The sequence below is a fragment of the Lepidochelys olivacea genome (genome assembly GCF_965140295.1).
Source record: "Lepidochelys olivacea isolate rLepOli2 genome assembly, chromosome: 4".
Taxonomy (NCBI): Eukaryota; Metazoa; Chordata; order Testudines; family Cheloniidae; genus Lepidochelys; species Lepidochelys olivacea.
The window spans coordinates 15,465,160-15,532,182 of record NC_140414.1 but is presented as its reverse complement, the minus strand read 5'-3'; the positions used below and the strand labels follow the sequence as shown (position 1 = coordinate 15,532,182).

Here is a 67,023-nt window from a genome sequence, read left to right as displayed (position 1 = left end):
AGGAACACAACAACAGACACAGTCAGTCAGGTAGCCTGTCCCTAGCTTTGCCTCCTGGGTACCAGTCACCCAGACAGCCCCCCCAACCTGAACCAAATACTCACCAGCAACTACACTCCACGCAACAAAAACACTAACTCAGGAACCAAACCCTGCAACAAACCCTGGTGCCAACTCTGTCCGCATATCTATTCAAGGGATGCCACATCAGCCACACTATCAGAGGCTTGTTCACCTGCGCATCTACCAATGTGATATATGCCATCATGTGCCAGCAATGCCCCTCTGCCATGTACATTGGCCAAACCGGACAGTCTCTATGCAAAAGAATAAATGGACACAAATCTGACATCAAGAATTATAACATACAAAAACCAGTAGGAGACCACTTCAATCTGCCTGGACCCTCAATAAGAGACTTAAAAGTGGCAATTCTTCAACAAAAAAACTTCAAAAACAGACTCCAACGAGAAACAGCAGAACTGGAATTAATTTACAAACTTGACACCATCAAATTAGGCCTGAATAAAGACTGGGAGTGGATGGGTCACTACAAAAACTAATTTTCCCCTGCTGATACTCACACCTTCTTGTCAGCTGTTTGAAATGGGTCACCTTGATTACACTGGCCTCATTAGCACTACAAAAGTGATTTGCACCCCTTCTTGTCAACTGTTGAGAATAGCCCACTTCCACCTTAATTGAATTGGCTCGTTAGCACTGACCCCACACTAGGTAAAGCAACTCCCATCTTTTCATATGCTGTGTATTTATACCTCTCTACTGTATTTTCCACTCCATGCATCTGATGAAGTGGGTTTTATTCCACGAAAGCTTATGCCCAAATAAATTTGTTAAGTCTCTAAAGTGCCACAGGGAATCCTCGTTCCCACCATCTGGAGCTCTACTCAGCATGCAGAGACATCTAGTGGCTACATTATGTACTGCAAGTAAACAGACCATTGGCTTCTCAGGGACTTCTCTCCCCATGTTATGGGGCCCTGTTTGGACCTCAAGAGCAGCCCGGTGTAAAGTGTTCCTGGTACAGAGTGTCCCTATAAAGAGAGGTTAGACCGCAGCAGGGTTTTCCTGCTCAGTGGGAACAGGCTCTTCCTACATTCAAGAGACACTGGGGGAGGTGGGAGGGAAGAGCTGCAGGAAGCACTCTGGCCAGGTAGTGCATATCCTCTGCCCAGGTGCAATTCACCCCAGTGGAGAGGACTAGCACAAGCCACTGGAAACAAGCCTAAGGACCAAGAGGAGTGGAGGAGAATCTTCAGCCTTATCACACCTGTATTAAATACAACCCATTCACTCTCTTCACCTCCCTGTGACCTGCTGGGAGGAGCTGCCCAGCCCCCCCCCCTTTGTATGGCAGGGGTCAGAGACTATGGGGGCTCATGAGGGATGCACTCATTCTCTCAAAGGATGTGTCTAATCACCAGGGAGATTCATGCCATTTCATGGCCAGCTGTGTGTATGGAGTTTACACGAGTCACTGATGGGTGTCTGCGAATATCCTTCCGGCAGAGTCACCCCCCTCCATCTCATAGCTCTAGAGTCATAGATTTTAAAGCCAGAAGGGACTATATTACATTCATCTCGTCTGGCCCTCCTGTAGAATTCTATCCAGTCACTCCTGCATCAGGGCTGCAACTTCTGGTTGAACTACAGCTGATCTTTTAGAAACACCACCCTCTTTAGGCCCCACTGCGGTCTCCTTTATTCAGATTCCCTCTCTCCTCATTTCCTTCTGGGCCAGGATTGTGTGCAACACAAAGGACACAAGAAAACATCCTTGACAAGACTGAATGAAGGAGATACATATGCCGCACAATGCCACGCTAGAACCTGACAGAGAAACTACAGGTACTTCATGGGAGCTGAGAGCCAAAGGACAAGTGGGAACATGTCGAGACCAGCTTGTTTTATTTAGTCATTAGCCCTTTAAACGTAGTCCAGGGTGGAACCAGGAAGTGAAAAGTCAGTAGTTTCTTAACTTGTTGAGGCCTAAAAGCGGGAAAAACAGAGACTTGGGACTGAAGAAACTCAGAGCTCTCGCAGAAGGATCAACTCTAAGACATAAGGAGCAGGGGTTCCCCTGAAGTAAAACCCGTGGAAGCCCTCTGATATCCAGGTATTATACTGCAAAGGCCGAGAGAGTGTGGGATACGTTTGCGTTGTCATTCAGATTGTTTACTTTGGCTTCTCTGAAAGGTGGGCTGGATCACCTAAGGAACCTGGGGAGAAAAGGGAGTGTGTCTGATCCATTTTGTGTGCACTGCGCAAGCCCTTGAAAATTGTGATCTGCTCAGCTGCACACAGGCTCAGCTGATACTCAGACTTAGGGTGACCAGACCTCCCATTTTTAAAGGGACAGTCCCATTTTTAAGCCTTACTGCAGGTGTCCCGACTTTTTCTTAAATATGGGCAAACTGTCCCATATTTTCTGTCTCCCTCACATCAAAACTTGCGGGTCCTGCTGCTGGCCGGATCCCTGCTCGCCAGCTGCCTGCCTACTAGCACTGAGTGGGAGGGTCCCGTGGCCAACGATGGCGGTGGGTGTGCAAGGCTGGTAGATGGACAAAGCTGCAGCACATGGGGCTGGCCGCTCCCTATGCTGGTCCCTCAGCGCAGCTCCTGCTGCGTGCCGGCTCTCAGCCAGCAGGGCCCTGTCCCAGTTTCCAGCTGGCTTGGGCTGCACGCTGCTGTGGTGGGTGAGTGTGGGCAGGAAACAGGCGGCGTCCGGTTACATGTCACCTCTGCTGCCCACCTATTGGCCCTCTATGTGATCCCCCTCTCGCTGTCCTCTCCCTCCTTTGCCCCTTCCACAGCCCCACTGCTCCTTTACATCCCCCCCCGGGAGGGGCGCGTCCTGCTCCCAGTGCTGTGCGGAGAATCCGCCCCCAGTTGGAGTACTCAGTTTACCAGCAGCCTGGCCAGCAGGCTCCTTTCTTCCCCCACTGCCTCTGGCTGGGCCGGTGCCCTGGGAAAGCCCAAGATCCTCTGGCCCTGGGCGCTGGCCAGGAGGAGCCGAGCCCTGCGTGTACCAAAGCTCCGCACACGGGGGAAGCCTCTCTGCCCCTCAGCTAAACTCTGGCGTGGCGGGGGAAACGATATCCAGCCTGTTCACACCCTGAACCTGCAGGCTCCACAGCAGCCCCCCACCCCCGAGCAGGGACTTAGCTTAGCACCCCTTTAACCCCCTCCTCCCCCCCCTCTGACGGCTTGGGTCCTGCCTCCAGGGAGTGCGGGGCTGCTGCATCCCCTAGGCACCCTCCCCTGCTGAGCCATCTCTCTAGTCGGGTTCCATGAAGCCCCTACAGTCAGGTTTCCTGGGCCCTGGTGCACAATGCATCCTTAGGGCTTAACCCCTTCCTGCCTGCGCTGTAGCCAGGGGACAGGAGGTGGCTGGGTTATGTCGGTGACCAGCAGCAGCTTGTGGGTGTTAGCTGCCTTTCAACACTGTGGGGCAGGAAGGGACCAGCTGCTTCCAGCCCCAGGGGAGCAGAGGGTGAGGGAAGAGATGACCTCTGCAAAGACATGGGCAGGTCATCCCTCCCCTGCCCCACTCCTCTCCCTCTCCTCCCGCCCCCCCGTGGCTTGAAGCAGCTCCCATACCTTCCCTCCCACACAGTGTTGAAAGGCTGCTGCTGGCCACATTCTGGTATGAGCTCTGGCAGAAATCTGGGAGGGAGGAGGGGGCATGTGACTTTGCATCCCCCCCCCCCGTCCTGCCACCTGTTGTCTTGGGAAGATGTGGCACCAGATACTAGGAGAGGCGGGTCCATCCTGGGGGCCCAGCCAGGCATGGAGGACAGAGAGCACCAGACAGGGAGGGTCAGGTCAGTCAGTCATCCTCCCTGTGAGAGAGAGGTGTACGGGAGTGTGTGTGTATCACTTCTCCCCATGTGGGGTAGCTTCCAGTCCAAGAATCACTCAGCCTGCTTGAACTGGAAATGCTCGTAGCTTTCCTGAGACCCCTCTCTTGGCGGTACCTGCAGCTGTTACTGAATACCACACTAGTTTTGATATTACAATACACAGTGTTGCATTGGGGAAACACCCTTTTACATCTGTTTGGGATGTACAGTGTTGTCAACTCTTGTAGTTTTATCATGAGTTGTGCAATATGTGACATTTCCAGGAGTTATGTACTCTCAGTTTTCATTTTTTAAAAAAAGTTTCTAGCTCTCATGATTGTAGGGAATAGCTTGAAAGCATTTTCTGAGTGGACCCAAAATGTTAAAAAAAACCAGAAGGCAAATAGACAGATTCCAATTTTCTTAAAATATGATTTTAAAGCCAGGCTGATTATTCTGGGGGCCTGAGTCATGATTTTTGAATGCCTGGGGTTGATAACACTGTGCAAAGGTCAAAAATGAACAACACAAGGAAAACAGACAATCAGGAAGTCTAAGATTACTCTGGGTTAATTCCTTCAACATTAGAGAGGTTTTTTGCTCTTCTAACCCAGGCTGCACAATTCAGCATATTTTAAGTTGCTAATTAGCAATAATAAAACTGCAATTACTTGGGTTTATGTGGGAGAGAGGTGAAGCTAGGCTGAAAGCAAGAGATATCCTCTACAAAGAGAGCAAGGTAAGATCTACTTCTAACATATTGTATACATCTGCTTTTCAGGGATTTAAAACTCTGCAATTTGCTCTCTCTGGGGTCTGCAACACTTCCTTCATATGTGCATTACCACCATAAAAATGGAGTGAAAGATGGACAGAGACAAAAAGAAGCTGTAACGTTTGTAACGTTGTTAGACAGGTTTTACGTATTCAGGCCTGACAATTCACCTCCCTGGGAAATGGAAGAATTGTTTTTCCCAACTGAAACATAACACTATGATAGCAACACCGGGACCCCTTAAATTTGCTACAACTTCAAGGGGCAATCTGGTTCATCATGCCATTATGGCCTGATCCAAAGCCCAGTGAAATCAATGGAAAGAATCCCATCAAGTTAGTGGATTTTGGATTGGGCCCTTAAAGTCTTCCAGTCTAAAATTCAGTCTCATATTTCAGATGGAGCAGAGATATGGTGCCTAAAAGATAGAAATGTCATATAATCTGTTATTCTGAGAAAGATACTGGGTCTTACCACACATCCTTTCAGGAGCAATGTGGAGGGGAGAGCCTGGGGAATTATCCCTACAGAAGGCATTTTTTGTTGTTTTCTGGTGAAAGCTTTGGGATTTAGAGGAAGGTCCTCTGATTAGATTACGCCTGAAAGAATGATGTGAAAAATACAGCATTCCAGCCTCTCCTTGCTCGTCTGGAATCTCAAAATACACGAGGTGCCCAGGATTAAAAGAAGACTTTATTGGTGATATCAAAAGTTTAAATTTAATTTTTTAATCAAACAACATTCTACTGAGAAAGACGCTCAAGAGTATCTTACCGGAGTTTATACTGCCATAGCATCACTTTGCCTTTCCATAATTAAAGCTCCTACAGGCTGAAAATATATTTGATGTGTTTAATCTTGTCCATTCCAGATAGCTTTTGCTTGACTGAGGTTCCATAAAATTGCTAATGTTGTGGTCCAGTTAAAACAAGGAAACTGGGTCCCTTGTGGGGATTTTGCATCAGTGGTTTTAACAAAAGAAGATTGGGCCAAATCCTTAACTGGTGTTGATCAGCATAGCTCCATTGAGAATCTAACCCACTGACTTCAATGGAGTTACCCTGATTTACACCAGCCCAGGATCTGCCCCATAGATTTTACTGGCTAACGATAAGGAGGAAGTAATTAGGATGGTTACAACATTTGCCCTATTGATTTACACCAGGGTCAGCAGAAAGAGAATCAATTAATTTAGGTATACACTGGTTTCAGAGTAGCAGCCGTGTTAGTCTGTATTCGCAAAAAGAACAGGAGTACTTGTGGCACCTTAGAGACTAACCAATTTATTTGAGCATAAGCTTTCGTAAGCTACAGCTCACTTCTGTATACACTGTTTATCATTTGCATACATTGCAACTTTGGGTTCTGAAGTTCAGTCTTATTTCTGACAAGCCCATTTGTGTCTATTAACTCGTTTTCCTTGTGCTATGGGGAAAGCTGATTGGCATGAATGCTTGATTTTGTAGTAATGAAGACTGGGTGGGAACACACAGTGCTAACATTCATTTCACAAGTGTAACATTTTTAAACTGGGTTTTAGCTGCATGATGCTCCTGAAAGTTTTACTCAGGACACAAAGACGATGCTGTGAGGATTCCATTTCTAACAGCCTATCTTCTATTCCAAGGATTCATTTCAACATATTATAACCCAAGCATTTTGCATTAACCACTTAAAATGCATGCTATTTGCATCATGAGAGAAATGTGCCTATGCCTACCTACCCCTACAATACTATATAATTAACATTTCATAACAATCAGATCACTCATTCAAATTCTATGCATTATAAATATTCTTCTGATCCACTCACACACCACACTGTCAGAATTCTATACATTTCCTCATAATCTAATGTACCCTAAAACCATAATCCTTACAAAACCATACTCACATTTTCTAGCTGAATACTTATATGGACCTCATTACCGTAGGATCTGAGCACCTTTCAATCTAACACCTTGTGAGGTAGGACAGCACTATTATCCTAATTTTACAGATAGGGAACTGAGGCACAACAGCGACTAAGTGAGTTGCTTGAGATCACACAGGAAGTGTGTGGCAGAGAATTAAACCCAGGTCTTCCAAGTCTCAGCCAGAACCCTAACTGCTGGACCATCTTGCCTGTTTAAGAAACACTATATAAAATCAGGAGTATATCAAATAGCAGAGTTCCATTATGCAGGAAACCCAGGAGACAGTTAATACTGGGTGAGAGTTGCAGGTTGGGGGGGTGATAATGAATGACGAAATATTATATGGTAGCAAGGAAACAAGCTGTTCCTTTCTAGCAACGTGAACGTGCCTGTTGTTTTAAAGAGTCTGGATTTTTGCAAAGCACAAGTAATATTGCTCTGGGGCATTAGCTGGTGTAGCCAATGATTTTAGTTGATTGTTCATTAATTGTGTGATGTTATAATTAACTAACATGTTATGTTATATATAATCATTGTATTCTAAATAGAGTTATATTGTAGGATTACAGAAGTTTAAGATTGATCAGTATGTAGAGGGAATTCTCATGTATTAGGTATCTAAGTAAGCGGGGTTGCAATCCTCTGGGCTAAGGCCTGCAAGATTTTAGCTTAGCTACACGTAAGCCATAGAGTTAAGGAATGCTGATATAAGTAAGTGACCAAAGAATAACCTGATGCCTTAACATCAACATTAATGAACAGGAAAAGATGAACTAATGGGTGATATTGCAAAAAATTAACAGTAAAAGTAATATTTTACTTACAAGATACCTGGTAATCACATTTTTCTAACACATGCCCTAACCACAGAGTGTGCTATGTGCAGAAATGCTAATGACGTATAGTCAGAATCACATTATAAAAAAGGGGGTGCCTAGACTAGGAAAACTGAGCTCCCTATGGGAAACTCCAGCAGGAACCATCCCTCTACTGATGATCAATCCATGAGAGACCCATCAGACCCTAACACTATTGTTAAGGATGTGAGTAGCGCTATATTTCTAACTAGTGCATAGGTCTGTATAGAATTTCTAGATGCTTGGGTAATCATAACTTTATTTGTAACTTTAAAAAAACTTGTAAAACAGACTAGACCTTGGACTTGTGAATGTCTGTGTGGTCGCTACCCTTGGTCTTTATGTGTCCCTAGAGCAATGGTGGGCAACCTGTGGCCCATGGGCCGCACGCAGCCCATCAGGGTAATCTGCTGGTGGGCTGTGAGACAGTGTTTACATTGACCATCCACAGGCACGGCCAGTAGCCGCGGTTCCCTGCCAATGGGAGCTGCGGGAAGCGGCAGCCAGCACGTCCCTGCAGCCTGCACTGCTTCCCGCAGCTCCCACTGGTTGGGAATGGCGAACCGCAGCCACTGGGAGCTGCGGGCAGCTGTGCCTGTGCACACTCAATGTAAACACGGTCTCGCGGCTCGCCAATGGATTACCCCGAGAGGCCCCATGTGGTCTATGGTCCGTAGGTTGCCCACTACTGCCCTAGAGACTCTAAATCTAAAGCAAGTAGCAGAGGTGACTTTCACTGTTAAGCTTGAAACTGTAGCCGCCAGAGCTGAACCCACGGTAGTGTAATACCACGTTACAAAATTTAAATAAAATAAAAGGCTACACTGGGCTCCAGTGGAACAAATCCAATGGTAACTCTTCTTTAACAAAGCTTTTTGTGGGTTTTTTTTGTTTGGTTGGCTTTTTTTGTTTAGAAATTGCAAAGTATATTGATTCATGTAAAGAGAGACTACAGAAATCAAGAACAACAGAATTCTACTTCTTCCACCCCCACCTCTTGGAAACCAGTGTTAGTTCCATGATGTGTAGGGATGTCTTCCATACAGTTATCATGCAAATAATGAGAGCCATTTAACCCCTTTTTTCCTCACCTTAACTCAGCCCTCCCAAGATGGAACATTTATCAAGGCAGGAATTAGAGGTTATCCATGAAATTCCCCTCTACCGGCATTTTGTGGAGAACTGGGCTCAGGTGGAATCATTCCAGGCCAGACCAGATGACCTTCTCATTTCCACCTACCCAAAATCAGGCAAGTAAAAATAAGAGTGTATTTAAATGTGGGGGTGGGGAGAGGGTCACCTAACTTTATATCCATCCACCAGTAGGAGACAGAATACGCTTACCTCTGAAATGCTCCTTTCAATCTACGTTCCAGGCACAACCTGGATTAGTGAAATCGTGGACATGATTTACAATGATGGGGACGAGGAGAAATGTAAACGGGATGCAATTTTCAATCGAGTCCCTTTCATGGAAATGAGCTTCCCTGGACTCCTAAGTGGTAAGCGTTGTACAGGAGATCAGACAAATGCAAGAGCCCCCTCCCACAGGAGCCATGGAAGGAGGAGAATGCTGTCTCTAGACTGATTCTAATGCTGTATGTAATTCAACCTTTACAACAGTGCAGCTGGTTTTATAGTGTCTTTGTACAAACTGTACACCAACATGCTTTACAGGGTTAAACACGCTATTACAGAGCCAGGGACACCTTCCCTGACCCGGTCAGCATCACATCATCCCATTTCTCCTCCAAAGCCTGCCTTAAAGCTCATTTGTTTCCTGCTTATTAATCCTGCTCCTCATCACAGGAAAACAAAATCAGTAGAAAAATGTTGTGGCACCAGTGTGTGCTTTTTGTTCTGCTTCTTTGAATCTGTAGCTGGAAGCCAGAAACTCTAGAGTGAAACAGAGCAGCTTTAGGGACAAAGCCTTAGGTTTATCTTATTCTGGTGGAGTTCCTTGTTCCGTGTCAAAAGAAAGCAGCTCTTGAAGTGAGCTGTAGCTCACGAAAGCTTATGCTCAAATAAATTGGTTAGTCTCTAAGGTGCCACAAGTCCTCCTTTTCTTTTAGCTCTCTCACTGTGATTCTCAGGTGAAAAGTTTAAATGGAGAAAGGGACAATTATGCTGCTTTTGTTGCCCACCCTAGCCCAAGTCCCTACCCATGTTTAGCTAGACTGTAAGCTCTTAGGCTCAGAGACCCTGTCATGTCTGTAAAGCACTGGCAATGCTAAATAAATAATCATAATTTATTTTTCCTTTTGCTGCTACTAATCTTAGAAATGTCGGGCTGGAAGGCACTTTGAGAGGCCTTCTAGTCCATCTCCCTGTGCAGAGGCAGGACCAAGTATACCGAAATCATCCTTGATAGGTCTTTGTCTAACCTGTTCTTAAAACCTCCAAAGGTGGGGATTTGACGACCTCCCTTGGTGACCTGTTCCAGTGCTTAACTAAAGAGTTATCAGCAAGGAGGAGATCCGAAATGAGAGAGGCCCTCTTGAATGAGGCAGAGAGATGCAGGAAAGTCATTCTAGATAGCAGCAGTTGCCAAGAGGGTGAATCTGCACCAGCAGTTGCAGGATTGTTTGGCATGTCACAGCGGAAACCAGAGCTAAATGAGCAGAGGGACAGGCAAGGTCCAAGAGACAAGCTGAAGTGGGCCCATGGAGGGTTTTAAAGAGAGAGGGTAAATTTGGACTGGTGGCTGCAATAAACAAATCAGTGGAGTTGATCAAAGATTCAGGTGCAGTGGTTCTGCGTGAGAAGGCAGCTAGCAGCAGGAGAGTTAGGGTGGGGAGGGCATTTAGCCTCACCTCCGTCTTTCTCGGTATCCTGAAAGGAAGAGGCAGGATGTGCTGACTCATTCTCCAGTGAGCACAGGCTGTTCATTCAGGATGTGCCAGGTGCTCCAGATAATTCCTTTAACCTTTAACCCCCTGTGTGTTTTCCAGGCACAGAACAGCTGGCCACAGCGCCATTGCCTCGGATAGTGAAGACCCACCTCCCAGTTCAGCTCCTTCCTGTCTCCTTCTGGGAGCAGGACTGCAAGGTAACCAGCTCCAGCCATCCCAGGGAGACGCAGCGATGTAGGAATCGTCATCTTTCAGCCCAACTACGCCTGCCTCCTGGTTCCAGCAGCATCCAGTGCCAGACACCTCAGAAAGGCAACCTCCCCATAATTCATATGCCAGTTGTACAGTGATGGTGTTTGTACTGGAGCAGGGGAAATCTCTTCCAGACCTATGCAGGGGGTCAGGTCAAAATCCCTGCAGCCCCTGCTAATGCAGACTGCACTACGTTCCCTTTTCTGTCCTGCAGATGATCTATGTTGCCCGAAATGCCAAGGATGTGGCTGTCTCTTATTACCATTTCTACCAGATGGCAAAGTTGCATCCAGACCCCGGCACCTTGGATGAGTTCCTGGGGAAGTTCATGGCTGGGAAAGGTAGGAGTAACCTCTCAGAAACCACAGTAACAGGTGTGGCATAAGAACATAAACAACAGAAAAGAGATTGTCCCTTCACCCCCTGGGCAAGAATCCAGGGATATATTATTCAATTGCGTTATAAAGGGTCCAGTGTTAGTGACTTTCCCTGGCTCCGCAGAGCCTGACAGGACTGCGAGTTCCTTAGGGCAGTATGTGAACTTTAAGCCATGGCAATGTGGTTCAGTGGATAGGGCACAGGACTAGGACTGAGATGACCCGGGTTCTAGTCCCAGCTCTGCCACTGACTTGCTGGGTGACCTTGGGCAAGTCAGTTCACCTCCCTGTGTGACCTCGGGCAAGTCACCGCTCTGTGACTCCATTTGCTCTACCACCTTGTCTTATCTGTTTAGATTGTGAGCTCTTGGGGGCAGGGGCTGTCTCTCACTATGTGTGTACAGTACCTAACACGAGGGAATCCCACAGGGCTGCTGTAACAGAAATAATTCTTACTATACTTGGTGCCCTCACAATCCTCCCCTTCAGGAGCAGAGCCCAAACATTTCAGTTTCTGGTCTGGGGCCAAGAATCGAAACCCACCAGAATGTTTACACGCTACTTAGAAGAGAAGTTTGCAAAGCCTTGTTAAGGCCAAAATAATAATGATTATTTAATGTTGGCATTGCAGTGGGGCCCAACAGCTCCACACAGGCACCGTGCACACACAGAGAATGATATGACTCCTCCCCAGACGGCACAATCTAACTAGACAAAACACCCGGCCAGACAACATAGAACAAGCATGTAACATATCTGGTTAGTTACCTTTTTAATCCCCCCCTCCCCTCCCCTCCCCTCCAAACCGTTCTCAGCTACCTTATCCCTCTGTCCAGAGGCATTGACCAATACTGGGGACTCAACGTGCCCATCTTCTCCTGCCTGCCCCACAGAAATAGGTTCAACTCAGTGTGAGCGCAGGGGTTGGGAGGAGAAAGCAGCAGATCAGATGGTGCCTCCGGGTAGATCTACACTGCAATAAAAAACCTGCAGCCCCAAGTCTAAGAGCCCAGCTCAGTTCACTCGGGCTCAGGCTGCAGGTCTATAAAATTGCAATGTGGATGTTTGGGCTTGCTCTGGAGCTAGGCTTGCCACCTCTCCAGGATTGTCCGAGAGTCTCCAGGAATTAAAGGTTAATCTTGAATTAAAGATTATGTCATGTGATGAAACCTCCAGGAATACATCCAAGCAAAACTGGCAACCCGAGCTGGGCTCAGGCTCTGAGACCCCACGAGGGGGAGGGTCTCAGAGCCTGGGCTCCAGCCTGATCCTGAATGTCTACACTGCTATTTTTAGCCCTGCTTCCTGAGCCCCATGAGCCTGAGGCAGCTGATCCAGGCTCGGAGACTCAATGCCCTGGATTTTTAATCACTGTGTAGATGTACCCTTTAAAAATGCCTTTAAAAATTCCAGCTGGTTATTGAAGAAAAAGGACCAGCAGTTCATCCCATCCACCCCCTGCCCCAGTGCAGGATTAGTGCACATAGCACACAGTCCACTGTTCTGTCCAGCCTGGTTTTAAAAGTCCCAAGCAACGGGGCTCCCAGACTCTTCTGGGAGACTGGTATAATAACCTAACAGCTCACGTCCCCTGTGACACTCTTAGAACCAGTACGAGCTGTGATATCTCTCTCCTCCTTCTCTTTGTTGCTTGTTTCAATCTGGATGTAGTGGCTTATGGATCCTGGTACGATCACGTCAAAGGCTGGTGGGAGAAGAAAAAGGCCTATCGAATTCTGTACATGTTCTACGAGGACATGAAAAAGGTGAGGAAGGCGGAGCGATGAGCAGATGCCAGGGGATCCTGCTCCAAATGCCCCCTTTCCCTAAGGAAGGAGGGTGATTTTAACATCTATCTAGGTATATATAGGGCTCCCCTCATTGTCCTATCTGAGCATGTCCCAGTCATTAATGAGTGTAGCCTCACAACACCCCGGATGGGAGAGTAGCAGTGTTACTCCTGTTGAACTGAGATACTGGCAGATTAAGTGATTTGCCTAGAGGGAATCTGTGACAGATCCAGGAGTTTAACCCACATCTCCTGAGTGCCAGTCCAGAAATTCATCCTTCCTCTCCTGCATGTCCGTTTGCAACACTGGCATCGTTAGGAGTGGTGGGGTGGTTCTGCAATCGCCTATTTTACTACACCCAGTGGGAAAATACTTTGCATATTAACAAAACAATCCCGGAACCAGCCACGTTCAAGGCTGAACTAAGGCAGCAAGTACACAGCCCCAAACTTCCTGCCTACAGCCGCCACCCAGAGGTACAACAGTGGATTCAGCTGATCCAAACCATGATTCATTTTAATCCACCCCTTGCCTTCTTATAATAATATGGTAAACAATCCCTAACCTGCTAGATGGCTCATGCCCCGTTAGTTTAGAAAGCAATGACCCCGGCCTTTTCCCCAGACCTGATTTTAGTCTGGTCCATAAACACTCCCTTTTGTGCCCCTGTCAACCCCAAGAGAAGGTAGAACTAGGAGGGGATGGAGGGACCAGGACCCTCCTCTCATCCTTTATGTAACACAATAAGCCCCCTGCCACACACACACATCCTGCCCCTCTTAGCGAGCTCCCACCAGCTGGCCCTCACCACCTACCAGGCAAATCAATTAACAGGGTTATTCCTCCCCAGCCTATTCTCTTTTGCACCCAGAGCACTAACAAAGAGGGAGGAGGACCAGGCTTAGCCTGAGCCAGTGATTTATTAGGAGTCTAATGGATCTTTAATTCATATTTGAGCCATCCTTAAATATTCCCATGTCTCACATCTTTGCATTCAGTCAGACAGCAACACAACGAACACACATGGTCATAGATTTTACACACTGAAGTTCTGAGGGTGAACACAGGGTAGTTTTGGTAAGCACAGGAAGGAAGTCAGGGGAGCTTTAGGTCTGTTCCATTCTGCTTCAGAGTCACGTAAGGCAAAAGTTTCAAAAGTGCCCCCCACAACAGCAACTAGATTTCCAGAAAAACCCAGTTCCTATTTACACACCTAAATAAGGAGCTCTAGATCAGTGGTTTTCAACCTTTCCAGACTACTGGACTCACTTTCAGGAGTCTGATTTGTCTTGCATACCCCAAGTTTCACCTCACTTAAAAACTACTTGCTTACAAAATGAGACATAAAAATACAAAAGTGTCACCGTGCACCATTACTGAAAAATTGCTTACTTTCTCATTTTGTCTGTATGAAATTTTAGGTTGTATGGACTTGGCTAGTGCTTTTTATGAAACCAGGCAAACCAGTGTAAAACCAGGCAAATATGTAGAAGAGTTGACATACCACCAGAAGCTCTCTGTGCACCTGCACTGAGCTCGATTGCTTGCAGCTGTACAATTACATCCTTAGTGTGCCGTGCATGGGGAATGCAGTTGAAATCTATTTGGCAGCTGAAGCTGGTTGTGACTCAGCAAACCGCCACAGAGGATTGGGAAATCTAAGGGGTACATCTGTTAACGGGTGTTAAAGCCCTTGAGTTGGATATAACTTTGAAAGAAAACAAACCACTCCACTGCAGGCTGCAAACTGCGGAGCTGGCTTCATTCTCTCTCAAAAGTAGACACTTAAGGCTTATCTTGGGGAAAGGCTAGGATGGGAGTGTGTATACAGGGATTTTTACTTGCATAGCTATGCTGGTCATTTTCTTTGTGTAAAGATGCTTTTAGCTATTCTTACCTTAAGGCAAGGGGTTTGGGTTACGTTCTTACTGGAACCAGAAGCGGCTACAATACTAGGCATGGGCTGCTAGACTCCACTTTAGGTCATATGAGGCAGGGGATTTCTAAGGGCTACTATTTATACCTTTCCCCAACACACCCTGGTGCTAGGACTGCAGCATTTCAGGGAAGGCCACACTGCAGCTTCTCATTGGAGAGTAGGAAACTGATTATTATTACTTGGTTGGTTTGTTCTAACTTTGGTTGTTTTGGATTTTGGGTGTTTTTTTGGTGAGGGGCCCCTTTTTCCTCCTGGCTACAGAAAGCAAGATGGAAAGGTGTTTTAAGGGGGCGGGGGGAAATACATGCACACACAAAAGAATAAAAAAGTATGTAGTGGTGGCTGATTGTCTAAAACCAATAAGTGATGGATCCAAGAGATTGTATAGCTGAGCTGCAGTTTGGCTGAGGTTAGAGTTTAGGGCTGGTGAGACTTTTTTGTTTAAAGGTTTCAGCTAGCTTCTGTCTCTGTCTTTAAAAGGGGAAGCTATTTCATATGACTATCAGTGCTCGAACTTTAGAAGCTTAATTTAATGCCCTTTTTGCGAGATCTCAAATTCAAGCAGTTTACTTTTAATATTTACAATGGACTCCTGACATTTTTTTCCCTACCCCTCCTCTCTTCACTGATTCTATGAACTTATACCCTCTGCTTTGAGAACACTAGTGTGTAAGTAGCAGCCCGCTTGGTAAATGGAGTGTTTTGTTGAAAGCTAGTTGTCCAGGATAGCAAGCCTTTGGTGAGCCTTTCTTTCAAAAGTTTTTCTGAGCTCTAGAAATGATTTGTTATTATGATGCATCACTCATTAAAAGAGCTGCTCTTTGCTCATTAGAGGTCTGCTCCACTGGTCTCTGGATTAGGTCCCAAATGAATACAAAAAAGATCTGTCACATTCTACCAACACATCCAAGAGTGGCTAGGAAAACTTCTACTCAGTAATATATTATCTTTTATCATGTCTCACCACCTGAGGGTCTATCTGCCTGTCTCTCTGCAGGACCCAAAGCGCGAAATAGAGAAGGTGCTCCAGTTTCTGGGAAAGGACCTGAAGGAGGAAGTGGTGAATAAAATCCTCCACCATACCTCCTTCCAGGAGATGAAGAAGAATCCTACTGTCAACTATGAAATGATGCCAACCTGGGCTATGGACCACACTGTGTCTCCATTCATGAGAAAAGGTAAGAAGTTTACAGGAAAGGCCAGTAAGATAACAGCAGGAACAGTTTTCTACAACTATTACTAGCTCCTGATCCCACTTTCACAGGAAGGGAAATTCCCAGGGTCAGTGTTTTTCTCTGTGAGCCAAGCCCAGTTAATGGTTGAGCTGCATATGGAAGGCCCAGCTCAGATAAATTACTACGAGGAAGGTTCTCCTGTTTCGTTTCTAGCATGCAGATCCTGGTGTAGCACTCTGGAAAGGATGACTGATCTTGTGGTTTTGGTACTAGCTGGGGCTTCAGGAAATTTGGATTCTGTTTCCTGCTCTGATATTGACTTACCACGTGGCATTGAGCAAATCTCTGAGGCCCTGAAATCAGTGGATATTAGAAGCCTAAATACCTTTGAGGAGGTGGGCCTTGATTGCCCTGTGCCTCATTTTTGCCATCTGCAAAATGGGGATATCCAGAAGGAAGTGCCCTTGTTCGTTTACACTATAAACTCCTCCGGGCACAGTTTGTCTCATACTATGTCTATGTACTTACCCCAGCGGGACTTCAGGTGCAATACAAATAACAATAATGATTTGCCATGCCTGGACCTGGGTTAATATGTGACACTGGCCTGCAGGAAGAGATCACAGATGCCAGTATCATCAGTCTGGGAGTGCACACAGTATCCATTGACAGTTCAACAGTGCTAATTACTGTTGGTGTTTCTTGCATGCATCTTAAAAACAATTGTTTGGATACAAAGATCCTTTTCTCTCTTGAAAAGAAAAATAGACACTGGCCTAAGTTTTCCAAAGTTCCTGGTGCTTCTGGGTGACCAGCCTGAGACACCTTTTAAGGTTTTGAGTTTTAAAAGGTGGGTACTGAGCATTTTCTGAAAATTGGGGACCCTTAAAGGTGTCTCAAGTTGAGCATCCAAGATCACTCAGAAGTTTGGAAAATGTACGTGCATTAATCATACATCCTGAGATGCATGACTGGTGTGAAGAGATGTTCCATAGGACCCCTCTGCTCACAACACACACACAGTCCCCAGCAGTGAGGACAATGTAAAGTTTGTGTGGACCCCATCAACCTCATAGGACTGGCCCCTCAAATAAATGTCTCCCGCTGCTTCTAACTCTAACTTGCTTAACTTGAAAGTCTCTTGCAGCCTTTTGATCTGTTACATTTTTCTCCTTTGTTCTTGTTAAGCATCTAGGCAAAAAGAACACTGAAAACCTGACTTAGAATTCTGTCTGAACAGCACTAGGATCACAGGACTATGCTAGGGCCTTTTGGAGTATCTTTGGGAAATATTTACAATGGACTCCTGACATTTTTTTCCCTACCCCTCCTCTCTTCACTGATTCTATGAACTTATACCCTCTGCTTCGAGAACACTAGTGTGTAAGAGAGTGGGGCAGGAGCCCGGAAGGGGAGAATAAACTAGTCATTCATTTTTTTTTTCTTCCCACCAGGGATTTCAGGAGACTGGAAAAATTACTTCACCGTGGCTCAGAATGAGAGATTTGATGCGCATTATAAAGAGCAGATGAAAGGCTCGACATTCAGATGCCAAATGGAGATATGAAGAAAGGGCTTTCCTATGTTTCATCAGATGAATGCTAGCTGTTTAAATACTAAGATGGGTGAACTAGAGTGCCTGGCCTTAAATGACAATATTGATATAATAGGTGGAACTTGGTGGAATGAAGATAATCAGTGAATTTGCGGTAATACAAGGGTACAAAATATATAGGAATGACAGAGCTGGTGGGGGCATGGCACTATATGTGAAAGACAGCATAGTCAAGTAGAGTAAAAATCTAAAATGAATTAAACTGAACCATAGAATCTCTGTGGATAGAAATTTATGTTTGAATAATCAGTATAGCAGTAGGAATATCCTACCCACCCCCTGATCAGGAAGGTGATGGTGACTTTGAAGGTGTTTAGAGAGGATATGAAGACAGAAAACCCAATAATAATGGCGGATTTCAACTGTCCTCATATTGACTGGGTACATGTCACCTCAAAAAGGGATACAGAGGTAAAATTTTTAGACACATTAAATGACTGCTTCTTGGTGCAGCTTGTCCTGGAACCCTCCATGGGAGAGGCAATTCTTGATTTTAATCCTAAGTGGAGCACAGGGTATGGCAAAGAGGTAAATTATAGCTGAGCTTCTCAGTAATAGCGACCATAATGTAATTAAATATAACATTCTTGGAGGGGGAGAAGTGTCAAAGTAACCCACCACAATAGCATTTAACCTCAAAACAGGGAACTATACAAAAATGAGGAAGCTAGTTAGACGGAAATTAAAAGGAACAGTTACAAGAGTGAAATGCCTGCAAACTGCATGGAGACTATTTAAAAGCACCATAATTGAGGCAGTAAAAGGACCAAAAAAATTCCACCATGCTTAAGCAGCTGAGTAAAAGAGATGGTTAGAGGCTAAAAGGCATCCTTTAAAATTGGAAGTTAAGTCCTAGTGAAGAAAATAGAAAAAAGCATAAACTCAGGCAAGTCAAGTGTAAATGTATAATATAACATACCAAGCAAGTTTTTGTGTACTTAGCTAGTTGCTCTTCAAATTCTAACAGCAAAAAAATACATCAGAAAGCCTGCCAAATAGTGAGTGGACCCACTGGATGATCGTGTTGCTAAAGGAGCACTTAGAGATGACAAGGCCATTGCAGAGAAGCTAAATTAATTTTTGCAGTGGTTTTCACTGAAGAGGATGTGGGGCAGATCCCGACATCTGAGCCGTTCTTTTTAGGTGACAAATCTGAGGAACTGTTGATTGAGGTGTCAGTAGAAGAGGTGTCAGAACAAATTGATAAACAGTAATAAGTCACCAGGACCAGAGGGCATTCAACCAAGAGTTCTGAAGGAACTCAAATATGAAATTGAAGAACTACTAACTGTGGTTTACTTTAAATCAGCCTGTGTACCAGACGATTGCAGGATAGCTAATGTGATGCTGATTTTTAAAAAAGGCTCCGCACAATGTAGTAAAATGGTTAATAACTAGAAGAACATATGTGGCAGCAGTGAGGTCCAGTGGCTAGAGCACTGGACTGGGAGTAAAGTGATCTGCACTCTGACAATGACCTGCTGTGTAACCTTAGCAAATCTCATAACTGTTCTGTTGGTGAGATTTCTGTGCTGCTGCCATAAATTAGAGCTACTCTGATTTATGCCAGGGGCCACTCTGGCTCCTGAAACAGCTTTAAGCTACCTTGGCACCTCCACATCATAGCTGCAAAATCCCACCTTTTGTCTCAGTTTTTCCCTTCTATACCATGGGGATGGTGATGCTTAATGCACTACTGGAAGGTACTCAGATACTGTACGGCAGTGATACGCTTGCTATAAAAATCTAATAGAATAGAGTGCTGGAGCTTATTTTCAAAAGCACTGAAGTGATTTAGGAGCACATGACCTGCTGAATGTCAATATGATAGGCGCTTCGAGACCTCTGGATGGAAAGTATTCAGTAAAAGCTAAATATTATTAATCTAATTCCTCATTCCCCTTTCAATGCAAGCAATAACAAAGTGCCTTTGGGAACCATTATTGTATGCAGTGTTGTAGCCATGTTTGTCCCAGGATATTAGAGATGTGAGGTCAGTGAGGTAACATCTTTTACTGGACCAACTTCTCCACTCAAAAATCCACTTCCTGGAAAGATAAAATCCAGAGAGCCAGACTCCACCTCTTGGATGGCAAATCCTGTAACTTAGCACTGGGGAAGAGAAAGGAGCGCAGCTAATCTTAGAAAACAGGAAGTGAAGGACAGAAACTGCTAGAGCCCACAAGTAGGACTGGGATCCTAGCCTCTGATCAATGAAAAAGCCTACAAACAACCAAACTGAATACACAATACGTTCCCCAGCTTTACGGCAGAAGGGGGTTCTTAACTCTGGATCAGTGAGTAGGGTTTATAGTGATGTAGGTTTGTTATCAGTTAAATGGGTAGTTCCAATAAGCTGACAAGTTTTAATAAAAGCCAGTCCAAAGCAGTCTTCAGAGGAATTATTTTGTTGTGTTTAGTTTATGATACAGTCAGTGGAGCTGAAATGAGTATTCTGAATTAAGGGACTTGTGACCCAGAGACCTCTGCATGCCAGCTGGCAGAGGCCACAGGAGTGCATAGGGTTTTTTACAGGAATTCCTGGGTCGGATGTAGCAAAATAGTTCCCCGATAGGGAGCATGTGAGGTCTCTACTGAGAGCCACTAGCCCACTGATCACTGCAAAATGTGTGTACAGATCATATTTAAGCAGTTAAGTATCTGTGTTCCTAAGGTCTTAAAGTTAAGGCAGGTTACCAGGCGGTGATGTAACTCGGACATGTTCCTTTCAGGCAAGAGGTACCAGATGCCTATTTCCCTGACTGGTCATATGTGTGTCATCGGGCATACAATTCATGGCAATTTTGGATCTATTTTCATACTGAGCCCCAGGCAGAATAAAAGATTATGAAAACTGCCAGAGAGGAAATTCACAGGATACAACAGCAGAGGGTATCCCGTTTCTGACTAATGACAGAGGACTGTTAGGGGATATAAGGAAACACAGAGACTCCTTCATGAAGGAAGCAAGCTAACAATGTGTTTGTCTTATGAAAGGGTCACAGCCAGCGTGGCTGTGAAATTCTGTAAAGATTTTGAGTAAGCAATACTCTACAAGACATCAGAGTATTTTGTTAATTAAGTCTAGAATGCATGTTATGATTTTGTTTTCTATATAATCATCTGTTTCCAATATTTCTACTTGCTATCACTTGCATCTCTATGCTGTGTTAAATAAACTTTTACTTTATTTGACTATAAACATGTGTCAGTGCTGGGTATTAAGTGGAGCGGGGATCTGAGGTGAAACTGATAAGCTGGCTGCTTCCAAAGGAACAGTACCCCCAATCTGTGAATACTGTTCGTGTCCAGGGGACCAGAGGTGGACACTCCAGGAAGATGTTCAGTGGGCCTGAGAGCTGGAACGTGCCAATTGCTCACTTGGAGAGAGACAACAGGGCTTGCACGGCCTACTGGGAAGGGCTTGTGGTCAATGGAGTTGGGGAGCTGATCCCCAGCAGGCCCAGACAATGTTTCCTCACAGCAAGGGCAGGCGGCAGCAAGGGGCCTCACAACTCTGGGCATCCTTGGAAAGCGTCACAGGAATGTTACTTGTTCAACTTCTTATTGAGTACCTGTTTTCCCCCCTCTTCTGAATGTTTGTGTATTTTGTTATTTTAGTAAATCTAGGGCGCTTATCAACGTCAGTTATGCTGCTTTCCCTCTAGGTACTGAACACTCATGAAAACTTGTCCACAGCTAAGCATGTCAAATTATCAACTGACAGTCAGTCCACCCATTTGGACAGCGTCCTGCTGACAAACCAAGTCATTACAATCATGTCATGCCTTTTTTCCATCAAGTGTTCTGCAGAGAGCATGTAATGGATGGATGGATCATGTGATTAGTGGTCAAAAATTCTCTCTCCTTCACCATGTCTTGTTCTTGGCCGTTAGAGCCCTCCTACTCCTCCCTCTTCTCACAGGGAATTACACTAGTGCCATCATCTTCTCTGTCAGAAAAACCATGATGTGCACGTTTCTCTGCAGATCAACACACTCTTCTAGATACTCCATTCTCACTGCTTAAAGCTGCATCTCATTCTCTTGACACACGGGGAGTCGCTCTGCCTTCCTGCTTTTCCCACTCATTTTGGCAATAAAAAACTCTCTCCAAACAGCAGTTTACTGTGACCTGCCCCCGCTAGCAAACACAGATGTGAGGGCAAAGCTTTGCTGTCAGATGCTGCTGTTAGGGCTGCTGTCTGCATAGGACCAGTCACACAGGGATGATTGAAAATAGTGAACGTACATAACAAACCTAGTTTGCAAACGGCCTCTAGTCCAAGAGATGTTCACACAAAGTGTTCCATAAACACACACACATTTGAGAAGCACCATGTTCTTGTGGATAAGGCGCTGGACTGAAACGCAGGAGACCTGGCTTCATGTCCCAGCTCTGCAACAGCTTTCCATCAGCAGATTTCAAAGCACTTTACAAAAGAGGTCGGCATTTTTTCCCTATTACACAGCTGGGGAAACTGATGCACAGAGAGGTGAAGTGATTTGCCCAAAGTAAGCCCATCACTTACTCTCTCCATGTCTCAGTTCCCCATCCTTTCTCCACCCGTTGTCTGTTTAGACTGTCAGCTCTCACAGCAGAGGCTGGCTCTAGCTGTATGTTCGTACAGTACCTAAAACCATAGGGCCCCAGTCTCAGCTGGGGCTCATAGGAAGAACTGTAATAATGTCCATTATTACTTTTCTGCCATTTTCAACTATTGGCCTCCCGGGGCTGAGACGGGGGCCTGGGGTTGAGAGCAGGATCATGGGGCTGACAGTGGGGACTCCCACTGTCAAACTTGTGGTGGAAGCCTAATATTGTGGAATCCCCAATTTCTGCAAAATCTCAAGTTAAGTAGGGCTTTGGCTAATACATATTATAAAAGATGCCCTAAAGGGGACACAATCATGACAGCCAATCTGCAGCTGCCATCCTGTTTTCCCAGTCAAGGCTAACGCAGGCACCTGTGGTCTCCAAACATCCGTAAGCTCAGTTAACTCTTCCACTGCCTAACGCATACAGTATGACTGGTGTAAGAATCATCCCTGCTGAGAGCTGCATGGGGATCTGGTGTGTGCATCTCCCCTCCTCCCCATGCAACTGGGGCTCCAGAGCCTCCCTAGCACCATCCCCCTGCACTTCCTAGACCCTGCAGAGGGCTCACTGCAGGGTCTAAGATCCGCACTGGGGGAGGAGAGGGCTGGAGTGGAATCCGGGAGATGCGTATCATCCACCCTCCAGCCCCACAGAAGATGCCTGAAAAAATTAATACAGTTCCAGGCCATACTGACCTATCTTGGCAGCCCTTGTCCCAGGAACCTGGGAGCTTCCACAGGGGAATCCAATGGCACTGGCTGGGGTGGTCAACAACCAACAGAAGGAATGTGGGGCCTTTGTACAGATGGCTGTGGCCTCTTGCAGATCCCCTGCCAGGATCGAGGTGAATCTTGCGGAATCCAAAGGTCTGGGAGGTGGGAACCCTGCTCCCCTAACGGGGCAATTTGGGTTCATCTTCATGAGGATTTTCAGTAAACATTCCCCTGTCATGGCTATTAATGCCAGAGGGGACAATCTATGTCAGTGAAATGTTAAGTCTTAGATTTTAAAGCAAAACCAGAGAGAAAACTGTTCAGATTCTCATGGCAGCATAAGCTCATGTGCAAGTGAATGATAGCAGGGCCTTTCCTTGCATGGTTTATTTATTGGCATCCTCATCAGTATCGGATAACTGCATAACAGTGGGTGATGTGACAAGTTACTGGGCAAATATGGCACAAATATGGGTTAATGAAAACTTGCAGCATCAAAGATCTTTTCAGAGCTCTTAATGTCAGTCTCTGGAGTTTGCTAGTCTCCCATGACCTCCTACCACAAAGTAAACAACAGTGTCATAAAGGAAACTAGACACTCCTCTTTAATTACTGAAACACCTGAAGCCACTGCTGAGTATTACTGGGCTGCCCGACATTCAGTCAGCACAAGTGCAGTACTTGGTTAATGCTCTTTGTATCATGTGCTATGACTTTCTCTCTGCAGGGTGCTGCCACAATGGCTCTCTAGGTCTTTTGTATAGTGCTGAGAGAGGCTTCCAAAATCAGTTATTGGGCTGGATGTAGGAACCACTGGGTGAAATTCTCAGGCCTGTGTAATGCAGCTAGTCCAATTAGATGATCATAATGGTCCCTGCTGGCTTTAAAACCTCTGACGCAGAAAGTAACTTTTTATTTTTGAAAGTCAGGCGGCTGAAATTGTTATAAAATCTCTAGTTGCTTATTCTCAGTATTGGCTGCATAGTGGAGAGAGCTGCTTTCAATGGAAGAATAGATGTTGATACGTGCCAACTTTTCCCACCCTTTAAAATGGTTTTTCTTATTGGCATCCCTGAGACGTGTGGGCATAACAGAACCACCTATCCCCTCAATTCCTGCTTTGTTTTGGGTGGTTAATTAGTTAGCTAGAGTGAAAGGGATAAAATACAGGTACCTAGAGGGCACATCTACACATGGTATTTTGCTCTTATGTAACCTAATCAACTTACACCAGTGCAAACTTTTAATGTATATGCACTTAAACTGGTTTAAGTCATTTTTAAAGCAGTTTAGCTTGATCTGATTATTTTACTGAATTCAGAGAACCAGTATAAACATGGTTTAAAGCAGTTCTAATGTGTCTGCACTAGGAGTCTGCACTGATGTGATAAATCAATTTAAAATTGATTGACATCTACTCATGATGTTTGCTAATATAGATACGCCCTCATATTCGGTGAAAGGTCTGCTTTAGCGCTTCAGAAGCTAGAACATTCTCATGCGATTGTGATTAGAGATTGTAGCCCATTATTCTGAGAGAGAGCTAGTCTCTTGCATATGTAACCCTTCTGCCCGTCAGAGTTGGCAGCAACAAGGGCCGGGTTCAATATCTAGGGGATCCATTCCAATAACACAATGCAAACCGGCTCGAGCCCCCACCCAGTGACCTGGGATAAATATATACCACCCCCGCTGGGCGCCTCCAAGAGGCAATACTTCCCCTCTCGCAAGCACCTAGTGTGAGTGTAGCAAAAGCCTTTTAATAACAGAGAGAAACAATGTGGCATTATGTTTGGGAAACACCACCAACAGGATTCATAACACAACCCATGAGCAAAAAAAAACCCACCCCAAGCAAATTGGGGCGTGTCCTTTCCCTTTGGTCCTTGAGTCCAGCAACCCCAAATCACCCAAAGTCCCAAAAGTCCAATGCTCCAAAAGTCTCTGTCCCTGGTCAGGGCAGCCCCAGAGTTCGAAAGTTTATCTGCGGAGCTTTACCTCCCAACCTGGGTGGAAATGGGACGGGGGTAAGAGGCACCTTACATGATCTGAAGCTGACAGCTCCATAGCAGCGCTCCGCTCCGCCAGCCGCCCCACGAACTCCTTCGCTCAGCTGCGCTCCGCTCCGCCAGTCGCCCCACAAACTCCTTCGCTCAGCTCCGCTCCGCCAGCCGCCCCACAAACTCCTTCGCTCAGCTCCACAAGCAGCTCCTGCCATCCACAAACTGCTCCACCAGCCGGTCCGCAAGGCACTCCAGCCGGCCGCCAACCGCTCCACAATATATCTTCAGGCTCCCCCACTACTTAGCACAACACTCAGTGATTTCAGCTCTTAGGTGAATTCAGCTTGTAGTAGGGGAGCCCCAGTGCTGGTGCACTGTCAGCCCAAAATGAGCTCAGCAGCTTATAACTAGACTTCTAATGAAATCAAAATTAGCTCTGATATTCCACAGTGTAGAGAGGAGGAAGTGCAATTAGCATGTAAGGCCGTCACCAAGGGCCCATGCCACCAAGTGTTAATACTTGTACCCAGCCTCTCTCCATTCACACAGTTTTGGAACCCATGACCCTTGCCTAGCGAGTGCTACTTAGTTGATGGTGAATCCCTCCATCATAACAAAAGGCCACGTACAGTTCCAAGCACAGTTCCCATAATCAGGGTAATAACAATTTATTCTTCCTGCCCCAATAACAGAGACACTGGGGATCCCACAGCAGCCAAAGTGACCATTTGGGCAGCTATGGTCTCATTCTAGGCGTGGTGGGTGTGCCTATGCAAATGAGATCGGCCCCTGAAGTTCTTTTCCACAACTTGCCACACCTCACCACCAGATGTTAGGGTGGAGCTCATCCTGACACTGCTTACACATACAAGACACCGCCCAGGTTTAATGACCTCTCATAAAATGATTTATTCCAGAATGAGGCAAGTTGGATTCACCTGACAACAACAATTTTAAAATCTACATGAAACTTCCAGGAAAAAAGCAGTGGTTTCTGTTAGGATATAGATATTCAGGCCTGTCTGTAAAGGCCTATACTCTAAGAATTTAGGTGTATTCTTATCACTTGGCTAATTATAGAGGTATAAAAGAAAGAATCAAAATCACTATCTGCTGATGTAAGGGCCTTCTCTTACTGTGACAGTCTGAGGCCCTGTTCTTAGGCTCAGGCCTTTGGCTAAGCAGCAGAGGCAGCCATAAGCTGGGAAGCGACCGGTCACCTCCTCACATTCCAAACTAGTCACATTGAAATAAGGTGCTATTGGGCTGTTAGGCACTATCAGGACAGGATTGTATTCCTATCACCTCCAGAGAAAGGGAAGTGCCTAGAAAATGTAAAAGGAAACTTAGTTTGATAGCATCCTGTCTGGCAAGAACTCACTTATCAATAGCTGGGATGTGAAATCCTCACTTCTGTATTGTTTTGTCATTATAGTTCCCACTTTGCTATTGACAGGTTTCAGAGTAACAGCCGTGTTAGTCTGTATTCGCAAAAAGAAAAGGAGGACTTGTGGCACCTTAGAGACTAACCAATTTATTAGAGCATAAGCTTTCGTGAGCTACAGCTCACTTCCTCAGATGCATATCGTGGAAACTGCAGCAGGCTTTATATATACACAGAGAATATGAAACAATACCTATTCCCACCCCACTGTCCTGCTGGTAATAGCTTATCTAAAGTGATTTCCAGCACAAATCCAGGTTTTCTCACCCTCCACCCCCCCACACAAATTCACTCTCCTGCTGGTGATAGCCCATCCAAAGTGACAACTCTTTACACAATGCGCATGACAATCAAGCTGGGCTATTTCCTGCATAAATCCAGGTTCTCACATCCCCCCCACCCCCATACACACACAAACTCACTCTCCTGCTGGTAATAGCTCATCCAAACTGACCACTCTTCAAGTTAAAATCCAAGTTAAACCAGAACATCTGCGGGGGGGGGGGGGGGGGTAGGAAAAAACAAGAGGAAACAGGCTACCTTGCATAATGACTTAGCCACTCCAAGTCTCTATTTAAGCCTAAATTAATAGTATCCAATTTGCAAATGAATTCCAATTCAGCAGTTTCTCACTGGAGTCTGGATTTGAAGTTTTTTTGTTTTAAGATAGCGACCTTCATGTCTGTGATCGCGTGACCAGAGAGATTGTCTTTAGATAAGCTATTACCAGCAGGACAGTGGGGTGGGAATAGGTATTGTTTCATATTCTCTGTGTATATATAAAGCCTGCTGCAGTTTCCACGATATGCATCTGAGGAAGTGAGCTGTAGCTCACGAAAGCTTATGCTCTAATAAATTGGTTAGTCTCTAAGGTGCCACAAGTCCTCCTTTTCACTTTGCTATTGTTTGTCTGTATAATCTCTCTGGTTCTGTGATTGTTCCTGTCTGCTATATAATTAATTTTGCTGGGTGTAAACTAATTAAGGTGGTGGGATATAATTGGTTACATAATCATGTTACAATATGTTAGGATTGGTTAGTTAAATTTCAGGAAAATGATTGGTTAAGGTATAGCTAAGCAGAACTCAAGTTTTACTATATAATCTGTAGTCAATGAGGAAGTGGGTGTGGGTGGGAGGGTAGGTGTGTGAGGGAGATGGGAACAGGGAATGGGCTAAAGGGGGAGATGGGAACAGGGGTAAGAAAATTGGAATCATGTTTTGCTAAAGGGGGAAATGGGAACAGGGAATGGGAGTAAGGAAGTTGGAATCATGTTTGGCTAAGGGTAGGAATGGGAACAGGGACACAGGTGTAAGGCTCTGTGGTGTCAGAGCTGGGAAGGAGGATACTAAGGAAGGAAACTGGAATCATGCTTGCTGGAAGTTCACCCCAATAAACATCGAATTGTTTGCACCTTTGGACTTCAGGTATTGTTGCTCTCTGTTCATGCGAGAAGGACCAGGGAAGTAAGTGGGTGAAGGAATAAGCCCCCTAACAGTTTCCACAGAAATGTCTATGCATATTCAGTTTAAGAACATAAGAGTGGCCATAGTGGGTCAGACCAAAGGTCCATCTAGCCAAGTATCCTGTCTTCCAACAGTGGCCGATACCTGGTGCCTCAAAGGGAATGAACAGAACAGGTAATCAGCAAATGATCCATCCCCTGTTGTCCATTCCCAGCTTCTGGCAAACAGAGGCTAGGGATCCCATTCCTGCCTATGCTGACTAATAAGCATTGATGGACCTATCCTCCATGAACTTATCTAGTTCTTTTTTGAATTGTGTTATAGTCTTGGCCTTCACAACATCCTCTGGCAAGGAGTTCCACAGGTTGACTGTTTGGTGTGTGAAGAAATACTTCCTTTTGTTCAAACCTGCGAGGTCAGTGAGGTAACATCTTTTACTGGACTAACTTCTCCACTCAAAAATCCACTTCCTGGAAAGATAACATCCAGAGAGCCAGACTCCACCTCTCGGATGGCAAATCCTGTAACTTAGCACTGGGGAAGAGAAAGGAGTGCAGCTGATCTTAGAAAACAGGAAGTGAAGGACAGAAACTGCTAGAGCCCATAAGTAGGACTGGGATCCTAGCCTCTGGTCAACGAAAAAGCCTACAAACAACCAAACTGAATACACAGTAAGTTCCCCAGCTTTACGGCACAAGGGGGTTCTTAACTTTGGATCAGTGAGTAGGGTTTACAGTGATGTAGGTTTGTTATCAGTTAAATAGGCAGTTCCAATAAGCTGACAAGTTTTAATAAAAGCCAGTCCAAAGCAGTCTTCAGAGGAATTATTTTGTTGTGTTTAGTTTATGATACAGTCAGTGGAGCTGAAATGAGTGTTCTGAATTAAGGGACTTGTGACCCAGAGACCTCTGCATGCCAGCTGGCAGAGGCCACAGGAGTGCATAGGGTTTTTTACAGGAATTCCTGGGTCGGATGTAGCAAAATAGTTCCCCGATAGGGAGCATGTGAGGTCTCTACTGAGAGCCACTAGCCCACTGGTTAACATGATCACTGCAAAATGTGTGTACAGATCATATTTAAGCAGTTAAGTATCTGTGTTCCTAAGGTCTTAAAGTTAAGGCAGGTTACCAGGCGGTGACGTAACTCGGACATGTTCCTTTCAGGCAAGAGGTACCAGATGCCTATTTCCCTGACTGGTCATATGTGTGTCATCGGGCATACAATTCATGGCAATTTTGGATCTATTTTCATACTGAGCCCCAGGCAGAATAAAAGATTATGAAAACTGCCAGAGAGGAAATTCACAGGATACAACAGCAGAGGGTGTCCTGTTTCTGAATAATGACAGAGGATTGTTAGGGGATATCTGGGGGATATAAGGAAACACAGAGACTCTTTCATGAAGGAAGCAAGCTAACAGTGTGTTTGTCTTATGAAAGGGTCACAGCCAGCGTGGCTGTGAAATTCTGTAAAGATTTTGAGTAAGCAATACTCTACAAGACATCAGAGTATTTTGTTAATTAAGTCTAGAATGCATGTTATGATTTTGTTTTCTATATAATCATCTGTTTCCAATATTTCTACTTGCTATCACTTGCATCTCTATGCTGTGTTAAATAAACTTTTACTTTATTTGACTATAAACATGTGTCAGTGCTGGGTATTAAGTGGAGCGGGGATCTGAGGTGAAACTGATAAGCTGGCTGCTTCCAAAGGAACAGTACCCCCAATCTGTGAATACTGTTCGTGTCCAGGGGACCAGAGGTGGACACTCCAGGAAGATGTTCAGAGGGCCTGAGAGCTGGAACGTGCCAATTGCTCACTTGGAGAGAGACAACAGGGCTTGCACGGCCTACTGGGAAGGGCTTGTGGTCAATGGAGTTGGGGAGCTGATCCCCAGCAGGCCCAGACAATGTTTCCTCACAGCAAGGGCAGGCGGCAGCAAGGGGCCTCACAACTCTGGGCATCCTTGGAAAGCGTCACAGGAATGTTACTTGTTCAACTTCTTATTGAGTACCTGTTTTCCCCCCTCTTCTGAATGTTTGTGTATTTTGTTATTTTAGTAAATCTAGGGCGCTTATCAATGTCAGTTATGCTGCCTTCCCTCTAGGTACTGAACACTCATGAAAACTTGTCCACAGCTAAGCATGTCAAATTATCGACTGACAGTCAGTCCACCCATTTGGACAGCGTCCTGCTGACAAACCAAGTCATTACAATCATGTCATGCTTTTTTTCCATCAAAGTGTTCTGCAGGGAGCATGTAATGGATGGATGGATCATGTGATTAGTGGTCAAAAATTCTCTCTCCTTCACCATGTCTTGTTCTTGGCTGTTAGAGCCCTCCTACTCCTCCCTCTTCTCACAGGGAATTACACTAGTGCCATCATCTTCTCTGTCAGAAAAACCATGATGTGCACGTTTCTCTGCAGATCAACATGCTCTTCTAGATACTCCAATCTCACTGCATAAAGCTGCACCTCATTCTCTTGACACATGGGGAGTCGCTCTGCCTTCCTGCTTTTCCCACTCATTTTGGCAATAAAAAACTCTCTCCAATCAGCAGTTTACTGTGACCTGCCCCCGCTAGCAAACACAGATGTGAGGAGAAAAGGAGTACTTGTGGCACCTTAGAGACTAACCAATTTATTTGAGCATGAGCTTTCGTGAGCTACAGCTCACTTCATCGGATGCATGCCGTGGAAACTGCAGCAGACTTTATTTATACACAGAGAATATGAAAAAATACCTCCTCCCACCCCACTGTCCTGCTGGTAATAGCTTATCTAAAGTGATCATCAGGTGGGCCATTTCCAGCACAATGGCCCACCTGATGATCACTTTAGATAAACTATTACCAGCAGGACAGTGGGGTGGGAGGAGGTATTTTTTCATATTCTCTGTGTATAAATAAAGTCTGCTGCAGTTTCCACGGCATGCATCCGATGAAGTGAGCTGTAGCTCACGAAAGCTCATGCTCAAATAAATTGGTTAGGCTCTAAGGTGCCACAAGTACTCCTTTTCTTTTTGCGAATACAGACTAACACGGCTATTACTCTGAAACAGATGTGAGGGCAAAGCTTTGCTGGCAGATGCTGCAGTTAGGGCTGCTGTCTGCATAGGACCAGTCACATAGGGATGATTGAAAATAGTGAACGTACATAACAAACCTAGTTTGCAAACGGCCTCTAGTCCAAGAGATGTTCACACAAAGTGTTCCATAAACACACACACATTTGAGAAGCACCATGTTCTTGTGGATAAGGCGCTGGACTGAAACGCAGGAGACCTGGCTTCATGTCCCAGCTCTGCAACAGCTTTCCATCAGCAGATATCAAAGCACTTTACAAAAGAGGTCGGCATTTTTTCCCTATTACACAGCTGGGGAAACTGATGCACAGAGAGGTGAAGTGATTTGCCCAAAGTCAGCCCATCACTTACTCTCTCATGTCTCAGTTCCCCATCCTTTCTCCACCCGTTGTCTGTTTAGACTGTCAGCTCTCACAGCAGAGGCTGGCTCTAGCTGTATGTTCGTACAGTACCTAAAACCATAGGCCCCCAGTCTCAGCTGGGGCTCATAGGAAGAACTGTAATAATGATAATAAATAAATTTGTAAAAATCCAAGTCTTCTCATGACTCACTTCCAAACAGAAAAAGGCCAGCTCCGGCTGAAAAACAATTCACGGCAAAGTGTTTACCCTGCCCTGTTTAAGAATTAACTAAATCAAATGCCATTACTAAGGCCCTACTTGAACTGTGGGATGATTGTCAAAAAATTGCAGCTGACTTGCAGACAAGCCATGGAAAATTGTGGAAAAGTAATAATTTGCAGTAATAACGTCCATTATTACTTTTCTGCCATTTTCCACTATTGGCCACCCGGGGCTGAGACGGGGGCCTGGGGTTGAGAGCAAGATCATGGGGCTGACAGTGGGGACTCCCACTGTCAAACTTGTGGTGGAAGCCTAATATTGTGGAATCCCCAATTTCTGCAAAATCTCAAGTTAAGTAGGGCCTTGGCTAATACATATTATAAAAGATGCCCTAAAGGGGACACAATAATGACAGCCAGTCTGCAGCTGCCATCCTGTTTTCCCAGTCAAGGCTAACGCAGGCACCCGTGGTCTCCAAACAACCGTAAGATCAGTTAACTTTTCCACTGCCTAACCCATACAGTGTGACTAGTGTAAGAATCATCCCTGCTGAGAGCTGCATGGGGATCCGGCGTGTGCATCTCCCCTCCTCCCCATGCAACTGGGGCTCCAGAGCCTCCCTAGCACCATCCCCCTGCCCTTCCTAGACCCTGCAGAGGGCTCACTGCAGGGTCTAAGATCCGCACTGGGGGAGGAGAGGGCTGGAGTGGAATCCGGGAGATGCGTATCATCCACCCTCCAGCCCCACAGAAGATGCCTGAAAAAATTAATACAGTTCCAGGCCATATTGACCTATCTTGGCAGCCCTTGTCCCAGGAACCTGGGAGCTTCCACAGGGGAATCCAATGGCACTGGCAGGGGCCTGGGGTGGCCAACAACCAACGGAAGGAATGTGGGGCCTTTGTACAGATGGCCGTGGCCTCTTGCAGATCCCCTGCCAGGATCGAGGTGAATCTTGCGGAATCCAAAGGTCTGGGAGGTGGGAACCCTGCTCCCCTAACGGGGCAATTTGGGTTCATCTTCATGAGGATTTTCAGTAAACATTCCCCTGTCATGGCTATTAATGCCAGGGGGGACAATCTATGTCAGTGAAATGTTAAGTCTTAGATTTTAAAGCAAAACCAGAGAGAAAACTGTTCAGATTCTCATAGCAGCATAAGCTCATGTGCAAGTGAATGATAGCAGGGCCTTTCCTTGCATGGTTTATTTATTGGCATCCTCATCAGTATCGGATAACTGCATAACAGTGGGTGATGTGACAAGTTACTGGGCAAATATGGCACAAATATGGGTTAATGAAAACTTGCAGCATCAAAGATCTTTTCAGAGCTCTTAATGTCAGTCTCTGGAGTTTGCTAGTCTCCCATGACCTCCTACCACAAAGTAAACAACAGTGTCATAAAGGAAACTAGACACTCCTCTTTAATTACTGAAACACCTGAAGCCACTGCTGAGTATTACTGGGCTGCCCGACATTCAGTCAGCACAAGTGCAGTACTTGGTTAATGCTCTTTGTATCATGTGCTATGACTTTCTCTCTGCAGGGTGCTGCCACAATGGCTCTCTAGGTCTTTTGTATAGTGCTGAGAGAGGCTTCCAAAATCAGTTATTGGGCTGGATGTAGGAACCACTGGGTGAAATTCTCAGGCCTGTGTAATGCAGCTAGTCCAATTAGATGATCATAATGGTCCCTGCTGGCTTTAAAACCTCTGACGCAGAAAGTAACTTTTTATTTTTGAAAGTCAGGCGGCTGAAATTGTTATAAAATCTCTAGTTGCTTATTCTCAGTATTGGCTGCATAGTGGAGAGAGCTGCTTTCAATGGAAGAATAAATGTTGATACGTGCCAACTTTTCCCACCCTTTAAAATGGTTTTTCTTATTGGCATCCCTGAGACGTGTGGGCATAACAGAACCACCTATCCCCTCAATTCCTGCTTTGTTTTGGGTGGTTAATTAGTTAGCTAGAGTGAAAGGGATAAAATACAGGTACCTAGAGGGCACATCTACACATGGTATTTTGCTCTTATGTAACCTAATCAACTTACACCAGTGCAAACTTTTAATGTATATGCACTTAAACTGGTTTAAGTCATTTTTAAAGCAGTTTAGCTTGATCTGATTATTTTACTGAATTCAGAGAACCAGTATAAACATGGTTTAAAGCAGTTCTAATGTGTCTGCACTAGGAGTTTGCACTGATGTGATAAATCAATTTAAAATTGATTGACGTCTACTCGTGATGTTTGCTAATATAGATACGCCCTCATATTCGGTGAAAGGTCTGCTTTAGCGCTTCAGAAGCTAGAACATTCTCATGCGATTGTGATTAGAGATTGTAGCCCATTATTCTGAGAGAGAGCTAGTCTCTTGCATTCCATACACCGCCCAGGTTTAATGACCTCTCATAAAATGATTTATTCCAGAATGAGGCAAGTTGGATTCACCTGACAACAACAATTTTAAAATCTACATGAAACTTCCAGGAAAAAAGCAGGGGTTTCCACAGAAATGTCTATGCATATTCAGTTTAAGAACATAAAAGCATAAGAGTGGCCATAGTGGGTCAGACCAAAGGTCCATCTAGCCAAGTATCCTGTCTTCCAACAGTGGCCGATACCTGGTGCCCCAAAGGGAATGAACAGAACAGGTAATCAGCAAATGATCCATCCCCTGTCGTCCATTCCCAGCTTCTGGCAAACAGAGGCTAGGGATCCCATCCCTGCCTATGCTGACTAATAAGCATTGATGGACCTATCCTCCATGATCTTATCTAGTTCTTTTTTGAATTGTGTTATAGTCTTGGCCTTCACAACATCCTCTGGCAAGGAGTTCCACAGGTTGACTATTTGGTGTGTGAAGAAATACTTCCTTTTGTTTGTTTTAAACCTGCTGCCTATTAATTTCATTTGGTAACCCCTAATTCTTGTCTTATGAGAATGAATAAATAAACTTCCTGATTTACTTTCTCTGCACCAGTCATGATTTTATAGACCTCGATCATATCCCTCTTAATCGTCTCTTTTCCAAGCTGAAAAGTCCCAGTCTTATTAATGTTTCCTCATATGGAAGCCGTTCCATACCCCTAATGGGAGTGAGGGCTCCAGATGGGGATTAAGGCTCTGGGGTGGGGCCGAGGATGAGAGGTTTGAGGTGCAGGCTGCCCCGGGGCTGCAGTGGGGAGAAAGGACCCCCCCAACCCTCTCTCACTGCAGCAGCTCAGGATGGGGGAGGGGCCTCTCCCTGGCCACGGCAGCTCCGGCGGGGCTGGGCTGGGGTGCCTCTCCATGTGGGGCTGGGGAAATAGCATTGCCACCCCAGCCCGCGGTCACATGTGGCTTTGCTCCCCAGAGCCCCTCCAGCCTGGCAAATTTCAGGGTAAGGGGCTGCCCATGGGGCGCCCCCTGAGACAGACCCCCCACACCACTGCGGGCACCTCCAGCTTCACGGGCTGCTGGCCAAGTGGGCAACTTTGCATGGGGTGTGGGGTGGGGCTCTGCCTTCCACCCCCTGTGCCCATGGGGGAGGTGCTCGCAGGTGGGTTCAAGCTCCCCACCTCCCAGAGGAGGGGTAAAACCACCCTTGGCTGCATCATTGGAATTGCACCCACGGCCAACCCCGCGCGTGGTCACACACACTCCACGGGCCACTTGGGGGATCAGCCTTCGCCTCCCTGAGCCCACCGGTTGGCTTGCAGGATGGGGGGCAGCAGCTTGGCCCTCCCTCCCACGGTATGCAGCTGGGTCATGGGGCGGCAGCTCTGGCACCTCCCGCTAACTTGCAATTGCTCATTAAACCCACCAGATGAGTTGGCTGCAGGACAATGGGTGGAGGGTGCCGCTGCTTGTCTCGGGGTGTTAATTCCTCTCCACTCCATGTGACTCGTCCCCAGCCATGGCAGCTCCAGCCAGGCTGGGCCAAGGGAGGGGCACCTCTCCCCGGCTGCGGCAGCTCCGGCTGGGCAGGGCAAGGCTGGGCTGGGCCAGGGGAGGAGCGCCTCTCCCCACCTGTGCAGCCCTTGGTAGTCCGCTGCGGTGCCATGCAGCTTAGAGGGGACTTAGGAGACGACCTTCCCCTTTATCCCATGACAGCTTACTTTGCTTAAGAGCCTTTGGTGAGGGACCTTGTCAAAGGCTTTCTGAAAATCTAAGTACACTATATCCACTGGATCCCCAGTGTCCACATGCTTGTTGACCCCTTCAGAGAATTCTAGTAGACTAGTGAGGCATGTTTTCCCTTTACAAAAACTATGTTGACTCTTCCCCAACAAATTATGTTCATCTATGTGTCTGACAATTTTGTTCTTTACTATATATTTCTGCGGTGATAACCTTTCTATTTATGTAATGGATGCCTCTTCCAATTCACCTTAAGTAAAACCATTGTCATATAGTGCAGCATGACCTGCAGCTAGCTTAATGGCACACACCCAGCCGTTCATCTCTGAGACATGGGTTTGATTTTTGCATTATTTTTTATCTAGGAAAAAGAGTACAAGGCCCACATCCTCAGCTGGTTTAAATTAGCACTTACGCTAACTAATACTAGCTGAAAATGTAATCTTAAAAATAATCATTTCTATCATAGCTCATGAAGTTTTTTGAAGATTTCAAGTTTCCAATCTACCTGTCTATTTATCTATCAATCAGACTTATATGCCCCACAACATTACCACAGGTTCTGAGTGCCTGGCAGTCTTTAATGTATTTGTATTGTATGTGGGAATAATTGGCCAGTATCATAACTTTCATAAAACAAAATTTGTTCTGAAAATTAGATACAATCAAGCTAGGTTTTAAAAAAGTGCAAATATACAAGTCTGGGCTATATGTAGTAACTTAGGCAATTTTATAGGATCTAAACAGAGGCAATTCATTCAAATAAAGATTTAGGTATATATTGCTAAGGATAAGATAAGTCTGACCCTCTCAGGGTATGTCTACACTATGAAATTAGGTCGAATTTATAGAAGTCGGTTTTGTAGAAAGCATTTTTATACAGTCGATTGTGTGTGTCCCCACACAAATGCTCTAAGTGCATGCAGTTAGTGGAGTGTGTCCACAGTACCGAGGCAACCGTCGACTTCCGGAGCATTGCACTGTGGGTAGCTATCCCACAGTTCCCGCAGTCTCTGCCGCCCTTTTGAATTCTGGGTAGAAATCCCAGTGCCTGATGGGGCTAAAACATTGTCACGGGTGGTTCTGGGTACATATCATCAGGCCCCCCTTCCCTCCCTCCTTCAGTGAAAGCAAGGGCAGACAATCGTTTTGCAACTTTTTTCTTGAGCTACCTGTGCAGACGCCATACCACGGCAAGCATGGAGCCCGCTCAATCACTTTGGCAATTAGGAGCACATTAAACACCACACGCATTATCCAGTGGTATATGCAGCACCAGAACCTGGCAAAGCGATACCGGGCGAGTAGGCGACGTCAGCACAGTGACAAGAGTGATGAGGACATGGACACAGACTTCTCTCAAAGCACGGGCCCTGGCAATGCGGGCATCATGGTGCTAATGGGGCAGGTTCGTGTGGTGGAATGCTGATTCTGGGCTCGGGAAACAAGCACAGACTGGTGGGACCGCATAGTGTTGCAGGTCTGGGATGTTTCCCAGTGGCTGCAAAACTTTCGCATGCGTAAGGGCACTTTCATGAAACTTTGTGACTTGCTTTCCCCTGCCCTGAGGCACAAGAATACCAAGATGAGAGCAGCCCTCCCAGTTGAGAAGCGAGTGGCAATAGCCCTGTGGAAGCTTGCAATGCCAGACAGCTACCGGTCTGTCGGGAATCAATTTGGAGTGGGCAAATCTACTGTGGGGGCTGCTGTGATGCAAGTAGCCAACGCAATCAAAGATCTGCTGATATCAAGGGTAGTGACCCTGGGAAATGTGCAGGTCATAGTGGATGGCTTTGCTGCAATGGGATTCCCTAACTGTGGTGGGGCCATGGATGGAACCCATATCCCTATCTTGGCACCGGAGCACCAAGCCACCGAGTACATAAACCGCAAGGGGTACTTTTCAATAGTGCTGCAAGCACTGGTGGATGACAAGAGACATTTTACCAACATCAATGTGGGATGGCCGGGAAAGGCACATGATGCTCGCATCTTCAGGAACTCTAGTTTGTATCAAAAGCTGCAGGAAGGGACTTTATTCCCAAGCCGGAAAATAACCGTTGGGGATGTTGAAATGCCTATAGTTATCCTTGGGGACCCAGCCTACTCCTTAATGCCATGGCTCATGAAGCCGTACACAGGCAGCTTGGACAGTAGTCAGGAGCTGTTCAGCTACAGGCTGAGCGAGTGCAGAATGCTGGTAGAATGTGCATTTGGACATTTAAAAGCGCTCTGGCGCAGTTTACTGACTCGCTTAGACCTCAGCGAAACCAATATTCCCACTGTTATTACTGCTTGCTGTGTGCTCCACAATCTCTGTGAGAGTAAGGGGGAGATATTTATGGCGGGGGTGGGAAGTTGAGGCAAATCGTCTGGCCGCTGATTACGCGCATCCAGACACCAGGGCGGTTAGAAGAGCACAGCAGGGCGCGGTACGCATCAGAGAAGCTTTGAAAACCAGTTTCATGACTGGCCAGGCTATGGTGTGAAAGTTCTGTTTGTTTCTCCTTGATGGACCCCCCCACCCCTTGGTTCACTCTACTTCCCTGTAAGCTAAGCACCCTCCCCTCCTCCCTTCGATCACCACTTGCAGAGGTAATAAAGTCATTGTTGCTTCACATTCATGCATTCTTTATTAATTCATCACAGAAGTATGGGGATAACTACCAAGGTAGCCCAGGAGGGGTGGTGGAGGAGAGAAGCACTGGGAGGGGTGGTGGAGGAGGGAAGGACAAGGCCACACAGCACTTTAAAAGTTTAAAACTTTAAAACTTACTGAATGCCAGCCTTCTGTTGCTTGGGCAATCCTCTGCGGTGGAGTTGCTGGGTGTCCAGAGGCCCCCCACCGTGTTCTTCGGTATCTGGGTGAGGAGACTATGGAACTTGGGGAGGAGGGTGGTTGGTTACACAGGGGCTGTAGCGGCGGTCTGTGCTCCTGCTGCCTTTCCTGCAGCTCAACCATACGCTGGAGCATATTAGTTTGATCCTCCAGCAGCCTCAGCATTGAATCCTGCCTCCTCTCATCACACTGCCGCCACTTTTCAGCTTCAGCCCTCTCTTCAGCCCGCCACCTCTCCTGCCGGTCATTTTGTGCTTTCCTGCACTCTGACATTGTCTGCCTCCACGCATTCGTCTGTGCTCTGTCAGTGTGGGAGGACAGCATGAGCTAAGAGAACATTTCATCGCGAGTGCATTTTTTTCACCTTCTAATCTTCACTAGCCTCTGGGAAGGAGAAGATCCTGTGATCCTTGAAACACATGCAGCTGGTAGAGAAAAAAAAAAGGGACAGTGGTATTTAAAAAGACACATTTTATAGAACAATGGGTACACTCTTTCACGGTAAACCTTGCTGTTAACATTACATACATAGCACATGTGCTTTCGTTCCAAGGACACATTTTGCCTCCCCCCACCACGTGGCTAGCCCCTCCCCCCTCCACTCTCCCCGTAGCTAACAGCAGGGAACATTTCTGTTCAGCCACAGGCAAACAGCCCAGCAGGAACGGGCACCTCTGAAAGTCTCCTTAAGAAAAGCACCCTATCTCAACCAGGTGACCATGAATGATATCACTCTCCTGAGGATAACACAGAGAGATACAGAACGGATGTATGAATGCCAGCAAACATACACTGCAATGCTTTGTTCTACAATGATTCCCGAGTACGTATTACTGGCCTGGAGTGCTAAAGTGTCCTACCATGGTGGATGGAATAAGGCTGTCCTCCCCAGAAACCTTTTGCAAAGGCTTTGGGAGTACACCCAGGAGAGCCGTGAATGCCAGGGCAAATTAATCATTAAACATGCTTGCTTTTAAACCATGTATAGTATTTTAACAGGTACACTCACCAGAGATCCCTTCTTTGCCTAGCGGGTCCGGGAGGCAGCCTTGGGTGGGTTCGGGGGGTACTGGCTCCAGGTCCAGGGTGAGAAACAGTTCCTGGCTGTTGGAAAAACCGGTTTCTCCGCTTGCTTGCTGTGAGCTATCTACAACTTCATCATCTTCCTCATCCCCAAAACCTGCCTCTGTGTTGCCTCCATCTCCATTGAAGGAGTCAAACAACATGGCTGGGGTAGTGGTGGCTGAACCCCCTAAGATGGCATGCAGCTCATCATAGAAGTGGCATGTTTGGGGCTCTGACCCAGAGCGGCCGTTTGCCTCTCTGGTTTTCTGGTAGGCTTGCCTCAGCTCCTTAAGTTTCACGCGGCACTGCTTCAGGTCCCTGTTATGGCCTGTGTCCTTCATGCCCTGGGAGATTTTGACAAATGTTTTGGCATTTCAAAAACTGGAACGGAGTTCTGATAGCACGGATTCCTCTCCCCATACAGTGATCAGATCCCGTACCTCCCGTTCGGTCCATGCTGGAGCTCTTTTGCGATTCTGGGACTCCATCATGGTCACCTCTGCTGATGAGCTCTGCATGGTCACCTGCAGCTTGCCACGCTGGCCAAACAGGAGATTGAAATTCAAAAGTTCGCGGGCCTTTTCCTGTCTACCTGGTCAGTGCATCTGAGTTGAGAATGCTGTCCAAAGCGGTCACAATGGAGCACTCTGGGTTAGCTCCCGGAGGCCAATACCATCTAATTGCGTCCACAGTACCCCAAATTCGAGCCGGCAAGGCCGATTTCAGCTCTAATCCCCTTGTCAGGGGTGGAGTAAGGAAATCGATTTTAAGAGCCCTTTAAGTCGAAAAAAAGGGCTTAGTCGTGTGGACGGGTGGAGGGATAAATCAATTTAACGCTGCTAAATTCGACCTCAACTCCTAGCGTAGACCAAGGCTCCCGCATGTTGAGTAGGTGGCAGAAAATGCTAGGTATCATTATTGTTGTTTTTCTTCTTGGAACATGGATAAATTCCCATTAATGTTCTGGCTAGAATCAAAATGCTGGTTCACATTATAGTCATTTGCCACTGTGCTCTGAGTGGTGTTCTTCCTGCCTCCTCAATAATGTTTGCAATTGGTTCAAAATGCTACTGCTTGCTTCATTTTTGCCCTTGGCCCCACTACTCTCATCTTGTTCCTTCCTTCAACTGACAGCATGGCTACTTCTGCTGCTGAGCATTAGGGTAGAACTCTTCTAATATTCAGGACTTTGTGGACCAGCTGTTCAGTAGCATACAGTAGAGCCCCATTGACTTTATGCCATTTTAAACCAGCTGGGGATCTGGCCCAAAGAATATGTAAATAGTGTTGCCATCTTCCAGCCGATAGGCCAGACCTTCTCAAGTCTATTTTGCCATGTTACCCGCTACATTCAACATTGCACACGAGTCCTAAAACTGTTAACAGGCATGAATGTTGCTTGGGTTATCACTAACAATATAATACTGAAAAAAGAAAAGGAGTACTTGTGGCACCTTAGAGACTAACAAATTTATTTGAGCATAAGCTTTTGTGAGCTACAGCTCATTTCATCGGATGCATCCGATGAAGTGAGCTGTAGCTCATGAAAGCTTATGCTCAAATAAATTTGTTAGTCTCTAAGGTGCCACAAGTACTCCTTTTCTTTTTGCGAATACCGACTAACACGGCTGCTACTCTGAAACCTGTCAATATAATACTGACAAGTCTCCCAGACTCCACTGTGGAAAATAAATGCTAAGTGGAAGAGAGGGTCTCCCAGCACTTTGTAATGGAAGCAAACCACTTCCACTTCCACTCTTTTCTCTTCCTTTAGCTCAGCATTTCCAGGATGGAAAATAATCAAAGTATTTACAGGAGGAAATTAGAAATGGTCCGTGGCATTCCCCTATTCTGGAGTATTGTTGAAGAATGGGCCCAGGTGGAATCATTCCAAGCCAGGCCAGATGACCTTCTCATTTCCACCTACCCGAAATCAGGTGAGTGCCACTGATCTATCAGGAGATTCTTCTTATGCAGCTAAAAGGCACAAACCCAGGGCAGAAATGGAGGCTACTGCCCAACTCTTAGACCACATGTATGCCACACTCAGACCATAACCCCTTTATCAATTCCTCAATTAGGTATAGAAATCTCTTACTCAAAGCCTCCTCCATCTGTGCCTTCGTGATCCCTTTTTATTGAAGAACCCTATTCAAAACACGGCAGTATACATGGGTTTTACTGGACCTTGTCATGTAGGGAAGAAGCTAAGAAACCTACCAGGCCAAAACTATAATGGGATTCAAAAAAGAACAAGATAAGTTCATGGAAGATAGGTCCATCAATGGCTATTAGCCAAGATGGTCAGGCATGCAACCCCATGCTCTGGGTGTCTCTAGCCTCTGACTGCCAGAAGCTGGGAATGGACAACATGGGATGGATCACACTGTAATTGTCTGTTAGGTTCATTCTCTCTGAAGCACCTGGCATTGGCCACTGTCGGAAGACAGGACACTGAGCTAGATGGACCTTTGGTCTCACCCAGTGTGGCCATTCTTATGTTCTTAGGAATGTAATAGATTTACAGCCAGAAAATGGCTCAATAGCTGGTCCCCGTGAGTAGAACTGGGCCTAGCTCTCCTGCATCAGAGCATGTGAGCCCAATCCAGCCAATTAAAGGGGGCTGGGCTACACCTGGGCCTATAAAGGGCTCCCAGAGAGCAGGAAATAAGAGGTGAAGGAAGTGAGTTGGATAGGCTGTGCCTGGGGAAGGGAAGACATGGTGGAGTAGAGTTAACTCCTGCAGTGGGTCCCTGGAGCAAGGGGCTAGGTGTTGGGGGAAGCAGCACTGAGCCTATTGCTCCAGGAAGGGAGCAGAGCTGATTAGAATTCAGTAGGGAACTACCAGGAGGAGGAGTGCTAGACTATGGGGAGGGGCGGCCCTGAAGCCTGAGAGAAAATGAGTTAAAAGACTGCTTTCTGTTGCTCTTCTTGTCTGTGTTATGCAAATAAACCTTCTCAAAGGAGACTGAGCAGGGCAGGGAGTGTTTGGAAGCTGGGGAGAAGCCATGCCCTGTAACAATACTGTGCATAGAAACAGAATAAGACCACAAACTTCTTGTCCTAGCAGGGATGTGTTCAAAAAGTGGCAAAATATTCCTTCCATGTTGCTGTCTTACTATCATTTAGCCATAGACTCTCCTGTTGCTAAATGCTATAGAGTTCGTGGACTAACACTGGAGTGCCCTCACTCAGTGTTTAGGAAGGGAAATTGCCAACTTGATTCTGACCAACATGAGCCGAAGGTGAGTGTTTTTTTTTCACAGGATGGATGAAGTGGCTTTTTGCCCTCAATATAGGCTCAGCGCTGAAGGGTGACAGGATTCTATCTATTCACACCTCCATTTGTGAGTAGTTTATCTCCCACAAGCCTAGTGGGAAATTTGCATTGGGTCTTCAGGCAGTAGCAGAAACAATTGTGATGTTATATCAAGTTTGGTGATATTGGCCTTCCACGATGATAGGCCCTTTGAGTCACTTCGTTACTGACATCACATATTCAAGTGCAGGCCAAGAAAGCCCAGGAGCACTGATTATCACCACCCTCAAAGTCTGTAGCTAAAAGCCATAGGCTAGAAGGGATCGTCATCTGGTGTAAATTGGCATAACTCCATTCACTTCAATTTATACCAGCTGAGGATCTGACTCCATGTTTATGACCTGCCTGCTGCACGCTAGAAGAGTATTTAGCTAGTTTGCTTTATATTTCCAGGCACAACCTGGATCAGTGAAATTGTGGACATGATCTATAAGAACGGTGATGCAGAGAAGTGTAAACAGGATGCGATTTACGTTCGGGTCCCTTTCATGGAGCTGATCATCCCTGGAATTTCAAATGGTAAAGCTTTGCACACTGCAAGCACGCTCCCGGAGAGATTGGAGCTGCATCTCTGACAACCCTCCCTTTAGGCATTGTGTTGCTCAGAACTGAGTATGAGGATATTTATTTACCTCCCTGGGCTTTTGGGAGGGTTGGTTAACTGGCTCCAAATTTTGTCCTCGGATACATACAAGAAAATCTCACTGACTGTGTATAAATCTGAGGATAGAATTTAGCCTTTACTGTTTCTAAACCACTCTGAGTTCTTTGGAATGAAAGGCACTCTGAGCCTGATCCATAGTACACTGAGGTCAATGGAAAGATTCCCACTGGATCTGGCCATATATAAGTGCAAACTGTCAATAGTATTAGGATCCTGTGCACAAGGAGTTTAAATATGAACTGAAATGTTTTAAAAATAACTTAATACACAAATAGATTAAGGGTGGGATTTTCAAAAGAGTTTATAGGAATTAGGTGCCAAATTCCCAGTAACAGTCAATGGAGGTTGAGCACCTAACTCTCATATTTTCTTTTGAAAATCCTACCCTACGGATGAGATTTCCACTGTCCACAAGGGGAGCTGTTAGGTGCTGAGCTCTTTTGTAAATCTCGCCCTAAAAGGGGGATAGAATATTATATGTTCACACCCTGACTTCTATCTTTACCCACATCTGTCTGGATTTCATCCTGTAAAGAGATACAGAATGGCAGCTCAGGATTATTAAAGGCTGCGGGCCCGATTCCTCTCTTTGTAACAGTGGCCCTCTGAGTGTAAATAGTTTATGATCAAAGCTGTAATAGTCCTGTTTTTTCCTTTAATCCCTTTTGTATTTTTTAGGTGTCGCAAAGCTGGCTGAAATGCCCTCTCCCCGATTAGTAAAGACCCATCTTCCTGTTCAACTCCTTCCTGACTCCTTCTGGGAAAACAACTGCAAGGTTAGTATTATTTCTTTGCATTGTGTTAGCAGAGGCTCCAACCAAGATGGACATCCCATTGTACTACACATGTGTACTGTGAATACACATAGCAAGAGAAAATTCCTGCCCCACAGAGTTTGCAATATAAATAGACAAAGGAAGCACTACTATCCCCATTTTACGGATGGCGGACTAAGGCCTGGAGAGATTAAGTGGTTTGCCCAAGATCATATAATGAATCTGTGAGCGATCCAGCAGTTGAACCTAAATCTCAGGCAGTGCTTATCCATATGAGCAGCCTTCTATCTGAGATTTTCCACTAGAAATTAATATAGTAATGGATTAAGCTGGAGTTTCCATAGGATTCTAGTGCTGCTGTGTGTTTAGTTGATTTTTTTTTGAACACACACCAAGATTCTCAGTGACTAAATCCAGCTACCATTGTAAGTACTGATGGTCAAACAATGCATCACTCAAATGAGCCTCATTTGACATGAAATATCATCCCTGAATTTCTACAATCCATGCACTTTGCAGACATATTTGATACCATCAGCAGTGCTGGAGAGGAGGATTCAGGGCCAGGTTATAGCAGGGACTAAGGGCATATCTAGACTGCAACCAAAGGTGTGATCTGAAGCACAGGTTGGCCTACCCACTCTAGCTTTAATCTAGCTAGCATGGCTAAGAATAGCAGTGAAGACATGGTGGTGCAGGCTAGCAATGCGAATATATCCCCAGGATCCCCGACATGCCTGTACAGGCCATGCTGAAGCCCACATCCCTGTGTCTTCCCTGCTATTTTTAGCTGTGTTAGATAGATTAAAGCTAGAACGGGTATATCTTCTGTGGGCTGCAATCACACCTCCAGTTGCAGTGTAGACATACCCTGAGGGTGAAATCCTGGCTTCATTGACATCAGTGGGGCTAGGATTTCCTCCCTAAGAGCAGGGTGCTCTTTTCTAGGCAACTGTGAAGGAAATTCTAATTGTTGGACTCAATCTCTTTCTCTCTCCCCTCCAGCTTGATTCTTTGCATTGATGGGGGAGGCAGCAATTATGGTTAAAGAACAAGAGTAGCCATTAGGCCTACTGGGTACTATTCCCAATTCTGCCTCTCCTGCTCAGTGTACCTCCCTGTACCTCAGTTTCCCCATCTGCAAAACACTACATTACTTAGGACTGTAAAGTGCTATGACTTCCCTGGGTGAAAGTTTTTATATAGCTGAGGAACAGTAATGTTGCCTACTCTGCCAGTCCCCGTCAGTTGACTGTGACCTTGTGAATTTCTGCCACACCCCTTTCGCTCTGGGCAGTTCATTTTTTTTCAAAATTCAGAGGGATTTTCCTTTTAATGCCATGACTAAGCCTGGAAGGGATCGCTCTTAGAGTGATTTATTCAATGAGACTTATAGTGACTCTGGAGAGCGTCCTACAAACAGCTGAAGTGCCACTTTCTCATTCAATAGAACTGGTCACATTTTTTTGAAGTTTGGTTGCAAAATTTATGGGAAATTAGACAGTGTTAATAAATCTCCCCACCCCTCTCTTTTTTGGCCAATGGTAGAACCAACTGAAACGTTTAGAATTGAAAAGGTCAGATTTCAATGAAAATATGGGTGAGGGGAAATCTGAAAATATTTTTGCAAATTTATTTTCTTGTTTTTCAATCAGCTTTGTTACTCTAACATAGACTCGATTGACCATGTAAACATCCTTCTCTTCTCTGCAGATCATCTACGTTGCCCGAAATGCGAAGGATGTGGCAGTCTCTTATTACCATTTCTACCAAATGGCAAAGATACATCCAGAGCCTGGCACCTGGGATGAATTCTTGGAGAAGTTTGTGACTGGGGAAGGTAAAACTTGAAGCTAGATTCTCCCTACAACACTGAACTCACAGGCTGTGACACTGCTAAACTAAGAACTATGGAGCAGATTATTAGCTGCTCTAAAGATACTTTATTATACCACTTGAGAATCTCTTCCCATGAGTGTATCCAAATTTCAGTTAGACAGAAGCCCCTACAGGGCAAGATAAAAGAACATAAACACATCTCCCATTAGCCTCCACTTGTTGGTTTCTGGTCCAAAACCAAGAACCAGATCCTCCTAGAACATCTCTTAGATGCTCAGGCAGTCAGGTTGACTAGTTAATGTCTCAAGTTATCTATTCCTGGGGGGACGGGAAGGGGAATGAGTTGTGTTAAAAGGGGTGTCCCAAGACATCCAGCACCCCCTTATTTCCCTATCAACCCATTATCCTGGTATGATTGTGCCATTATGGGGTTTTTTTGAGAGCCACACAAAATATTCACTATTTAACCTGACTTCTTTGCTGATATCACCGTGAATCCATATTAAATGTGAATGTTTCCCTTCTCTTCTACTCCTTTGTCTTTGATTTAGTTGTGTTTGGACCTTGGTATGATCATGTGAAAGGCTGGTGGGAGAAGAGAAAGGACAAGCGGATTCTGTACCTGTTCTATGAAGACATGAAAGAGGTGCGGGAGGGAAAGAATATAAACTCATCTAATGTTTTGGCCCCAAGTGCATTGTTTGTTTGCATGAGGATAACAAGTAGGCAGCAGCTATGCCTATCAACAATACTTATTCAGAGAGCAAGAGAATCAGGCAGAGGGGTGAGGCTTCACAGGTAATATACTCAACTTCTGAAAACAACGATGTCACAGTTGACAAAAGGCATGTCTTCAAGATCCAACTCCTATACATTCAGATAAACAGAACTAGCCAATATAATTTGCAATAGTTCTATCTGGTGATTCCCAATAATATTACACACACACGGATTTGGGAGATTAGGGATCTCCCTTCAAAAGGAAATGCCAAACCCCTCCATTCTCACTGTCCCCAATCCCTACCACCTGGGCTGAGAAAGTGACATTGTACAAGCACCTTGTAATAGTTTCCACATCATTCTGTGTGGCATCTGACAATCTGTCTTTCTTTCTAGGATCCTAAACGTGAAATACAAAAGGTGTTACAGTTTCTGGGAAAGGACCTGAAGGAGGATGTGGTGAATAAAATCCTCCATCACACCTCATTCCAGGAGATGCAGAAGAACCCCACTGCCAATTATAAGATGATGTCAAAAGCTCAGATGGACCACAGTGTGTCTCCCTTTATGAGAAAAGGTGAGAGCCCCTCACAGCAATTATAGGAGGGTTTACAAGAAAGGAGGAAAGGCTGGTAACATGGAAGCAGGGCCAATAATAGCTATAATCTGGGGAAAAGCCAGCCACTAGTTCTGCTTCCATAGGTGGGAAAAATCTCAGGATCCATTTTATCCTTTACCAGCCAAATCTGGCTAATGATGGAGCTGCCTAGGAAAAACACTGCTCAAGGAGAAATGGAACTAATGGGGAATTAGAGTGAAAAATTGTCACCGTTTAACCAAGCCCTAGTGAGATCTCTGAAAGAGGCAAGTGGCAGAAGGGAGAAAGACTATAGATTGAATCATTCCTTTGGTTTCACAGATTTATAGGCCAGAAGGGACCATTATGGTCATCATTTAGTCTGAACTCTCGCATAACACAGGCCACAGAATTTCAGTCAATGATTCCTGGTTTTCTCCTCCAGGTATCGCGGGTGACTGGAAGAATCACTTTACCATGGCCCAGAATGAGGCATTTGACTCAGATTATAAAGAGAAGATGACGGGATCGACACTGCAGTTCCGAACAGAAATCTGAAGCAGCAGTAGCTTCCTTCCCCCATCTGGCTTTGGTGTTTAGTTGGCTTGGACAAGGGAGAAATTGAAATTAAATGGGGGCACCAAAGCAAACAGCAACTATTAACTACTTTAGATATAATTTTTTCCATATGTTTCTATTTTTGTGGGGTCTTCAGTTCCATAACTGCCATTTGGATAATGCAGATGGGACTTCAAGCCCCATCCCTCTGGACTGCCGCTAGGATCAGTGATGGTTTCAGCTGCTGTGTGCTGAGATTCTCACATAACCACATGACTCCAGGGGCTGGGGCTTGAAGAAAACCCACCAAATATCATGTGTCTTGTGGTAAAATCACAAGAGATGGCTACACTGAGGTAAGACTCCACCAGAGGGATTATGCAGCTACTATCATTAGCAAACAATAGCAAGGTATCGTTGGGAAAATATCATTGGCCTCAGTTTTTAAGGACTCATCTACAAGGCCCTACACAGTAAACTACATGGTACTGAGTTTGTCTACTATACCTGAAAAGCTGAGCCGAGCCTGCTGTGACTCAAACCAGCAGGTTCCAGAAAGTCTATATATGCCAAAACTGATGTGTAGACTGTGCTTTGAGATGAAAAGCTCTGTAGATATTAAGAGGTGCCCTGCAAAAGAAGAGTTCATTCAAACTGCATATGTATGTCAAATGTGCCTGCCTATGAGGACACATACAGATTAAAGGCTGTAAATTTGAGTTTGCATTCTACTACATTTGTCATTGCCAGTGAACCCCTATAATGTCTGGAGGCTGGTAGCCTGAGTGATGTGACTTCCCCGTGGTTTTGTAACATGACCACAGGTGTGGCCCAGAACAGGGCTGGCCCTCGACCAAATGGCACTCCAGATGAGGAGTGTCTTCAGCATCCCCCATTCCATTTGTTAAACTTTTGAATACCTTATTTTTTATTGCATTTGTAGCCAATTTCATGACTTTGATGCATGATTTGCATGCATGATTTATCCCTGTCATATAGGATGACAAATTTGCATGCTAGGAGCTGTACATCAGTATTTATTCATGCCATATATAAGCAAATGTAAAAAAATTGTTTACTCTAAGCTTATAGAAACCTTTTAATTTCAAGAATAACGGAAATGTACAAAGCTCAAATAACTGGACCAGTACTAAATAGTGTTACAGTAGGGGACAGCCTTAGAATATCAACCCTAGTCCTTTAGTTCAAAAGGGTACTTTTCTTGCTTTTGCCCTCACACTGGAATGATCACTACTGCCTAAAGCCTGGTCTATGTTCTGTTTCAGATATTTTCCCATCCATAGGCGTCAACTTCCCCTCTTCCCTATGGGTGCTCGACACCAGCTCCGCCCCTGTCCCACCTCTTCCCACCCTTGCACCACCCTTGCCCCTCCCCCATTCCACTCCTTCTCCCAAGTCCCCACCCCTGCTCTACCACTTCTCCGCCTCCTCCCCTGAGCGCGCTGTGTCCCAGCTCCTCCCACTCCCTCACGGAAAGTCCTAAGTGCCCTCAAACAGCTGTTAGGCGCCGTGGGGGGTGGGCGGGAAGCGCTGGGATGGACAGGGGTCTGGGGACGCGGCACGCTCGGAGGGGAGAGAAGTAGGTGGGGAGCTTGGCTGCCGGTGGCTGCGGAGCACCTGATAATTTTTCCCCGTGGGTGCTCCAGCCCCAGAGCACCCATGGAGTCGGCGCCTATTTTCCCATCACATTTGCACCTTGCTGCAATACTGAGCCCAATCCTGAACTCCTGAAGGCTTTTTTAGGAACATCTTTTATTTTCTATGGGGGAAAACAGACAGCATTAGGGACAGCAAAAGTCTTAAAAAGTCATCAAACATTACATATTATACACGACAAGAGAAGTAACAGTAATCCTTTTATATAGTTGCGTAGATAGGGGTTCGATAGATATCTCTGGTGTCTCATAAAATATGCCCTTTATTAGTTGCTACTTACACTCTTCAACTCTTAAAACACAAGTACACTTTCACAATATTGCAGCTGGGCTCTCGCTTCACTTCACTTCATTCTCATATCTCACTGACTGACTGGTGACGCCACACCCCTTATCTTCCTCTGGGGGCATGGCTGATAACAGACTAGGAGGTTCAAGGAAAATGTGGTTTTGAGAGAGTCTGGAAGATTCTATGAAATTCTACAAAGATCCAGAACATTTTAGGAGGTTAGTTAAAAATGAAGTCACATACGGAATACCGGAAACATTTCACTTCAAACATTCTATTTTCCCAGCATCCTGAGCCCAGCGCCCCTCAAGCCTGGCACTCCAGGCAGTCATGTGCATCACCTGCTCCTGAATATGACCTTGACCCAGAAGAAACACCTGCATTCCTCACTGCTCTTGGAATAGCCCAGGGGACATGGTGACCCTGGCCTCCTGCCTTTTCCAATTGGCCTCATTTTGGAGCCTCTCAGCAAGTTGAAGGTATTCCTCCCTGGCCTTCCGCCGAGCTTATCTCTGACTCCCAAACCCCTCCCTCTCACAGACACTGTTCATAGAACTGGGACGTTTTGTTTTCCTTGGCTGCAGTTCCTGAAGGCTTTTTATGTTCTTGCCAGCGCAATGAGCCCGCCCCAATCCTTTCACAATATCCTTGTGAAGATCATGCGAGTTCATACAGCCTTTCCTTCTCCCCACAAGAGCAGAACTGCCAGAGGAGAAAGGTAAACTCAGACTTCAACTCTTTGGCCTGTTACTGTTAGGAGTTTGTCTGTCTGTTCCGTTGTCTGAGCGAACAGCCAGGCAGAGCAGCCTGTCTAGGACTGGTGGTATACACATCCAGGAAGAAACCTGGGCATTTTTAGGAGGATTTGGCACTGCAAACTCTCCAGACTGGAATGTTCAATGCACAGTCTTGTGATTTCTCCATCTAAGACCTGGGAAGAGGAGTTGTGTGCACTGGGGAAAGGTAGGGCTGGATGCACAATTATAAAATGGATCTATACTTTTATTAGCGCTTCAACACATGACTCATTTTAATCTGGGACTGCAGAAATGGTCAGTGATGCAGACTCCAAGCTTAGATTTTGTAAAAGGAGAGGGGGACAGGATTATGAATTGTCTGGTGATTTACATATGACTTTAAGACTCACAATGGTAAATTATTTGCTAGTTTACAGCATCTTTATTTGCCTTTCTCTAAAATTCCTTTGCTCAGCAGCTTCTAAAATGTGACCATTTCTGAGCAGCAACTAAAATATTCTTCATTTGCTTTTTTCAGAGGAAAATAAGGTCTGAAGAGACAAAACTAAACTTTCCTCTCCTGCCTTGTGTGTTGGCAGGAATGAAGAGGGTTCATGAAGGGTAATGAGAGTTGACACTGTCCGTCATTTTCCTTACTGCTTAAAGTTTCAGAGTAGCAGCCGTGTTAGTCTGTATCCGCAAAAAGAAAAGGAGTACTTGTGGCACCTTAGAGACTAACGAATTTATTTGAGCATAAGCTTTCGTGAGCTACAGCTCACTTCATTGGATGCATGCAGGGGAAAATACAGTGGGAAATTTTATATACACAGAGTACATGAAACAATGGGTGTTACCATACAGACTGTAACAAGAATGATCAGGTAAGGTGAGCTATTACCAGCAGGAGAGCGGGGGGAATCGATTACAGACCTAAAAGTGGCAATTCTTCAATAAAAAAAACTTCAAAAACAGACTCCAATGAGAGACTGCTGAATTGGAATTAATTTGCAAACTGGATACAGTTAACTTATGCTTGAATAAAGACTGGAAGTGGATGTGTCATTACACAAAGTAAAACTATTTCCCCATGTTTATACCTTCCTCCCCGCCACTGTTCCTCACAGGTTCTTGTCAACTGCTGGAAACGGCCCACCTTGATTATTATGACAAAAGGTCCCCCCTTTTTGTATTATTTTTATTATGGTAGCTGCTAGAGACCTTGATTAAATTCAAGGCTCCATTGTGCTAGGCGCTGTACAAACACGTAGAAAGTCAGCCTCTGCCCCAAAGAGTCTATATAGAGAAAGCATGTGAGAAAGGGACTATCATCATCTCCACTTTGCAGATAGGGAACTGAGGCACAGAGAGATTATGTGGCTTGTCCAAGGACAAGGTATAGCTAAGAACAGACTCCAGGTCTCCTGAGTCCCCATCCATCACGTACAGCGGGAAAACAATGCATGGGTCTGGCCTACTACAAATATTTGTTCCTTTGCATCTCTCCAGCCTTTAAAAGCAATTTTCTTGGCATTGAGGATCAAGGTCCTTTACTCTTTTAGGTAATAAAAACTGTTTGCTTTTTCTGGGTGAGATCTGAGAGAGCCTGAACATAAGACTTCTGCATACCCTCCATCTCCACCCCCCTATACTGACAAAGGAGTCAGTAGGTTAGAAAGCGGAGCAATGAACTCTTTCGAAACATGCTGCTGTCTGTTATCTAATGTTGTGAAAGGTGGTATGGTTTGCGCTCATCAGAAATTCCTTTGCTGCCTCAGTTTTTAATGGAAACATAGCCAAGGGCATGCGCTATTAAACAGCTGGAAAGGGACAGGCCAGCTGCTGCAAAAAAAGAAATATCCCGCCATGCTCAACTGAGTGTCTGAGAGCACTGGGAACATAAATGAGATTCCTGTCCAGCTGCTCTCCCGTCTTCTGTCCTGCCAGTTATACTCTGCTGAACTCTCCCCCTCAGCATGGCTTTACCAGATTACCTTCGGCAGGACTGGAGGATAGTCCGTGACATTCCAATGGTCTGCGCGTTTTCATACAACTGGGAAAGGATTGACAACTTCCAGAGTAAGCCAGATGACATCGTGATAGCCACATACCCCAAATCTGGTGAGTTTTCATGGCTTTCTGGATTAGGAGCCACACTGAGCCATGCCCTATGGTCCTGGAAATGTAGGGGGGTCCCTTCAAGCCCCATCATACTCCCCTTGTGAAAGCAAAGCAGCTCCACTGATTCACAGCTGTTGCTAACAATAATGAGCAAGAATGCCAAGGAGACTTTCCAGCATTTCACAGCTCCCAGCCTGCATTCCGCTCATTAGAAATGATTCCATCAAATTGAATGCCAAACCATTCTGGGCTGGGGTTTGTTCCTTTCTGAAATGACCTTTCTATGGCCTCAAGCATCTGAAATGGGCATACCCAGGCACCATGCAGTCACAGGGAGACGGATGGGCATTTCCCCTCCCCCACAATATAAAGGGACAAACTTAACTTAGTATTTTCTTGTCCTAGTGTTTGGGGATGTGCCTTGCTAGTCTGGAGACTCAGGCCTGGTCTACACTACAAAGTTAGGTCGACATAAACTGCGTTAGGTCGATTTATTAATGTATTAATGTTTCCAGTATAACACTATCTGGGTTGTAAGGGGCTGGAGACTTTGTGGAGTCACTAAGGTCAGGTCCCAGCATACTTTGGGTATGTCTACACTACGAAATTAGGTTGAATTTATAGAAGTCGATTTTTTTAGAAATCGTTTTTAAATAGTCGATTGTGTGTGTCCCCACACAAAATGCTCTAAGTGCATTAACTCGGCAGAGTGATTCCACAGTACCGAGGCAAGCGTCGACTTCCGGAGCGTTGCACTGTGGGGAGCTATCCCACAGTTCCTGCAGTCTCCGCTGCCCACTGGAATTCTGGGTTGAGATCCCAATGCCTGATGGGGCAAAAAACATCGTCGCTGGTGGTTCTGGGTACATGTCATCAGGCCCCCGTTCCCTCCCTCCCTCCGTGAAAGCAACAGCAGACAATCGTTTTGCACCTTTTTTCCTGAGTTACCTGTGCAGACGCCATACCACGGCAAGCATGGAGCCTGCTCAGCTCATTGTCACCGTATGTCTTCTGGGTGCTGGCAGACACGGTACTGCATTGCTACACAGCAGCAGCAACCCATTGCCTTGTGGCAGCAGACGGTACAATAGGACTGGTAGCCGTCATCGTCATGTCTGAGGTGCTCCTGGCCGCGTCGGTCAGAAGCGGCTGGGCAGACATGGGTGCAGGGACTACATTAGGAGTGACTCGACCAGGTCACTCTCTTTAGTCCTGCAGGCAGTCCTATTGTACCATCTTATGGTGAGCGGGCAGGAAATATAGATGACCAGCAGTCCTATTGTACCATCTTTTGCAGGGCAGGCAGGAGATGAGGATGGCTAGTCCTTCTGCACCGTCTGCTGCCAGCCAAAGATGTAAAAGATAGATGGAGTGGATCAAAACAAGAAATAGACCAGATTTGTTTTGTATTCATTTGCTCCCCCCTCCCTCCTTCCCTCCATGAAGTCCTGCCTGAAATACAAGAGGGAGGGATAGTTTAGTGGGTTGAGCATTGGCCTGCTAAACCCAGGGTTTTGAGTTCAATTCTTGAGGGGGCCATTCTGTGTGACAGTCGTTTTTGTTTCTCCTTGATATAAAGCCACCCCCTTTGTTGATTTTAATTCCCTGTAAGCCATGTCGTCAGTCACCCCTCCCTCCGTCAGGGCAACGGCAGACAATCGTTCTGCGCCTTTTTTCTGTGCAGACGCCATACCACGGCAAGCATGGAGCCCGCTCAGATCACTTTGGCAATTAGGAGCACATTAAACATCACACGCATTATCCAGCAGTATATGCAGCACTAGAACCTGGCAAAGCGATACCGGGCGAGTAGGCGACGTCAGCACAGTGACAAGAGTGATGAGGACATGGACACAGACTTCTCTCAAAGCATGGGCCCTGGCAATGCGGGCATCATGGTGCTAATGGGGCAGGTTCATGCGGTGGAACGTCGATTCTGGGCCCGGGAAACAAGCACAGACTGGTGGGACCGCATAGTATTGCAGGTCTGGGACGATTCCCAGTGGCTGCAAAACTTTTGCATGCGTAAGGGCACTTTCATGGAACTTTGTGACTTGCTTTCCCCTGCCCTGAGGCGCATGAATACCAAGATGAGAGCAGCCCTCCCAGTTGAGAAGCGAGTGGCAATAACCCTGTGGAAGTTTGCAATGCCAGACAGCTACCGGTCAGTCGGGAATCAATTTGGAGTGGGCAAATCTACTGTGGGGGCTGCTGTGATGCAAGTAGCCAACGCAATCAAAGATCTGCTGATATCAAGGGTAGTGACCCTGGGAAATATGCAGGTCATAGTGGATGGCTTTGCTGCAATGGGATTCCCCTAACTGTGGTGGGGCCATAGATGGAACCCATATCCCTATCTTGGCAATGGAACACCAAGCCGGCATGTACATAAATCGCAAGGGGTACTTTTCAATAGTGCTGCAAGCACTGGTGGATCACAAGGGACGTTTTACTAACATCAACGTGGGATGGCCGGGAAAGGTACATGATGCTCGCATCTTCAGGAACTCTGGTCTGTTTCAAAAGCTGCAGGAAGGGACTTTATTCCCAGACCAGAAAATAACCGTTGGAGATGTTGAAATGCCTATATGTATCCTTGGGGACCCAGCCTACCCCTTAATGCCATGGCTCATGAAGCAGTACACAGGCAGCCTGGACAGTAGTCAGGAGCTGTTCAACTACAGGCTGAGCAAGTGCAGAATGGTGGTAGAATGTGCATTTGGACATTTAAAAGCGCGCTGGTGCAGTTTACTGACTCAGTTAGACCTCAGCAAAACCAATATTCCCACTGTTATTACTGCTTGCTGGGCACTCCACAATATCTGTGAGAGTAAGGAGGAGATGTTTATGGCGGGGTGGGAGGTTGAGACAAATTGCCTGGCTGCTGGTTACGTGCAGCCTGACACCAGGGCGGTTAGAAGAGCACAGGAGGGCACAGTGCGCATCAGAGAAGCTTTGAAGACCAGTTTCATGACTGGCCAGGCTACGGAGTGAAAGTTCTCTTTGTTTCTCCTTGATGAAACCCCCCACCCCTTGGTTCACTTTACTTTCCTGTAAGCTAACCACCCTCTCCTCCTCCCTTCAATCACCGCTTGCAGAGGCAATAAAGTCATTGTTGCTTCACATTCATGCATTCTTTATTCATTCATCACACAAATAGGGGGATGACTACCAAGGTAGCCCAGGAAGGGTGGTGGAGGAGGGAAGGAAAATGCCACACAGAACTTTAAAAGTTTACAACTTTAAAATTTATTGAACGCCAGCCTTCTTTTTTTTGGGCAATCCTCTGTGGCGGAGTGGCTGGTTGGCCGGTGGCCCCCCCACCGCGTTCTTGGGCGTCTGGGTGTGGAGGCTATGGAACTTGGGGAGGCGGGCGGTTGGTTAGACAGGGGCTGTAGTGGCAGTCTGTGCTCCAGCTGCCTTTGCTGCAGCTCAACCATACACTGGAGCATACTGGTTTGGTCCTCCAGCAGCCTCAGCATTGAGTCCTGCCTCCTCTCATCACACTGCCGCCACATTTGAGCTTCAGCCCTGTCTTCAGCCCGCCACTTACTCTCTTCAGCCCACCACTTACTCTCTTCAGCCCGCCACCTCTCCTCCCGGTCATTTTGTGCTTTCCTGCACTCTGACATTATTTGCCTCCACGCATTCGTCTGTGCTCTGTCAGTGTGGGAGGACAGCATGAGCTCGGAGAACATTTCATCGCGAGTGCGTTTTTTTTTCTTTCTAAGCTTCAATAGCCTCTGGGAAGGAGAAGATCCTGTGATCCTTGAAACACATGCAGCTGGTGGAGGAAAAAAAAAGGGACAGCGGTATTTAAAAAGACACATTTTATAAAACAGTGGCTACACTCTTTCAGGGTAAACCTTGCTGTTAACATTACATACATAGCACATGTGCTTTCGTTACAAGGTCGCATTTTGCCTCCCCCCACCGCATGGCTACCCCCTCAACCTTCCCCTCTCCCTGTGGCTAACAGCGGGGAACATTTCTGTTTAGCCACAGGCAAGCAGCCCAGCAGGAATGGGCTCCTCTGAGTGTCCCCTGAAGAAAAGCACCCTATTTCAACCAGGTGACCATGAATTATATCACTCTCCTGAGGATAACACAGAGAGATACAGAACGGATGTTGTTTGAACGCCAGCAAACATACACTGCAATGCTTTGTTGTACAATGATTCCCGAGTACGTGTTACTGGCCTGGAGTGGTAAAGTGTCCTACCATGAAGGATGCAATAAGGCTGCTCTCCCCAGAAACCTTTTGCAAAGGCTTTGGGAGTACATCCAGGAGGGCCGCGAATGCCAGGGCAAAGTAATCCTTTCACATGCTTGCTTTTAAACCATGTATGGTATTTTAAAAGGTACACTCACCGGAGGTCCCTTCTCTGCCTGCTGGGTCCAGGAGGCAGCCTTGGGTGGGTTCGGGGGGTACTGGCTCCAGGTCCAGGGTGAGAAACAGTTCCTGGCTGTCGGGAAAAAAGGTTTCTCCGCTTGCTTGCTGTGAGCTATCTACAACCTCATCATCATCATCTTCGTCCCCAAAACCTGCTTCCGTATTGCCTCCATCTCCATTGAAGGAGTCAAACAACACGGCTGGGGTAGTGGTGGCTGAACCCCCTAAAATGGCATGCAGCTCATCATAGAAGCGGCGTGTTTGGGGCTCTGACCCGGAGCGGCCATTCGCCTCTCTGGTTTTCTGGTAGGCTTGTCTCAGCTCCTTCAGTTTCACGTGGCACTGCTTCGGGTCCCTGTTATGGCCTCTGTCCTTCATGCCCTGGGAGATTTTGACAAAGGTTTTGGCATTTTGAAAACTGGAACGGAGTTCTGATAGCACGGATTCCTCTCCCCATACAGTGATCAGATCCCGTACCTCCCGTTCGGTCCATGCTGGAGCTCTTTTGCGATTCTGGGACTCCATCATGGTCACCTGTGCTGATGAGCTCTGCATGGTCACCTGCAGCTTGCCACGCTGGCCAAACAGGAAATGAGATTCAAAAGTTCGCGGTTCTTTTTCTGTCTACCTGGCCAGTGCATCTGAGTTGAGAGTGCTGTCCAAAGCGGTCAGAATGGAGTACTCTGGGATAGCTCCCGGAAGCCAATACCGTCGAATTGTGTCCACAGTACCCCAAATTCGAGCCGGCAAGGCCGATTTAAGCGCTAATCCACTTGTCAGGGGTGGAGTAAGGAAATCGATTTTAAGAGCCCTTTAAGTTGAAATAAAGGGCTTCATTGTGTGGACGGGTGCAGGTTTACATCGATTTAATGCTGCTAAATTCGACCTAAAGTCCTAGTGTAGACCAGGGCTGTGTCTTTTCCTGTGTCTTGTAGGCAGCTGCTGAGCACAGTGATGATGTTCATCAAAAACATAACAATAGAAAATCAACTAGCAATTGTGTTGGCCTAGGAGAGGCCTCACACCATCCCTGAAAATGGGTGTGGTTGCAAGGTGTTGCAGACCTTCTACAAAAAGAGCTCTGAAGTGGGCCGCTTGCCATCAGTAACTTCTGACAATGCTGGCAAACTGTAATGTTTGGCTACAGATTAATGATATTCCATTGCTACTCAGCCTCAGGAGAGTAGAAGAGATGTAGCTAGAACAGGAGTTCTCAAACTTCATTGCACTGCAACCCCCCCCTTCTGACAACAAAAATTGCTACATGACCCCAGGAGGGAGGACCGAAGCCTGAGTCCTCTTGAGCCCTGCCACCCTAGGTTGGGGGGCCAAAGCCAAATCCTGAGCCCCACTGCCTCGGGTGGGGGAGGGACCCATAGCCTAAGCCCAAGGGCTTCAGCCCCAGGCAGGGGGGGTCAGATGATGGGGCTCAGGATTCAGCTTTGAACCTGGGTCTCAGCAAGTCTAAGCGGTGACCCCATTAAGATGGGGTTGCGACCCACAGTTGAGAACCATTGAGCTAGAATACTGAAGATCGTAAATGAATAGGCTGAATACCGTAAGTGCTGTTGTCTTGGCTGGACGAACAGTGGATGAGGTTCTTGCTTGACTGTTCCTTGGTGGATAAACCTGGTTCTTGACTGGATTTTTCTTCTCTCATCTTGTTTCCAGGCACTACATGGATAAGTGAAATTGTGGACATGATTCTGAATGATGGAGATCCTGATAAATGCAAGCGAGATGCAATTTTCAACAAAGTGCCCATGTTGGAATTTGCTATCCCTGGGAAGATGTCACCAGGTAAATGTAGCACTAGTGTTGGGTGACTACAGACAAAACAGTCAGTGATTCAGTGCGGCTGGCTTGCAGCTCAGGAGAGGAAAGAAGGGATTGTGGATAGAGCACTGGCCTAAGACTCAGGAGATCTGGGTTCGGTTCCTTTCAGTGAGACTTGGGTGCTTTTGGAAATGTTACCGTTAATGCCTTCTCTATCAGCATCAATGATCCCTTTGAACCTTTGCTTACCAGGTACAGAGCAATTAGCCAAGAAGCCATCTCCTCGTTTAGTGAAAACCCACCTTCCAGTCCAGCTCCTTCCAATGTCCTTCTGGGAAAATGGCTGCAAGGTAACCAGGAGTTGGGAACTCAGACCTTCTGGACAATAGGCTGATGGGGGAAGTATCATGTGCCTTGAGCACACAGAATACTCACGCTAGTCCCACCCTTTGCCAGGTTCCTCTCCCTCATTTTTACCCACTGACTCTTTTCTCCAGTGGGAAGAGATTTATTTGTGAGTTTCCATGCTGATAGCTACCTAGAGCAGCAGTTTTGCAGCTTTACATTTACAACATTGGGATGCAAGTTTGGATTCATATTTAGGCTGAGATTTTCAAAGATCCCTAAGAGATCAGGATGTCCAGTTCCCATTAAAATTGACCTCACGGGATTCCAATTCCTTTAGATAACATTCACTCAGTGTTGAGTAAGATGTTTTTCCAGCCGTCAGCTTTGCAGGCTCACCCTGGGATCTGACAAACAGACTGGATTCTTTCTGGCTCATACATCATCATCAGTAACAAAGATCCTGGAAAGCAAATTCTGCCAACATCACCAACATCTGTGCAGCACCCATTGTCTTAAAATACTTCTTCCTGGGCAATCTCCATTGTCTTCAATGAGGTTACCCACACATAACTGAGGGGTAAATGTGGTCTCACAATTACAACTCAACTAACAATTCCGCCTGATGGGGTGAGAGCCAGAATACAATCCAGCTCACTTCTCTGTAGCCATGTTGGCCCTGCTGGGCATGATGTATTTTGCCACTATATGAACAGCTATGTCTGAATGCACATGGGAGCAGACCCATTGACTGCTGCACCCAGGGGAGTAGGAGGATGCGACCCAAGGCAGGGCAGACTGGGATTGCATTGTTTCCTTCCTTCAGAGGTAGGCTGGTTTAACCTGTGACTGAGGCCCACAAGGAGGCCCCCAGGGGATGCAGTGAATTCACTAATCCCCCAGGCATCCTGGTCACAATCCCTCCTTGGCAAACACCACTCCCTTTGGTGGTTCTGCTGCCTGCCCATTGTTCCCCTGGTGGAGTTCTAGTACCGCCAGAATTTCCATCTCTGTGGGGTCTGTGCACTGGGTTACACTGGCAGAAATGTGTGTTGTTGTTTTCCCCATTTTTACAGATGGGGAAACTGAGAAACAGAGAGATCGACCCAAGACCACAGAAAGTGTCAGTGGAAAACCAGAATTAGCAGAACCAGAATTAGCACTCCTGTAGCTTCTATTCCTATGCCCAGTCCACGGTGCTCTACTCTCAGACCACAGTGTCCAGGGGTGCTTTCAATCCCTCAGCTTTAATTTGGCCCTTGAGCCACAATTTGGATCCCCTGCAGTAGGGCTGGGATTTTGAAAGAAGCCTAAGGAAATTAGGCACCCAACTCCCTTAGGCACCTCTGAAAATCCAAGTCTAGAGCCACTCAGAACTCAAGGTCGCCGAGGCAACATGGATTCTTCTCTTCTTCCTGCCACAGGTGATCTATGTTGCCCGAAATGCCAAAGATGTAGCTGTTTCTTTCTACCATTTTGACCTGATGAACCAGCTGCATCCAGACCCCGGCACTTGGGAGCAATACATTGAGAAATACATGGCAGGCAGAGGTGAGACTGACATCTGTTAGCAATTCATGTTCCTGGGGTTTTAAATTGATGCTGCTTGAAGCATAAAGGAAAAGAGACTTGCAACTGCAGGTGAATTTATTCAGGCCAAGTTCTGCCTCTCGGTGGGAAACTTAGACGCTGTGCCTTTCAGTGTAGTCTCTGAGTACTAGGAAATGCAGTGAGAACTGAGGGAGGGAACTTTCCTATTAGACCGGACAGTTTGAGTAGCCTCCACTGCATCTATGCTCCCCTTCAGAGGGAGCAGTGGTTGGGGAATCTGCACAGCAGTGGGTCCACTGGCCCAGACCTTATATAACTATAATGTAGGGCCAGATCCCCAGCAGCTGTAAATCAGCATAGATGCATTGACTTCAATGGAGCTATGGCTAATTTACACTAGCTAAGGATCTGGTCCATTTACTTTAATGACGCCACACTGATTTACACCAGCTGGGGATTGACTTCATTGAAAGTATGCCAATGCCAGCTGGGATCTGGCCCTAAGCTGCATTTCTATAAGAGTCAGGTAATATCTAGTTTCTGCTCCAGTCACATATAATAATAGTTGAGGATTCCAACCTGCCAGTGGGACCAAAGGGGCAAAGAATTTGACCTAGTGTTTGCATATAGCCACACCTGGTGGTTTGTGCCCAGGTACCCGATTTTCACATGATGTCATAGTAACTGCACACACAGTGCATTTCAGCGGCATTCAGCCAAAAGATAACATGAGCCCCAGTGACCTGACACGCTCATGTCACTAAGAGTATTTGTATACCTTTGCCTCTTTTAGTTGCGTATGGTTCCTGGTATGACCATGTGAAAGGCTGGTGGGAGAAGAGAAAGGACCATCCCATATTATACTTGTTCTATGAGGACATGAAAGAGGTGAGAGGGCAACAAGTAACCACTTCAGGGGCCACTCCACATGCACCAGGATGGAGGCAACAAATCTGACACCTGTTCAATGCCTTACCCTACTGTGCAATGTCCATCTGAAGATCAGTCTGGCTGTCCTGAAGAGAATGTGTCTCTCTAGGGTAGTGCAGTCCACCATGAGTAAAAGGCCCAGACTGTGACTCTTTAAATGCTTTGGTTGGTGCTAATACTACCCCTGAGCTGTGAGCCTCCCTCCTTCCCCACTTATTCTCCCTTATTTAGAACTGTGTCTAGATTTATTATGAGCACTTCACGATATCAAATGGATTTATCCTCATAACTCCCCTGTGAGGAGGTTGGGTGCTATTATCCCCATTTTTACAGCTGGAGAACTGAGGCATAGAGAGGTTAAGTGACTTGCCCAGGGTCACACAGGAAGTGTGTGGCAGAACAAGGAACTGAATCCAGGTGTCCTGAGTCCCAAGCTAGTGCCCTAACCACTGGGCCATTCTGCTTTCCCAAAGCCTCTTGCCCATGCTAGAGTACAGCCTTATGGAGTGCATCGCTTGAAGAGCAAGCACCAAAAGAGGGCTGCTTTCTTTAAAGAGACTTTTAACTCTCATTTAAAAATGTTGATGTAGCACATTTATTAAGAGGCAGGAAGAGGAGGGGAAAGTTAGGGAAGCATGTTATTAAAGATGGGGGAGCTAGTCTAGAAGTGACTTAACCCCTCGCTCAGACCCAAATGAAGTTTAGATGGGGATGTGAAAGAGAGCAGTTGCTCCTGTTCCCTTTAATTTCACTCTGGAATTCCTGGTTTTAGCTGGGAGAGGAAGTGGGTATTTCCAATCCAGCAGTACCAGAAATGCATGAGAGCCTGATCTTGGATGATTTCCATACCAGAGAGATTTGGGAAAACATCCCAACTCTAGCTTTGAACTATATGAAATGGAATTAGTCACTACCTTCCCAATTAACAGTAATATGGGCTAGTATTTGGAGCTGGGTTATCCTGAAGTTTAGCATCCACATATTGCTGAAGAGGAAGTGAAGTCTGAGAGTAAGGGCCAGGTCCACAAATCAGCACTGGTGTAGCCAGTAGGGCTGCAGTAATTTAGAGCAGCTGCGGATACGGCCCTAAGAATTCTGTGACTGGCTGGGGAAGATGTGGCTGGAATTAGGGTCCCTCCAGAGTGGCTGTCTGCATCACTTTCTAAATAAAGCAATGGGACTGGTGAGTTACAGACCAGTCTTGGTCTCTCTTTCTCTAAACATATTACACCCCCCCAAAAAACTATGTTAAAATAACATTATTTGGGTTGCAAAGTCAAGTACTCAAAAGTTAGGCAGTGCCAGAATTACTGTTGCCTGTGCAATGTGCTAATGCTAGGGAGGGAGACAAAGAAGGAGATTTTTTGGCTATTAATCTCCTTTTTATTTTGGGAAGGGGGGTAAGAATTGGGGGCAAGGTTGATGAAATGTATTGCTGGATTGCTGGATATTAGTTTTGATACAGTGGAACAACTAAGGTTGTTGGCACCTCATAAAAGTTCTAGACTTTCACTACGTTACATGGTGGCGGCGACTTTCACTTGACTAGTTGAGCCACTGGGTCCCACCGCACACCATCTGAAGTGCCACTTGTCTTTCTGTAGGATCCAAAGCGTGAAATTTGCAAGGTGATGCAGGTCCTGGGGAAGGATCTGAAGGAGGAGGTTCTGGACAGGATCGTCTATCACACTTCATTTGAAATGATGAAAGAGAATCTCACCACAAATTATAAGATGACCCCAAGTGATATAATGGATCAAAGCATCTCCCCTTTCATGCGTAAAGGTAAGGATTCACACAGGCACTAGCAACCATTTTTCTTCTCCTCAGTTGTAACAGGAAGATACTTTTTCATCCAGTTTTCCTTCGTAAGCTACCCAGAAAGGTGGTCATGTTTATATCTGATGGCTTTTCAGTAGCTTGTGTAAAATAGGTTGGTGGTACCATTTCTAGTGGACCGGTGTTTATATCTCACAGATGCTGTGACATAAGACACTAATTAGCAACCCCACTCTCATGAAAGAGGCCAAGGACTGAGTGGGCATGGAGACTGAACTACACTCTGACCCCTAGAAGTAGTCACCCGAAGAACAGAGCAGAGTGTCATTACACAAGCCTGCACTCTGCTGCTGCTACCTCTTTAGAACTTGATCTTTGACAAAATGGGGGCAGTAGAGCCAGATTTTCAAGAGTTCAGCTTGTTAAACATCAAAACGAAGTGACTGGATTTTTCAGAAATGCCGAGCATCCAGCGGCTCCCACTGAGAACAACGGGAGCTGTCGCCTGTTAAAGACTTCTGAAAATCTGGCCACTTTTTTCCAGTGCCTAAATGGGAGCTACGCTCTTTCAAAATTTGGCTCTAAATCCCCACATCTCCATAAGATATCTTTGCCTTGCCTCACATTCACTAGAAAAAGAAAAGCAAAGAAGCATGTTGGCCATAGGAGACAACTGAGAAAAATAAAAATAGAATCAAAGGCTGGAGTACAGACTGTGACAGACCCAGATCGGTTCGGTGCAGGAGTCTGGTAGAAGGAAAACACACTGGACGAATAGTTTTCTGTTCCCTGAGTGACCGGGGCAGGGAGTGCCCCAGAGTGGTCAGGAAGGTGCTAGAAGCCATGAAGTCAGGCAGACTCCATAAGACACTTGGAACAAATTTGAAACAATCAAGGGAAACAGGCTAATCAGATCACCTGAAGTCCATTTAGAACCATCTGGGACTAGTTTAAAAGGAAGCTCCTTCAGAGACACTGACTGGTAATAGCTGGGAGTAAGAAGGTGTGTTGTGGAAAGACTGGGAGAAAGAAGGTGAGAGGTAAAAGACCCGGGAGAAGAAGTGTGGTCAGGTACCAAGGGGGGAGAGGTGCTAGGAGGGGCCGTTTGGGGAAGTAACCCAGGGAAGGGTTATAGCTCTGGTAGTATTGGAAAACTACCTGTTGCTGGTGCCATTAGGGTCCCTGGACTGGAACCCAGAGAAGAGGGTGGGTGTGGGTTCCCCGCAACCCTTCCCACACCTCTACAAAAATGCTCCCTGAGTAGGAAGACAGGGACTAAAGAGGGCTCTTACACCAAACCCATTGACTGGCTGATGATGGTGGATCAGTAAGCTGTAACCCTTGCCTCTAGGAGGGGAAAGAGGCTACACTGAGGGTCACAGCAAACCTCGGAGGCAAGCCCTAACCACCTAGAAGCACAGGACCCCCTGAGGCAAAGCCAGAGCACTGCCACAAGACACAATGATACTGTGTGAGCTGTTTCAGACCAGAACTGTTTATTACTCTGTGTGTACAGTGTGTGAGCTGTTTGGGACCAGAACTGTTTATTACTCTGTGTGTACAGTGCCTAGCCCAGTTTTGCTCTTCCCTGGACAGTACTGTAATAAACATGTTTACTAATATAATATAGGTGAGAGGGAATAATTTCCATACTAAAACTATGTTTAAAACAATCGATATGGAATGCAGGATCTGGTTAGCTGGCCTGCTTTCTCTGGCATCCACCCAGTGCTTCCACAAACAATTAGAAAATTGATCAATACAATATTTCAGTTCACCAAGTTTTCAGTGACTAAATTCCAGTTAAAAGCTAATTGCTACCAAAACATTTTTTTTCAAAGTCTGCTATTTTTATCAATCAGCTATCCTGGATGCCAGCATTTTTCTTGATGCCTTTTGTCCCCAGTATATGGAAAAGGTGCTCAAAGTGTTAGGCAGACTAGCTCTTCTTGCATATAGCAGCTACTGGAAGGTGGGGAGTGCTCAGCACTGTGAAGGATCTGGCCCTCATTAACTTTTTGTATAACGCTCACTTTAATTAACTACACTTTTGTTAGTGGTGCATGAAAAATGTATTTACTTAATAAATCTAGGTTCAAATTCTGGCCTCCGTTACACCCCCACAAGTTTATTGGAGCTTGATGCAGAGGTTCTCAAACTTTTGTGTTGGTGACCCCTTTCACATAGCAAGCCTGTGTGTGACCCCCCCCACTTATACATTAAAAACATGTTTTAAATATTTAACACTATTATAAAATGATGGAGGTGAAGCAGGATTTGGGGGTGGAGGCTGACCGCTTCAACCCCCCATGTAATAACTTTGCAACCCCCTGAGGGGTCAAGACCCCCCGTTTGAGAACCCCTGAGCTAGAGAAAAGCATGTAATTGAGTGTAGAATTTAGACTATTAATGTTTTCTTGATACTATTTCTATTTCATTTTCCAACATCGGGAGTTCTTTTGCTTCAGCAAGGGCTTTGCTGTTTCATTCTCTTTTTGTTTCAGGGATTGCTGGAGACTGGAAGAATCACTTTACTGTGGCCCAGAATGAGAGATTCAATGAAGATTATGAGAGGAAAATGGCTGGGAGCACACTGCGGTTCCGAACAGAGATCTGAAGGAGCCTGGCGTCTTAGTACTGTAGTTCTAATACACGGGTCTCTGTCATTTCTGTTGAGAATAGCTTTCCCCCACTCCTTTAATCAACTAGAAGTAATACATTGAGAAGTGTCTGCTCCAGTGATGGTCAGACACTTGAACCTGGACTCTTGGGCCATCTAGACCAAGGTGCAGTTACACTCCAGAGCAGAGGGATTGACCCAAGAGACTGGGATTCCATATCCAGGGTCTGAGTAGCAGGGAAGGCTCCTTGTTCTAGGGTTAGCCACACACACACCTCTTCTTTTATGTTAGACTGAGTACTGGTCAGGTTCAAGTGAGGCAAAGGCCTCAGGCCCAGATCTTCAAAGCTATTTAGGCACCTAGCTCCCAGTCCCTTGAAATGAAAGGGAATTAAGCACCTAACTCCCTTTGAAGATCTAGACCTGAATGATTAAGATGAATGATTGAATGGGGCAAATAGGAGGAGAGGGGTGGCTTGGTGGGGAGGAAGGTGCTGGGGAGATTCAATGAAGAGAAAAATGAAATAGTGGAATTTGGTTTGGGAAAGGAGGCTTTCTTGATCTTGAAGAGCATTAATTGTAATGTACAGATTCATCAAGTATTGTAATTTCTCTAGAGAATGGGCTCGTAATGGGGATAGTGCCAGGGAGGTGGGCCACCAGTTCTCTCATAAGAAGTGGTCCACATTCTGACTAAATATGTGAACTCCTGTATAAAATTACTACTTCATCTAGTTTATGCTGACACAAAGTCAAATGCTACAAATCTGAATTAAACTGAAAAGTACTTGCTCACCTGTGTAGCTTAATCTATTCAGGTTCTTGTAGCCTTCCTGTCACCCTGGTATCTGTGCACCTTCCATTCAGCAATGCAACAAGCCACTTGTGCCTTCTTCAACTCTCTTCCCCAGGGGAACACTTGCAAGTGTGAGCACAATGGGATCTCTTCTGCAAATAAGTGCTGCTTAACATGAGGAATGGCTGCCCCCTGGTTTTATTAATGAGCAGTGCAGTGAGCAAAAATACCAGCAGTGTTCATATGAGTG

The 67,023-nt window shown here is 46.0% G+C and overlaps 2 protein-coding genes across 4 annotated transcripts; both read left to right on the top strand.

The window, feature by feature from the left end:
• Positions 1-1,778: 1,778 nt before the first annotated feature.
• Positions 1,779-20,552, top strand: LOC311519632 (sulfotransferase 1 family member D1-like). 3 transcript variants are annotated; one of them, XM_084626322.1, is made up of 8 exons: positions 1,779-1,869; positions 8,513-8,661; positions 8,788-8,913; positions 10,363-10,460; positions 10,730-10,856; positions 12,564-12,658; positions 15,619-15,799; positions 17,251-20,552. In XM_084626322.1, exons 2-8 carry the CDS (start codon positions 8,523-8,525, stop codon positions 17,361-17,363), a joined length of 879 nt encoding a protein of 292 aa, XP_084482448.1. In that variant the 5' UTR covers positions 1,779-1,869; positions 8,513-8,522; the 3' UTR covers positions 17,364-20,552. The 3 variants fall into 3 exon arrangements, with proteins under 3 accessions (XP_084482448.1, XP_084482447.1, XP_084482446.1); XM_084626321.1 differs by having other exon boundaries at positions 1,789-2,137; XM_084626320.1 differs by lacking the exon at positions 1,779-1,869 and adding an exon at positions 3,730-3,845.
• Positions 20,553-28,147: 7,595 nt separating this feature from the next.
• LOC311520116 (uncharacterized protein) lies at positions 28,148-66,772 on the top strand. Its single transcript, XM_084627356.1, has 16 exons — positions 28,148-28,307; positions 41,085-41,247; positions 43,023-43,148; positions 43,972-44,069; positions 45,783-45,909; positions 46,460-46,554; positions 47,025-47,205; positions 47,651-47,760; positions 50,282-50,446; positions 52,466-52,583; positions 58,648-58,776; positions 59,005-59,102; positions 60,522-60,648; positions 61,442-61,536; positions 63,183-63,363; positions 65,862-66,772. The coding sequence occupies exons 2-16, from the start codon at positions 41,100-41,102 to the stop codon at positions 65,972-65,974; spliced, it is 1,911 nt and encodes a 636-aa protein (XP_084483482.1). The 5' UTR covers positions 28,148-28,307; positions 41,085-41,099; the 3' UTR covers positions 65,975-66,772.
• The last annotated feature ends 251 nt before the right edge of the window (positions 66,773-67,023 follow it).

Excerpts from the sequence above, each read along its gene's own strand:
- LOC311520116 (XM_084627356.1), top strand. The coding sequence starts at position 41,100 with ATGGAAAATAATCAAAGTATTTACAGGAGGAAATTAGAAATGGTCCGT. Across the intron at positions 43,149-43,971 it reads CATCCCTGGAATTTCAAATG|GTGTCGCAAAGCTGGCTGAA; the intron begins GTAAAGCTTTGC and ends TGTATTTTTTAG. Across the intron at positions 61,537-63,182 it reads TCTATGAGGACATGAAAGAG|GATCCAAAGCGTGAAATTTG; the intron begins GTGAGAGGGCAA and ends GTCTTTCTGTAG.
- LOC311519632 (XM_084626320.1), top strand. The coding sequence starts at position 3,811 with ATGGAGGACAGAGAGCACCAGACAGGGAGGGTCAG. Across the intron at positions 3,846-8,512 it reads CACCAGACAGGGAGGGTCAG|CCCTCCCAAGATGGAACATT; the intron begins GTCAGTCAGTCA and ends ACCTTAACTCAG. Across the intron at positions 10,461-10,729 it reads TCTGGGAGCAGGACTGCAAG|ATGATCTATGTTGCCCGAAA; the intron begins GTAACCAGCTCC and ends TCTGTCCTGCAG.